Consider the following 72,089-nt stretch of genomic DNA (forward strand, 5'->3'; position numbering starts at 1 on the left):
GATCACTATCCACCATATCCAAACAAAAGCACTGCACACATGTGTGCTTACCATTTCACTATAAAGTAGTGCATCTTGATTACCTTTCTGTCAGTGTTTTTCTCTGCTATTATTTTCTGAAATACATGTAGTGGCAGTGTCAGCGGCATTCTCCAGAGCTTCACTAGTCACCATCAAGGTTAAAATGAGTAGTTAATTCATCAATTATTTAATTAATTATTTAATTAATTAAGATAAAATAAAATACTTTACAGTTGTACAATTCATTTTTTTTTCTGTGTATTGAACTGATCCTCTGATGTTTGTGCTTTGGATCTTGCTCATGATATTACAGTCAGCCATATTGGTTTGAGAGGAAATGTAGTTGCAGTTACAACTACTGTCCACCGAAAAGCAGACTATGAAGTAGTGCAGTAGAGAGGACTGTAGTGGCTAATATACAGTTATACCATTTTCCAATGCATTTACAAGAAGTCTGAACGAATGCATTTACAAATAGTCTGAATGTACCTTTAGAGTCTACCTGGTAGAACTTGCGGTAAAGCTTCCATTGTTTTTGTTCTCGTCAGTTTTTAAAAAGGGCTCAAAGTGATTGGGCAACAAAAACTGTCGGACCACAATGCGCAGGTGGGTTGAAAACCTCACCTGCTACGTAGACGCATTAAATGGCATACATTGGCCTCAAGGTGGTGCTTTAATAATCAAGTTTACATTTTTCGCAGTTATCTTCATAACAGTTTGGCCTATGGTCAAAATTCATTCATTGTCATAATCTTGTAATCTCACAAGTCTTCTGCATGTCGCTAAATTGGTCTTTTGCTCCACAAATGTACGCACTTCCCGGCATTTTCAAAAAATTCGAAAGTGAAACTAAATTAACTCGTCCGAGGCCAAACATCCCAATCTCACAAAACAAGGCATATATCATCTATAGATTATACTGACAAAAAATTGCTGTGTTTCAAAGATACTCCTCTTATGTATGTATGTATGTATGTATGTATGTATGTATGTACAGTACCCTCCAGAATTATTGGCACCTATATCATATATCATCTATAGATTATACTGACAAAAAATTGCTGTGTTTCAAAGATACTCCTCTTATGTATGTATGTATGTATGTATGTATGTATGTACAGTACCCTCCAGAATTATTGGCACCTCTGCTAAAGTTGACTAAAAACTGGTATAAAAATAATCAGTTGGTGATTTATTGTAATCTCACAATGAAAAAAATAGAAAAAATCCAAACTTGAAGGGAAGCCAATTTGTTTTGAGAAAAAGGCACCCTTGCTTGTAATACCTTCTTAAGCCTCTCTTTGCCAATAAAACAGCTTGAAATATTCACCTATGACCCCATAAAGGTGGAGAATACAAAGCAAGAGATTTAAGACTGTTTGTCTTTACAAAATCTCCCCAGATCGTCCACACTTGTGCTTTCTCCTCTCTGACTCACATCACTGTTGTTAGATCAGGGGACTGTGATGGCAATGGCTGAAGCTTGATTTTGTGTTTAGTAAACCATATTTGTTTTGGTCTGGATGTTTGTTTTGGTTCATTGACTTGATGAATGATCCAATCATCACCAACTTTTAGTGTCTTGGCAGAGATTGACAGATTTCCTTTGAAAATGTTCAGGTTTTTCTTGATGTTCATGATACCATGCACCTTAATTAGATTCCCAAGGTCTTTGGGAATAACACCAGCCCCACAACAGCACAGCCCATCCACCATAATTCTCATTAGGTACATGGGTGTATGGGGTTCTTTGGGGTTCTTTTGGTGTTCTTTTCAGTATAGTCATTCTTCTATGTACACCAAACACACCTAAAGTGTTTATAGCCAAAGAGCACAATTTTCATTTCATCTGACAATAGACCACACTTCCAGACAGTCACTGTACCATTCAGTAACTCCTGCCATTAATTAAACGACTTGACAGGCTTTTTACCTGTGACCCCAAGATGACATATGACCAAGATGACTTGGTGACCCCAAGATGATACCTGTAACTCTCCAATAGTGGTTCTTATGGAATTTTTGCCTATTTTACCGTCCTCCATACTGTACGTGGGGGCAAGATAACCATGGGTCCTTGTCCAAGCATGTTTGTCACATTTCCAGTTGATTAGAACTTTTTAATCATTGCTTTAAGTGTAAATATAGGCATTTTCAACAAAGTACCTAGTTTGTATAGACATTCCCTGACTTACAAATGTCAACACACTTTTTTCTTTTTATTTAAATTTAGTGTATTCTCTTGTCTTTCTGATGTTGAAAAATGAGGATTTAGACTTTGTATCACTTTATTTTCATACCTTAGCGAAAAAGAAAATCATGAACTACATCTGAAAGTTCAGAGACACTCTGATTAACTTAAATAACTTGAAATTAGGAAAGTGCTTCTGTTAGGTTTTGTATATAAGATTTTTCTAGGGGTGCCAATAATTGTGAGCAATGTGTTTTTGTTAAAAATATTTATTTCTTTATGATATTTTCCTTTTTCTCAGAATACATTTTCTTCCCTTCAAGGGTGGATATTTCCTCATTGTCTTCATTGTGAGAGTACAATGAATCATCAAAAGATTATTTGGTAACACTTGATTTTGACAGTTGACAGTATCGACATAAGAGTGACATGACACTGACACTGTCATGACACACGAACCCTAACCCTAATCCTAATCTTTAACTCTAATCCTTACCCTACCCCTAACCCTAACTCTAACCCTAACCTTAAACCTAAACCTAACCCTAACTTGTTATGACAAAAACCGAATGTCACTTAATAACAGAAGAGCTATGTCATAAACGTTTATGACTTGTTTATGACACATTCATGACAGTGTCATGTCTTATGTCCATACTGTCAAGTAAAGTGTAACCGATTATTTTTTATACCTGTTTTTAGTCAACTTTACCAAAGGTGCCAATAATTCTGGAGGTTACTTTATAGGTACAGTATAGAAAAATAGATACTTTCAGGGTTCCCACTCAAATGTTAAATTCCATTGAAAAAACAAAGTAGGGATAGCCACAACCCCTTCCGCTTCGCGGAAATATACTAATACCAATGTATTGTGGCAAGTAGATTTTAATCTGCTACAACGATATTTCCTGATATTCCCTTATTATATAATAAATTATATAATACCAGACTTTCCATATCTGAAAATAGACTTTATTAAAATTCCAACCCAATACCAAAACATCTACATGTATGACAATAAATAATTGTGTAAAAAATATACCAATGACAGACCAATGTGTGAGGGGAGACGAGACAGCGAGAAAATGCCTTGGACTAAATTACAACACATTGATCTGTGATGGCCCTGATTCAATTCTATATTGTCCCTGTGAATTTAGTTGTCAAATGCATACATTACTAATATCAGAATAATTATTTATTTTATAATTATTTATCACATTAAGGCTAATCCTGACAAGGGAGGGGTATTAGATGTTATATGTTTAGACCTTTTCTTAGTCATTCAACACCGTTAACCATCCAGTACTCCTCTCAATTTCGTCTGTCCACAAGCTTAATAAAATGGATCACTGTGACATAGTGTACAAGTATAATATGTTTAACCTTGATAATCTTATATTGTATTCTGACGTGCGTTAAACACATAAGATAATTTATAATGCTGCTCCACCATCTTTAAAAACGTTTGTCCAACCCTGCTCTGAATGAATAGGTAGAGCTACTAGGTCTAGAACTACAGCCTTCTCTTTTAGCGCAACTAAATCATGGAACACTCTTTCAAACAGCCTACAGCATTTTTTCTTGTGAGGTGAAAACATGGATCTGAAGTACTGCACTCTTCATTCTTTCATTCTCTGTATTCAGTAATATTGCATAGAGGTATAACTTTTTTGATATTTATTGAATTTTAAATTTCAGTATGTGTGTGTGTGTGTGTGCGTGTGTGTGTGTGTGCATCTCATCCCTATCTCCTGAGGTCCAATCTCATCGAAACTAGGTACGCACAATCAGCATACCATCCTTCGGAAGCACACCAAATGTCATGAAATTTCATGCAAATTAACCAAAAGTTTGCATATTTTTTTCTGAATTCAAACCTTTTTGGTGTCTGAACTGTGCAAGTGAAATCAAGGATTCTCCATGGTGCAAGGGGTTAGCACCACATCATGATATCTCAGAGGTCCCATTCACCCACACTGCTACATCAGTTAGATTTCCATGGTCAACAGTTTATTCATTAGGGGTCCAATCAGAGCAGCTTAAACTACCACACGTCCATATCTCAAGAATCACTTAAAAATGTAACAATGTGATATTTGTATGTAAAAATGTGATATTTGGTACACATACACTTGGCCTCATTTGAAACATGACATTTCCATGACAATTCCTAAAATCCCAATTGATTCACTCACAAAATGTCCAACAGGTAATTCAAATGTAGTTGTCAATATATGCAAGAGAAAATGGCTTATCTTCCATTAACTGCTGAAATACTTTTTGGACCCCATTAATTGACACATTATACCACTCAAATAGCCACACTCCCCATAACCCCAAACCTAAAGTACTGCTCCTTTACAGTAAGTAGCCTTGTTATGAGCAATGGCTCATATCTGAATAACAATGAGGCTCAGAATCAAAATTCTCACGCCATTCTTATTCTCAAACTTTTCAATTTATGCCTAGGTTGTGATCAACTTGTGATCAATTAAACTTAAATATCTTAGTTCTATTACCAATCCATTCCAATAATATGTCAAAAATAAGTAATGGACTTCTGGGACCATGTATAATAAGCATTTTATTTTAGTGTCTTCTATCGTGTAAGAGTTAGCAAACTCATTTTCAATTGTAAGAAATTGTGTTAATAATGTTGGGTCTCTGGATATATGGGATCATGGATGAAAGGATTTGTATGACAATAAACTTCTACTATTTTCAGATTCTGTCCATTAAAGAATACCAGCCACAAAGAATGAGATAAGCGGTTGCAATAACACTTTCCCTCCTCCTTGCTCATGTAATTTACCATTAGGGAATAAAAACTTGAATACAAAGTATTAATCAGTCAGTTTATTCCAAAAGTACATATTTTATAACAGCACCTGGTTAAATGTAAAAACCATGTTCCATGTAATTTTTCAAATATTCACACAAATAAAAGTTTAGGGCCAATTTGTTTAGTAAAAAGTTTACTACATGTCTTATAAATAAAAAGGTTAGAAAAAACACACATTTTATCATATGAAACTGTTTTGACATGATTATCATGAAAAATAATGTTGACAAATATCATCAGACGGTACACAAGCAACACCTCACACTTACATGGATTGGCTTCTATGCCTCTCTTGTACTGTCAGGTCTAAGTCAGTGGGACCCTCAGACACTCCTGTGACAAACACAGAGTCAGCGCGACTTAGGTTCAGGGAAGGGTCTTCTGCTGATGGTAATGTTGACTGGGATGAAGTAGAGGACAGGGAGGTACTGGCCGGCCTAAACACTGAATCTATTGACTCCAATGACCTCAATATGGGAAACATTAAGCTCAAGGTGTCTGTCTTTGAGCCTTCGGTGATAAGATCGTCATCCATAGAGGCATGCTTTCTGGTCTGAGTGAAGTTGAGCAGGCGTGCTCTCATTCGTTCCGTTGTGCGTTTGCCCCAAATAGCTCGGTAGCACTTGGGTACGAAGAGGCAGAATATGATGCCATAGTTAGAAACCAAAATGGCGGAGGCCTGTACGATGGGCCGTGACTCGTTCTTGGTGATGTAGATGGGAATGAAGCAGAGCCACACAAACAGGTGGATGAGCATGCTGAAGATGATGACACCCGTCTCGTTGAAGTCTTGAGGGACCCTCCTCCCTTTGAAGGCCAGCAGGAAGCAGATGAAAGCCAACAGAGCCACGTAGATATGCATCACCACAAACCCCACTTTGGAGCCCTCGCTGCACTGCAGAATATGCTCCATGCTCTGGTTGGATGGGGGGGTCGGGTCCACATGTGGGGTGTCAAAGATCAGCCAGAAAAGGCAAATGAGCCCTTGAACAGAGGTCACCAGGGCCATAACAATCAGGGGTTTGTAGAGCCTGTTCAGACGATCGCGTCTTATGGGATCAAAAGCCATGAATGCCAGGAACGTGCGGAAGGCTTTGACCAAGATGCAGGAGACACAGAGGGTGAAGCCCAAGGCGTACATCATCTGCTGGGCCCGGCAGAGGTGGATGCTGGGTTCGTCCATAAATAGCACCACACTTCCAAAACTCACAGCTAAACCAACCATGATGAAGCAAGACATGAGATAATTGGCGGACTTGATAATTAAGCTGTGCCGATGGATGGTGAAACAGACAAAGGCTGTTATGAGAAGCAGGAGCCCAAGGCCCACTCCCACCAGGGTAGCAATGGGTAATGGTTCAGACCACTGCAGATATTTTTTAGTACGAGGTTCACATTTACTCCATCCCCTCAGGGACCAAGTGCCATTGGGGCACACGTAGCAGTCATCTTGGTCTGAAAAGAAAAACACGTATCCAAAGCTTGAGACAGATATTCAAAGGAATTTCACATTATACAGATAACTTACATCTCAGTTCAGAACATGGCAGAAGTTGAAGAACAGCTATTTTCCGAGGCTCTCAACTTTCCCATTACTCTCCTTTCACAATGCATGTGCTGTATACCACTACATTTACAAATTTTACTATATTGAAGTCTTGCACTCAGGTAATTGCTCGTTTACTCATGAATTGCAACATTTACTCTAAAACAGAGTTAGACTGAGTCATAAGCAATCCCAGTCAATCAACATAGTGTTTCAGAGGCATGGAAGTCTGTAATTCAATTGACTGTTCACCCAAAATATTAACAGCTTTACACAAAACTGAAATCAAATTACAGAGTGCACCTTTTAAAACATGAATATCATTTCTCTTTATTACAAAAATATAAAAACATAATGAAAAAGTAATTGTCATCTCTGTAACTGTTGGGTTGGAAGTGACGCACACTATTCAACACAACGCAGGTTACATCAGCGACTTCAAAACCTACCATAGCTATCAGAGTAGGTCCCTTCAACACAGAAGATGCAGCTGTAGCAGCAGGAAATATTCGACACCTTCTTGAATGTGCCATTAGGACATGATGGTGTGCACTGAGATACAGGTAACTGTTGGGTTGGAAGTCATGCACACTATTAGAGCACAACTGCAGTAACAACAAACAACATGCACAAGAGACAGCTTCCTTGGTTGAATTGTGTTGGTACTTACTGTGCTGTTGAGGGTCGAAGTCCACATGATATTTTTCTCTGTGATGACAACTTTTCCCTGTGGTAAAGCGAATCTCCCAAATACTTTAGCCTGTCTAATCTCACCATCGGGCACCAACATGACAACATCATAACCATCTTCAAAGTCACCATTTGTGTCGAAGAACTTTCTCTCACCGTCAAGGGTAAAATTCACCTTGTGGAGCTTCTCAACAAGCTGAAAAATAAGGGAACAGGTCAAATGAAGAACACAGTCTGTGCATCTCTTTCTCTCTGTCCCTCAGACAGTCTGTCTGTATTCCATGCGCACACATATGTAAGGGTCATTGACAAATAAGACTTAAAAATGTCAAAATAATCTTTAAAAATGGACAGAATGCGTTTAAAGTTGGAAGACTGTGTTTAAACAAGTCTTAATGGCTGTGCAACATTTACAGGGCTTTTAATACATTTTCAGACTGTATTTGCAATTTCACCACCCAAAAATTGTCAGGTGGCGCAGCCAGGGTTGTAGTGGAGGCTAAACAAAAGTAAACACAGTTTATCCACTGAAATGTCAGAAATAGACTTTATCCACCTCTTATTAGAGTTTATCCACCTCTCAAAAGAGTTTATTCACCAATTGCAACTTTTAACATTCACAAATCACACTGTATTATCCGCTTTCACAATATGTGCACTCATCAACACTAGGAACCATAATGTTCTAAACATTGGACAGTAACCTCCACCATCATTAAACATGTTCTGTATGCCCTTTTATAAAAATCTGATACCTCCTGGCAGTCCACCTTACCGAATTCACAGAATTCATAGTTTGACCACCTCTTATGTTACCACTACACCACTGGGCGCAACCAAACGTTTCTAACATTTCTCTCTCTCTATATATATATATATATATAGAAATAGGGGAATATAGGCTACTGTTCGAGAAAGTTCTGCCTATTTCGTTTCTGGGACTGACACGGCCCACTGTGTGATATGCTGCATTGTGTGCTTCGTGACAATAAACCAGTTCATGAAACTCTGGCTCATAGTGAAATGCTACAGTATATAAACCTTATTACCATATTACCTTATATGGAAGGAAATCAGTTTCTCCTGGACAGAAGGTTTCATTACATCCAAGTAGTTCTCTCAGAGCATGGGCTATGCTCCAAACAGCCACCCTTTCACCATAGACCACTGGGAGGTCGACATTCCTCACTAGTTGGTCAGCACTTGGCTTCCTGCAATCTTCTGAGGAATCAGGGTCGCAGTCTGAATACAGCTGGTTGTACTCTTTAATTAAATCATTTTTCACGCCTGGACGGACTGTTAGCTTCTGCAAGTAGTCTTTAAACCCATCGATGGTTCCTGTGACAAAATTTAACCCCAGAATGTCTCCAACCTTTAAAAGGAAATATGAAAACATTTTCTAATCAGAATTTTCATACATGTTTGCTCAAAGAGAGAACAGAGTTTGTGATGCTCTTGTTAGAATGGTCGTTAACAGTGTTCATTGGAACAATGTATACTGCCAGCACTCCACCCACCTTGTTTATGTCCTGCACGGTTGTCACAACTCCAGACCTAGACCAAGCATCACTGGCGATCCAAACCCGAGAGCTGTTGGTGCGGATCATCTCCTCAAACAGCATCTTCACAAGCTCTGGCCTTAGGATCACCATCACCACCTAGCAAAAATGTATATTTCTAGCAAATTACTTCACACAAGGCCTTTCAACAATTTACTAAAACGTCTTGAAAAAGTGTGAAATTAAAGGAACCGTATGTAAGATTGTGGCTGAAACTGGTACTACAATCACTTTCAAATTACTGTAGAGCAGTGTATTCCCTCCCCCTCCCCCCTGACTGGCAGAGCTGGCAACCCGGACGCTGAAACATTACTTACTTTGTGATTAGTAGATAGGAGGAGGGTGGCGCATCAGGCCAAAACACAACATGACAACATCAACATCAATTGAGGGCTGCAACTGCACTTTTTAAATGGCAATATCCTAGCCGGACTACTGTTGTCAGTGATATAAGTATTTGAAATGAACATGATTTCTTAATGTCTAGTGACATATCATGGCCATTTTATGATTCATTGAAATACATTTCTTACATACGGTTCCTTTAAAGGTATCAAAACTTAACAGTAAATTTGTTCAAAAAAAAAATGAAGCCAATCCATGACTTTGTACTTTGTATATCAGGGGTGCGTTTCCCAAATCCATAGTTGCTAACCTGGTTGGCAATGGGAAATTGCATTGCAACCAACAAAGTTCGTAATCACTTAGTAACTATGGTTTTGGGAAGCGCGCCCCAGTGTAAGTCCCTCCCATCGCTACCTGTGCTTCAGGTGAGTCCCGTATCTGCTTTGCCACCTCTTTGATGCGCTGTTGATGCTCATGGTCCAGGTAGTATGGAATGACCTCCTCATAGGCCACACACACCCCAGCCTCTTCTGCACTCTTCAGGAAACTCTGGTGGACTCCCCTGCCGTAGTCGTCATCCATGGAGACCAGGCCAACCCAGTTCCAATCAAAGTGACTTATGAGCTGCGCCAAGGCCTTGGTCTGGTGCACATCGCTGGGGATCACTCGGAAGAAGCTTGGGAACTGCAGCAAATTGCTCAGCACAACCGCAGAGGCCGTTGTGCTGATCTGAAGGGCAGATAAAAAAAACAAATTGGGTATTCATACATAATCAACACATGTACAGCACAAGTAGATATGTAGATTCATGCTTTTTCTCACTTGAGGGATGAGATAAACGCTGAGAAGTCTGGCCACTGGGATGGTCAACAGAGAGTATCGCTCCCCAAGGATGATCTTAACCTTTGGACGGAACTCAGAGTAGTCATCCAGGACAGGCAAAGAGCCGTTGGTTGACAGCAAGTGTTCCACACAGTGGAGAGCTTTGGTGGCGTCTGCACATGGGTCACACACGGTATATCCAAGTCGAACACCAGGAAGGAAGCCTGAGTCATTGATGCTGTCAATGGTGTAGATGGCAGCCAGCATTCGGACGAAGGGAAGAAGGTCAAAACTGTCAGGAAAAATAATATATCAAAGATTAGATCAAAAATGGCAGGTAAAAATCTTAAAGAAACAGCCAAGAAAGGGATTCTCTAAATATGCTTTCCAGGGGCGCACCCATGGCTCTATACTTACTTGCTGCAGGTGAACTCCGATGGCCGAACGCGGTCCTGGAGATTGTCGACTGTGGTGTGAGCCGAGGTGAGCATCCCTATGATAATGTCTCCATCTGCGTGGACAAGACACTGGGAGCTGTTCTCATCTGTCTGAACAAGCGCTGCCCATAACGCCAAGCTGAGGAGATGGAACCACATAGTGCGCTGCATGCAATGGGCTGGGAGACTGAGAAACTGAGACTAATGACAGTTCTTTCTGTCCTGGTTTCCTATATAGGCAAGAAGGAGGACTCTTGTTTATGACTGTGGGTGGTGTCTTTACAGGTAGCAGATTACAATTTCTGGGAATGTACACTTGAATGACAAACAACTGCATTCCACAGATGATGCCGAGCGAGTTTCTAAACACATGTATAGCTTAGGGGAAATTCCATGGGAAATTATGTTTTTTGTAACATCCATAACGCCAATAAAATGTGATGATATAGTATGATGTAAATGATTACATGAGATTTGAGTATTTGCTATTTTTGGCTGAAGAATGTACATAAGAAAAAATGCACAAAAAATGAATGTTATCATTCACATCATTCAAATGCCAAGGATATGTGACAAAAAGTCCATTTTCCGTGGAATTGCCCTAAAAGTAGATGGGATGTTTGGAAGTAATAAGGAAATGTTTACTTTAATTGTAAAGATGTTGATAGTGGCAAATTCACTTTTCACTGCATGAAAATACAGTGAAAATATGTAATTTGTTCAAAAGCAAAAAACTACAGTTCACTCAGAACTTAAAAAGAACTGGAGAAATTTTCTTGGGTAAAGTTTGATGCAGTATGCTGTGACAAAGAGCGTCTGACACGTGATAGTTTTACAGTTGAGAGGAGACCTTAGCTGGTCTCTTTTAATTATGTCTTAAAGGGAAACTGGGCAGGATTTCCCCCTCTGCTCATTATGCTATTTCAAACTGTGGGAAAAGGTAACGATAAAGCACATGGATTTGTTTACAAGCTAGAGAACAGTTAGTATAAGTTTGGCAGAACTATGTGGATGTTACAAGGTAAGAAACACGAATTAAAACAAGTTTCTTGTTTCTCATTTCTCTTTTCGGGACGGTAGTCTCAATGTTGCAAGGTTGGTTTTCCGCCTGGTCACCTGAAAGTCACCATTTTCACCAGAACAGGTCATTTAATCTGGTTTCCTATCGGCAAAGAGGAGGACTCTTGTTTATGATAATGACTGTGGGTGGTGTCTTTACACGTAGCAGATTACTATTTTGGGGGATGTAAACCTGTTGAATGAAAAACAAAACACATTCCACAGATGATGACAAGTGTGTTTCTAAACACATGTAGAGTTTATAGGTAGATGAGGATGATTGGAAGTTATAGGGAAATGTTTACTTTTATTGTAAAGTTGTTGTCAAATATGTATTTTGTTCAAAAGCAAAAAAAGCACAGTTCACTCAGACTTTTTTTCAAGTACAGTAGGCATTCACATGTTCTGCATGGTCTTAAAAAGCACAGGGGAAATTCCCTTGGGGAAAGTTCGATGTAGTATGCCGTGACAATAAGACGTCTGACACATGAGAGGTTAATTACACCAATCTGATCAAAATAAGGGCAGTTCACACCAGAACGAAAACTATGAAGATAACTATTATAACAATAAAAGCATCCACATGACCAACGATAAGGAAAGTCTCTCCTCATGTTGATGAATGTGATGGTTAAAATTTGATGGATTCTGATTGGCTGTCAGCTTTTTTTTATTATGACCGCCGCTAGCGAAGCTAACGAACCAAATTTTATGTGTATGATTGACCTGATTCTCTGGGGGTATGCCAAGTTTCGTAGAATTTTATCCATGGGGGGGGTCTAAAAAAAAATTTGGTTTTTAGTGACTGTACACTCATTGGCCTGTAGATGGCGGTGCACACATATACACATGCACACACACACAGGCACCCACATACTATCGGTATTAGAACGGCCGATACATAATTACAAATTCAGTAGGATTAAAAGAAAGCCAAAAAAGAAATATTCATCATCATCATCATGGCTGCATTTCCAGTATTGGCGATAAGTAGTCGTTTGTCCACTAGATGGCGCATAAGGTGTCATTGTTTGGATACTTCACACACACGTGCTTTTTAATTTCACAGACTACAACTACCAAGCTGGAATCAAAGCACATCGATTCCCCTCTCACACCCTGCACGCACTTAAAACGAAATAAACAGGCGTCTCAGTCTCACGCATGTATAGGCAAAGCTGTATCAGACCGGTGTAACGTTGGTAAATCTTCCATTGCACAGAATGATTTTTGTAGCATGTGCAACAAATGACAGTCGAAAGATAGGCTACAATTACAGTGCTGCTATCAATTTGCTTGGTATAACCGCATTTATAGTTTTCTACAAATGCAATCAATCAAATTGGCCTCCATCACTCAACCAACGCTAACGGTAACATTACCTAGGTCCTTATTGATATTATAAGATTAACGTACCTGCAGTAAAAACCAAGCATGTCCGATAAACATCCTCAGATTTATTTCGGCTTCAAGAAGAAATGGGAATTACATTTCATGTGAACATCGTCCTATCCTTATTAGACATTCTCTGCGGTAAACTACAGTCCTTGTAGGAAGCGTCCATTGTTTTTCCAACCCACTGTTAACTTCCAACAAAATTACGTCTCACTGCAACGATGCGCCATCTAGTGGACAACTACTTATCGCCAATACTGGAAATGCAGCCATGATGATGATGATGAATATATTTATTTTTTGGCTTTCTTTTAATCCTACTGAATTTGTAATTATGTATCGGCCGTTCTAATACCGATAGTATGTGGGTGCCTGTGTGTGTGTGCATGTGTATATGTGTGCACCGCCATCTACAGGCCAATGAGTGTACAGTCACTAAATGTACACATAACCTAATTTTAAATGTACACATAACCTCCGGGGACGAAACGAAAATTTTCCGTAAAAGTCTAGTGGGGCTACATACCCAATCCCTATATGACCGTTTCGCTAGCTTCGCTAGCGGCAGTCATAATAAATAACATTATGCTGATACCTTTTGCTTTTCCCAAATACAATGTAGCCTACAGGTGTAAGTGACCTTTCATCAATCCAGTTGCAATGGATGAACTGTGATGAACTGCCCTACTTGTGATTGTTTAGAGATTTTAAAGGTTTTATAACAATGCTACATCTTCTTTGGCTACAATCTATTCACCTTTTCAGCACCAGTAGGCTACTTTCTGTGCAGCCGCACACACACACACTCAGGCATGCCAAAGCATACACAAGCATACACTAAAGTTTCAAGAGTGGGGGATGGAGTAAAAATATGGAGACAAATTGAAGTGTGATTTATTTTCGCGGAACAGATGTACAGGACTGAGCGGCGGTCATATTTTGTACCGCTATGCGGTACATCTAGTTATTATTTATATACTTTTTGCCTTCATGACGACAGGACAGTGAAGAGACTGACAGGAAGCAAATGGGAGAGAGAGATGGTTGGACTCGAACCCGGGGCCTCAAGGGTACAGGCACTGTAGCTGTCAGCTTTTTATTGTTCTCAAAATCGCTCTGAAAGTTATTCTGAACAATATTGTTCTTCATGTCATTATCGTTATAGTTTATGTGTGTATGTCATCATTCATGCATTCTGCCCTGTGGCTCCAATCTGCTACGACCTGCTAATGGGCTATCCGGTGTAGGGCTTGCTGGTGCAGGGGTTAGCAATGTAGCTTACAACATTGGAGACGCAGATTGGGCATGCTGTTGCCTCACAAATGCAATGTTCAGGCTCTCCATGGACCTCATTCATTGCTGCTTGCAGCTATATTTGATAGTGTTAGTGTTCAGTTGTTTCAAAATCTTCCGGTAAAAAATACATTTTTGGACACATCATTGTCAGAAATGGTGTTAATAATGTTGGGCCTCTGGGTATGTGGAATCAGGGATGAAAGGTTTTGTACGAGGATAAACTTCTTCTATTTTGAGATTCTGTCCATTCAAAGAATGCCAGCCACAAAGGATGAAATAAGCTGTTGCAATAACATGTTCCCTCCTCCACCGTCCTTGGTCATGTAATTTAGCATTAGGGAATAAAAACTTGAATACAAAGTATTAATTAGTCAGTTTATTGCAAAAGTACATATTTTATAAATTAAATGTAAAATCCATGTTCCACGTAATTTTTCAAACATTCACACAAATAAAAGTTTAGGGCCACTTTATTTAGTAAGATGTTTACTACATGCATTATAAATTCCAAAAGTTTAGAAAAAAAAAACATATTTTATCATATGAAACTGTTTTGACATGATTATCATGAAAAACAATGTTGACAAATATCATCAGACGGTTCACAAACAACATCTCACGCTTACATGGATTGGCTTCTATACTAACAAAACAATGTTGACAAATATCATCAGACGCTACACAAACAACATCTCACGGTTACATGGATTGGCTTCTATGTCTCTGTTGTACTGTCATACATCGTCATCTATAGGGGCGTGGTTTCTGATCTGAATGAAGTTGAGCAGGCGTGCTCTCATTTGCTCCATTGTGTGTTTGCCCCAAATAGCTCGGTAGCACTTGGGTACGAAGAGGCAGAATATGATGCCATAGTTAGAAACCAAAATGGCGGAGGCCTGTACGATGGGCCGTGACTCGTTCTTGGTGATGTAGATGGGAATGAAGCAGAGCCACACAAACAGGTGGATGAGCATGCTGAAGATGATGACACCCGTCTCGTTGAAGTCTTGAGGGACCCTCCTCCCTTTGAAGGCCAGCAGGAAGCAGATGAAAGCCAACAGAGCCACGTAGCCATGCATCACCACAAACCCCACTTTGGAGCCCTCGCTGCACTGCAGAATATGCTCCATGCTCTGGTTGGATGGGGGGGTCGGGTCCACATGTGGGGTGTCAAAGATCAGCCAGAAAAGGCAAATGAGCCCTTGAACAGAGGTCACCAGGGCCATAACAATCAGGGTTTGTAGAGCCTGTCGAGACGATCGCGTCTTATGGGATCAAAAGCCATGAATGCCAGGAACGTGCGGAAGGCTTTGACCAAGATGCAGGAGACACAGAGGGTGAAGCTCAAGGCGTACATGATCTGCTGGGCCCGGCAGAGGTGGATGCTGGGTTCGTCCATAAATAGCACCACACTTCCAAAACTCACCGCTAAACCAACCATCATGAAGCAAGACATGAGATAATTGGCAGACCTGATAATTAAGCTGTGCCGATGGATGGTGAAACAGACAAAGGCTGTTATGAGAAGCAGGAGCCCAAGGCCTACTCCCACCAGGGTAGCAACGGGTAATGGTTCAGACCACTGCAGATATTTTTTAGTGCGAGGTTCACATTTACTCCATCCCCTCAGGGACCAAGTGTCATTGGGGCACATGTGGCAGTCATCTTGGTCTGAAAAGAAAAACACGTATCCAGAGCTTGAGACAGATATTCAAAGGGATTTCACAATATACAGATAACTTACATCTTACAGAACAGCTATTTTCCGAGGCTCTCAACTTTCCCATTACTCTCCTTTCACAATGCATGTGCTGTATACCACTACATTTACACATTTTACTATATTGAAGTCATGCACTCAGGTAATTTCTCGTTAACTCATTAATTGCAGCGTTTACTCTAAAACAGAGTTAGACTGAGTCATAAGCAATCCCAATCAAATAACACAGTGTTTCAGAGGCATGGAAGTCCGTAATTCAATTGACCAAATAATAACAGCTTTACACAAAACTGAAATCAAATTACAGAGTGCACCTTTTAAAACATAAATATCATATCTCTTTATTACAAAAACATAAAAACATAATGTTATCTCAGAGACTTAAATTCAAAATCTACCATAGCTGTCAGAGTAGGTCCCTTCAGCACAGAGGATGCAGCTGTAGCAGCAGGAAATATTCGACACCTTCTTGAATGTGCCATTAAGACATGATGGTGTGCACTGAGATACAGGTAACTGTTGGGTTGGAAGTGATGCACACTATTAGAGCACAACTGCAGTAACAACAAACAACATGCACAAGAGACAGCTTCCTTGGTTGAATTGTGTTGGTACTTACTGTGCTGTTGAGGGTCGAAGTCCACATGATATTTTTCTCTGTGATGACAACTTTTCCCTGTGGTAAAGCGAATCTCCCAAATACTTTAGCCTGTCTAATCTCACCAGCGGGTACCAACATGACAACATCATAACCATCTTCAAAGTCACCGTTTTTGTCGAAGAACTTTCTCTCACCGTCAAGGGTAAAAATCCTCGTAGAGCTTCTCAATAAGCTGAAAAATAAGGGAACAGGTCAAATGAAGCACACAGTCTCTGCATCTCTTTCTCTCTGTCCTTCAGTCAGTCTGTCTGTATTCCATGCACACACATATTATCTCATTGAGTGCCATGCGTTGAGTGCCAAAAACGTAATATTACGTTTTTAGCTTTTTTTTTAAATGACGAAACTAGACACTCTAACACACCTTATATGTGATTTTGGGAACTCTGTGATTAATGGAAATGAAATATATGATGATCGAAAACTCATGAAAACGCACAATCTGGACATTTTATCTGGACATTTGATCATAACTCGGTTGCCGCTTTGGGTCGAATCAGTGACGCATGTCAGGTCAAAACCAGGCCATTTTCGTGGGTCTATCACTAGGTGGCAGTCTCGCCAGGTCTCGCTGATCACTTCCCGGAAAGTTTACACAAGTAAGTAACAGGCAACACTTCATATTTCATGAAAGACGTTATATCTCCATTTCTAGAAAAAAACAGCAATTTTGATGAAAACTAGCCACTGTTTAGCTTGGGATTTCTCAGGAACAGAGGCGTGTAGAAATACACGGTTTGCACCCACCGAGAGCTTAAAGTCTCACCTTTTAAACGACCCATTGTATGTGTTCATAGCTATAACACAGAATATGCTGTGACAATGGTCTAGATTGCTGGCACTCTAGGACAAAGCTCCCGAAAACAGCCTGGCATTCAATGAGTTATGTAAGGGTCATTGACAAATAAGACTTAAAAATGTGTTTTCAAAATAATCTTTAAAAATGGACAGAATGCGTTTAAAGTTGGAAGACTGTGTTTAAACAAGTCTTAATGGCTGTACAACATTTACAGGGCTTTTAATACATTTTCACTGTATTTGCAATTTCACCACCCAAAAAGGTGGCACAACCAGGGTTGTAGTGGAGGCTAAACAAAAGTAAACACAGTTTATCCACCTCTGAAATTTCAGAAATAGAGTTTATCCACCTCTTATTAGAGTTTATCCACCTCTCAAAAGAGTTTATTCACCAATTGCAACTTTTAACATTAAACAATTATACTGTATTGTATTATCCACTTTCACAATATGTGCACTCATCAACACTAGGAACCATAATGTTATAAACATTGGACAATAACCTCCACTATCATCAAACATGTTCTGAATGCCTTTTTATAAAAATCTGATACCTCCTGGCAGTCCACCTTACAGAATTCACAGAATTCATAGTTTACCCACCTCTTATGTACCTATTCATGTTTCTAATAGATTCTCCCCCTTAGCTAGTCCCGAGAAACCTGCTACTCTGGTCATTGGCGCTTCTACTATACGAAACGTGATGCTAGCGACTCCATCGGCCATAGTAAAATCGATATCTGGGGCCAGAGCTAACGACATCGAATCAAATTTGAAAGTGCTGGCTAAAGCTAATCGTAAATACTTGAAAATAGTCATCCACACCAGCACTAATGATGTCCGATTGCGTCAATCTGAGATCACCATACAAAACTTTATCTCCGTGTGCAGGTTTGCGCAACAGATGTCTGACTCTGTAACTTTCTCTGGACCCATACCCATTAAAAGAGGTGATGAAATGCTCAGCAGAATTTCGGACCTCAACCGATGGCTGTCAAAGTGGTGTGCCAATAACAATGTGGGCTTCATAGATAACTTTAGCTCCTTCTGGGGGAAACCTGGACTGTTGAAAAGAGACGGTATCCATCCCACATGGGAGGGTACTGCCCTCCTTTCAAAGAACATAGACCGTCACTTAACCGAGGCTAGTTCCTGACGAATCAGAGATCCAGGAAGCAGAGATAATGTCTTACACAGATCTCTGCCATCCTAACAGTCACCCAGGTATACAGGGCATACAAGGCCAAATAGAGAGGGTGTCTGTACCAAGACTGTCAACTCTTACTCGACCCACTAGGGGAATTATTCGTAGCAATCTTATTACGATAAAAACTTCTTTGGTTAAGCAAATTCCTCCAAAAATGCAACTTACACTTGCTTTACTTAATATTCGATCACTATCAAATAAAACTGCCTTGGTTAATGAAATTATTACTGACAATCATATAGATGTTATGTGCCTTACTGAAACCTGGCTTAAACCAGATGACCTACAACCTACTATTCCTCGCTGATCGAAGAAAACAAAAACAATGCAAAATTTCTCTTTACCACAATCTCCCGCCTGACGAAGAGCCACACCGAAGTAACCGAATCTATCCCTATTTGCCTAAACAGTAATGACTTCATGAACTTTTTCAATGACAAAATTGAAACAATTAGAGATAAGATTAATAACCAATCAGTCTCACCAATTATTCATACTCCATTGCTGAACGGTAGCGAAAACATAATTGAATCACAGATGAGACGAACAATGTTGAATTCATTTACACCTATCAACATATTAGACCTCACTTCCACAATCTTTTCATCAAAATCTACAACTAGTCTACTAGATCCTATTCCTACCTATCTTCTGAAGACTGCTCTCCCTTTCTTGGATAATGCTTTGCTCCAGATTATAAATAACTCACTGCTATCAGGGCATGTACCACAGTCGTTTAAGTTATCTGTTATTAAGCCATCCCTCAAAAAACCTACCCTTGACCCTAACAACCTGGCCAACTATAGGCCTATATCTAATATCCCTTTTTTGTCAAAAATACTAGAAAAAATAGTGTCGAAACAAATTGGTACCTTCTTGCATATGAATAAAATCCAAGAATTATCAGTCTGGTTTCAGAGCTCACCACAGTACTGAATCAGCCTTAGTTAAAGTTTTTAATACCTCCTCATCGCTGCCGATAATAGACATATTTCAATATTGGTCTTCCTGGACCTCAGTGCTGCCTTTGACACCATAGACCACAACATACTACTCCACAGGCTTGAACATTCGATGCATTAAAGACTCAGCACTCGCTTGGTTTAGATCATACCTTTCTAACCGCAGACAATTTGTACAGGTTCACAATAAACCGTCTACCCAGACTATGGTAAAATATGGGGTGCCTCAAGGCTCAGTACTAGGGCCCCTGTTATTTTCTCTCTATATTCTTCCTCTAGGCTCAGAAATTAGGAAACATGGCATTAAATTTAATTCTTATGCAGACGATACACAACTATACCTTTCCATAAAACCTGACGAATTAACTCCGTTAGCCAAACTTGACACATGTATACGAGACATAAAGACATGGATGACAAATAATTTCCTGCTTTTGAACTCCGATAAAACAGAAGTCATGGTTTTAGGTCCCAAAAAGATGAGGGATATCCTATCCTCATCACAGGCTACATTTACTGATCTTCGACTATCCTCATCCACAAGTGTTAAAAATCTAGGAGTTACAATTGACCAAGACCTATCACTAAGTAATCACATAAAACAGATTACCAAAGCTTCATTTTATCATTTAAGGAACATTTCAAAGATAAGGAAGTCTTTATCCTTACCAGACGCTGAGAAATTAATCCATGCTTTTGTCACCTCAAGGTTTGATTTTTGCAATGCTCTATACGCTGGCTGCAATAACACCTGTCTAAAGAGCTTATACAAAATGCAGCTGCTCGCACACTCACTAGAACTAAAAAATATGAACATATTTCCCCTATCCTGGCATCTCTATGCTGGCTGCCTGTTAAAAGTCGCATTGACTTCAAAATATTACTTCTAACATACAAAGCCATTAATGGCCAGGCACCAGAATAATTAAAGATCTCCTAGTCCCATATAACCCACCCAGACCGCTACGATCACAGAATACTGGCCTTCTTGTAATTCCAAGAATCTCAAAAACTACAGTAGGAGGCAGAGCTTTCAGCTATCGCGCACCCCTCCTCTGCAATAATCTGCCTTCCTCAATTCGACTAGCAGACAGCCTCCCTATTTTTAAATCTAGACTTAAAACATACCTCTTTACTGCCTCCCATAGTTAGGTATGGTGCGGTGTGGAACTTCACCCACCTCAGGGATTTTGGAATGGACCACCCTGCTGAGTCCTCGTGTGACTGGCACCCCAGTCGCGCGTGAGATGGTGGTCACTGACCATACCTGCACTGGTGTCGACTACCCCTCACCATGCCTTAGTTATGCTGCTATAGCATAGTGCTGTCATGGACTTTTCATGTGTCACGCCGTACAACCCCCCTCTTCTCCTCTCTTCCCTTCTCTCTCTCTCTCTCAACTCTCCCTCTCTTGCCTATTCTCACTATGGTATACTGTAACAATATATAGTACCACTGATTACTTATCGACATTAACCATTTTGACTTTCAGTAATACTAACCCACTCTACATCTCTCTTTCTTCCCCCTTACTGTACCTCATATCATCACCAGTCATCAACCATCCGTGTGTTGGCCCTCCTCTCACCTGAAGTCCCATCATCGACTGCCCTATTACTGTCCCCTTATCTGGATTCCTGGCCCGTACAGCCTAGTGACCCATCACCTGCCTATGACAACTCTACCCGGATTACTGGCCCGTCTGCCGACCCACCACATGCCCCTTGACAACTCCCTTCCCCTGGACTCCCTTCCCCTTGACAACCTTACTGTCCTGTACTGACCCTAGGCAGATGGGTACCCATGGGCCTCTCTCTTTCTTTTCTTTTCTTCCTTTCTTTCCTTTTTTCTCTGATTGCCTACATTCTGTAAAGCGCCATGATACATGTGTAATGTTTTGGCGCTCTATAAGCACAATAAATTTAATTGAATTGAAATTATGTTACCACTACACCACTGGGCTCAACCAAGCGTTTCTAAAAAAACACACTTCTTTTATTTTGACAAGTGTACCTGAGAGTGTCTACAATATTTAACACATTATTATTTTGTATTTGACATATCAATATTTGAGAGAGATTTACAAACTTTTCACTCATCAGTAAAGGTCACTTGGGGTCCTCTTGATGAGGCAATATCCTGTTTACTCCTTTCCTTCTTCAATTCAAAAGAAACGTTCTATAAATACGGTTGCACTGCCCTGACATTTCAGATATGCAAATTTCCAGACCAAAGTTTTTCAATTTCAATTTAAGAGCTATTAAACTAGTAAACTTTGTGTATTTGAAAGGTAAACATAAAAAGTTAACATACAATTTTAATTTCCTTACCTTTTAAATTCTATATTTAATACTTTTCATATAGTGTTAAAGGAATTATCCGGAGTAAAATGCACTTTAGATCAATTTACGGATGATTGGGAGTACATACGTTGAGTTGACATCAAAATCATGTCATTCGGATGTGTTTTGAGAAAGTTCGATTTTACCGTTTTTAGTCAAAACTCGTTAATTTGCTCGGATGGTTGCGCCACCTGACATTTTGAGAGTTGGAGATGACAAAACATAATATATATATATTTATGATAAACAGAAAATATTTTTACAGGTTTTATAGAATAAAATTATGCTTGTTATGAATCATTTAAAATTATTTTAAACCAAAGTAATAGACATTGAAACCTGCAGGCACATAATTGACCTCTGTGTAGTTGAGCATCACACCACTGCATAGTGTGTATTTACTAGTATAGAGCTCATACATTCCATGATTATATAGTAATGTAGCGACCGGCTGTCAATCAGGGAGTGCCCGCGCTATGCATAACCCCGGGCACGCTCATGGTTGGCAGCCTGGCGAGAGGGGGGCGGGACCCCCGGGGAATATAGGCTACTGTTCGAGAAAGTTCTGCTTCTTTCGGTTCTGGGCCTGTAGACCCAGGGAAATCAGTTTCTCCTGGACAGAAGGTTTCATTACATCCAAGTAGTTCTCTCAGAGCATGGGCTATGCTCCAAACAGCCACCCTCTCACCATAGACCACTGGGAGGTTGACGTTCCTCACTAGATGGTCAGCACTTGGCTTCCTGCAATCTTCAGAGGAATCAGGATCACAGTCTGAATACAGCTGGTTGTACTCTTTAATTAAATCATTTTTCACGCCTGGACGGACTGTTAGCTTCTGCAAGTAGTCTGTAAACCCATCAATGGTTCCTGTGACAAAATTTAACCCCAGAATGTCTCCAACCTTTAAAAGTAAATATGAAAACATTTTCTAATCAGAATTTTCATATATGTTTGCTCAAAGAGAGAACAGAGTTTGTAATGCTCTTGTTAGAATGATCGTTAACAGTGTTCATTGGACTCCACCCACCTTGTTTATGTCCTGCATGGTTGTCACAACTCCAGACCTAGACCAAGCATCACTGGCGATCCAAACCCGAGAGCTGTTGGTGCGGATCATCTCCTCAAACAGCATCTTCACAAGCTCTGGCCGAAGGATCACCATCACCACCTAGCAAAAATTTACAATCTCAATGGGCTGGCTGGTCTACCTTGCTCCATTCACAAGTGTAATGGACTAGTCTACCCTCCCCCCATTCTGAATGTGTATATATATATATAGTTATCTATATAATATATATATATTATCAAGATATTTTATTGACATTAAGACACTTTGGAAGTTACGCCTTTCGAAACTTCCCTCCAGCAAGTTTTTTAACTTTTTTAACTGGCACTCTTGCTGAGTGAGATGGGAGGAGTATGATCATCACACATCGGAATGCACCCTCCTCAGAATCCTCTGTTGGATTACCTGCTTTCGCTTTTTCCACTGAATGCATGTTATATAGCCAGTCATCTCAGATCCATTTCCTCCAAAGTGCAATGTGTGGTCTCAATACTCTCCCAGACCTCCATGACAATCTCCTGTGCAAGAGATTCCCTTTCCTAAAGGTATCAAAGAAGCCAGTGTCTCGTCAAGTTAAAGAGATGGGTGTGCAGATGGGGTGTGGTTGCACCCAGCACGTCGCATCCGGCGTGTCACACTCTGACCTGGAGGGAGTGGAGCTGATGGCGGACGGGGACATGAGGATGCTGGAGACAAACACACATGCTGTTCGGTTGGCCGGGACAGATGGTGGCTGCATGAGTCACATAATAAGACGAGGATTAATTCGTGCCATTTGCTCTACAGGGAGGCCAGACGGACATAAGGCTATATGATAGACGATGTTAGCTGAATAAAATAATTTACAGTGATCTTGAAGTTTTCTTTCTATTTTTCTTCAGTTTCTTTTCATTAAAAGACCTTCATAATTGAAAGCCATCCAACAAATACAGTTTGACCTCAGAATTTGTACAACTTGTTTGTTAGTACTGCCCCCTGTTGTTTGTCAGTGAACTATCATTTGCAATAATGGAAGACTACTAAAACCAGGACAAAGTTGGGTATGCTTTACACTCTTCTGTGTGTAAAGAAACTTCCGGTAGAATACCTGCAATGTACACAGAAATCGCATGAATAACTTTTCATATAAAAATGGCATCAATCCAATGACCTGCTGGAATGTCATTTTATTTAAGTACTGACATTGCATACTTTTTTTTTTGTTTTAGTATGTACATTTGTTTTATTTGTGTTGCTGTTGTTAATGAATGCTGAGTCTTGTCTGTGTTTTCTGTCTGTCTTTCATTCATAGAACTTGAAAACAAACATGGTTTATGTTCAAGATCTAACTGTAAACAGTTAGATAGATAGAATTCTATTCAGGGTTACAGCTCCCTCTTCAGACTATCTAATGTACACCACTCTATTCCCCTAATCTTGTATTAACCAACTGACAGTGCTAATGATATATGAATGTGAGAAGTGCAAACATGCTAAACTTACTGCACTATTATGTTAAGCATTTTAAAAGCCACTCTGACTCTGAAGTATAAGTGGGCGCTCTAATTCTTTAGAATCCATGAGGAACTTTTCATTCCTATGCCCCTTGCAGTAAAAATGTAAAAAAAAAGGGGGGGGGGGGGGTAAAGGTATGCCTATATATCTGCCTTACAAACCATTCACACTTGGGTGTCTATTGTAAGCTACTTCACAACTGAGATTTACAAACTTGCTTTTCTCACATCTTGCAAACATATTTTAATAACAAAAAAGAATGTCATGTTATGAATGTCATGCCATGTTATTTTGTGATACCAAAACTGATATCAGTTAACTGATTAAATTAACAATTTAGTTGACAATCAGTGCCAAAAATAGTATTGTTTTAATTGTTTGTTTATTTTGTTTTTGTTGTTAATTATAGCATTTAGTTAGCCTCTGTGGATCCAGATGAACCTGTTAGAACATTTGAACGCCCTGCAGGTTTGCACTGGCTTTCAATTCACCAAAAACCCAGGAACCAATCACAACTGCTTATCTGGTATGGGGCGGACTTTATACAATGACAGACAGAGGAAGATGATTTGCACTGCCAATGGCTGCTCTGATTGTGTCAGGAAGCCAGGCTTCCCCTATCTCATCCGACAATCCCTGTTATTATAAATAAAACATTTTATTTAATCGTTTTAAAGCAACACCAAAGAGTTTTTTTGTACCTTAAAATAATGTTTCCAAAATCGTTTCAGTGGTTCATCAACTTGTAACAGGGTGAACGGCACTTCTGCATTCGCTTCGCAGCCCTCTATCGGCTATAACCGCACTATGTAAGTTTGCCAGATCGGGTAGCGGATCTGTAGTTCGATGGAATGAGACATAAGAAACTACAAATTTGACTTGCGTTTGATGTCGCAATACATCGTACTTTCATAAATCATGCAACATACTGTATTCTACCTTGTCTGTGGACATTGTTATTTGCAAAGCCGGTGCTGGATAAACAAATAGCGTGCGTGCGACAGAGGGAAAGTTCTTTGGTGTTGCTTTAATTCTTGCTGTGCTTTCATCTCTTGTTTTTATTTAGTATTTCGCAATGAGTTAAACAGCACCTCAAAAATAGTATGTTGTGAAAGTGGTCCTTCGTCTCAAATTTATGAGAGAGAAAAAACACTTTTTCTGTCAAGGAACCACATTATTTTACACTTTGCAAGAATGTCATCACATCACACACCAGCAAAAGCAAATCTTTGAAACAATTGCATTGTGTCTAGTTTGCACAATACAGGTAGCTTGGGAACACCCAGATCTTCACATTTGTTCAATTGGGAGTGGGTCTGGAAAAGGTTCATTGACTTACAACTTCCAGCAGGGGCATAAATAGGAGTGAAATTAAACTTAAATTGGTACATTAAACTCTTACCATTTGCCCATGTGCGTGCATTTTGATGCAGAGGCACAGCATGGTACACACGTGTAATGAATGAATCCTGTTGTCAACTCAACTCTTATTGTGGATCTAGCAGTGAAGCTGTAAAGCCACCCTGTCTGGATGCTTCTCTGGATTTAGTAATAAATTTAGCTATTGTCATACATAATCATTTGTAAATAACATTGTGATCATTTATAAAGCACTTTGGGTCAACCCTGTTGCATAAAATGTGCTAAATAATTTGACTTAACTTGGATGCTTCTTCAGGATGTCAGTATGTCTCTGTGATTCTTTGGCAAAAAACGCTATTTTTTAAAAGTTTTTTAGTAGGTAGGTGTGTATGAATGTATTTTTCCAGTACATCCCCCTTAATTACATTCAATGTGAATCTTCATGAAAAGGAGGAAAGTGAGCTGTCAGAATCCAGCTCCAACTGGAATTGAACAGCAAATATTTATTTTAAACAAATGCACCTTTTTCAGATGAACTTCTTGATGATGAAGCTCTCATAGTGCTGATATATCCCTTTGATCTGTGTTGAATGTTATTTCTCTTAACAGGATTTATCTTGGTCAAACTATATCAGCCGCTTTGAGCTATCTGCTTTGTGAGGTTAGCGGAGTGATCACACATCAGAGTGCATTCTCAACAAAATCCTCTGTTCTCGCTGTCTCCATGAATTCATCAGATAACCAGCCTTCTGAAGTCTTTTTTCCTGATTAACTTAAATGCATTCAACCGCGTAATGAACAGTGGATAAGACTTTATGATCATCAGGAGGATGTCATCATGCCAAAAGAACAAAAACAACTTTCAAAATGTTTGAAAATCCCCCTCCTGTGAATGCATTATGCATATTACTGAGGCCAGGTTTCAACCATTCTTTGCAGCCTCTTTGTCCTGCATTCCTTAAAATTGTTCTCTGTTGTATATAAGTGTGAATACCTGGAATGAAATAAGGCTGGAAGTTCTATATCATAAAGATTAAAAACATTTCAATGAATACTAAAATAAGCCATGATCAAACCACAATTCCTTCCTGAGCAAAAGGTTATGTCATAACATTGCCATTCCAACTTTATTACACATTAATCCCTTACACGATATTATAATAACAATGATTTGTGTTCAGCCATTTGTAGTGGCTAAGTTCACCAGGACTGATTTGAGGAAGAAATATTTTATCTTACTGAAATGCTGGTGACTGACTAAGGGACATCTATTTTTGCATTTGTTTGATAAGATGGTCCTGGCCCATAGGGTTCTTCAGTAGCTTGTTGAGAGTAAGCTTTGGTTCATAGGAATATGGCTTTGAACTGCTCTGCTTTGAGATGAGTTACACACATTTTATGATCATTCTTAATATTCTGATTGATCAAAATGTTAAATAGCTTAGGTATACACATGCGATTCTGATGGCTTTTATGTAAAAGATATGACTGATGAACCATGAACCAAACCATTTCTAAAACTTCATATTACTAGTAACAATCTGTCAGAAAGATTACTGAACTCCTTTAACTTTTCAGCAATCAGATTCTAGTTGCTGTTAAGCACGCTTGCCTTGAGGGAACTTTAACCTTAGTGTTTTGAAGTAACCTAAAATAGCTGGGATAGGGTCAAAAGGACGACCCCCACAGACACAAATACAAGATGTCACTTTTTCCCCTTCCCTGTTACAAAACCCTCCAAACAAAACAAAAGGAGCAAGGCGAGCTGGGACGGTCTCTTTCAGTAGCATGTTGGTACATGGTGTAGTCATTTTATTAATGCTCCAGGGCCACAGATGCACTCAGAAAAGTTTAGAGCAAAACTGGTACACAGGGAAGATATGTTTACACTGTTGTTTTCTTAACAAGTCTGTTACAGTGTAGAAACCTGTTAAAAAAAAAAAAAAAAAACTTGTTCCACTGTCCCAGAGATCTTAAATGACTGAAATTCCAAATGTCCTTGCGATTAAATAGAGCAAACAAGATGGAGAACCAGTGCAGTGTAATAGCTCCTTTACTTGGTGAGTGGTGTAACAATAGAACAAACAAAATAAATAGCCAAATGTATACCAATGGATGTTGTCACCTGAATTACAGTAAAAGTTTTGTTAGAAATAACCCAGGAAAAGGCTAGCACCAAATGTCCAATGTAAGTATAGCCAATAAACAAGCTGAAGTATGTTTGGTGTTTACCAACAGGGCCTCAGGCGTAAAAGAAAACATTCTGATGTAAGGACCAATATTTATTTTCTATTGTATTAAAAAGCAGTTGAATGACCCTGAACTTTGAAGTTGCACATTGCACCAGATTGAGGTAAGTTGTAGCCTATGATGATGCAAAGAAGTAGGCCTATGTCATAAATGGCATTAGGCCTATATAATATGTAAAAACAATTAAAAACGTTTTATCCATCGTTGAATATATAAGTCTCTTCTGAAATTATTAAAACATTTCATATATTGATAGTTCGATCATTTAACAATTCATGTCACACTGAATGCACAGTTGCTCTTGATATTTGATCCTCATTCAGATGTATTTTGCATCGGACAGCAATTCATCGCCATGGACATTGTTAAAGCATGCTCTACATACATACACACATACTTAGCATGCTTAAACAACAATAAATAGGCCTAGGCAAGGAAAACTCATCAGTCATGTCAGGCTAGAATACTTTCAACTTGCCTCGCTGTTTACACGATACGGGGAGAGGCTTCAGAGATGAGGGAATGGGCAAATCATCCAGGCTCTTAGGAAATTGCTCTGGGGGCAAGTGTTGGAGGATCTTTTGCATAGTAATGAGGAACAGTGGAGCCGGATTCTTTCCGACGAGGTAGTTAAATTTGTCCTCTCCAATTAATTTGGACCAGCGCTTAGGGTCCTTCTCTAAAGAGGTCTTCATTTTGAAACGGATGTCGGGCATGAACATCAACAAGTTGTCCAAACACAGCTTTTTTGCCACTGCATTAACCTTTGAATCCCAAAGCTGTTCCAGAATAACGTCAAGAGGCGTCATACCATTGTGGTCTTCGGCCTGAGGCGAAGCACCATTGCCAAGTAACAAAATGACCGCTTCGGAGCGCAACAGCTCACAGGCCAAATGGAGAGGGGTTTTTCCGTCCTCCAAATGAAAGCATCCACCACGGTTCATATATGACCGCAAACTCGGGAGTCGGTGCGCCACCTGTAATATAAGTCCGAGTATGTCTCTCCTGTCATATCTCACAGCCATCGCCAAGTGCGGCGCAGAGGATGGGCAGCAACAAAAACGCTCACCAGGCATGGCCAATGCCTCGTCCGAATAATGACTAAGCAAATACTGTGCATAACCCTGATGATCATGCACGATGGCATAGAGTAACGCCTCTGATGGAGTATATGTTCTCTGGCTGGCATCTTCCTCCCAGTAAAACGTCTCCATTGTCCGCATGTCCTCTAACATCCATACTGGCTTGAGATCTCTCACAGCTTGATAAAAAAGAAAAGACAAAAATTTCCGTTGCTTACATATCTCGTCTCTTTGAGATCTGTCTTGGGCTGACGCCGAGGCAGACATGATACTGCTCTGATCTGGGTGACCGTACACAGAGTCCTTGATAACAGGAGTTCCCCAGGCTTCATTCGTTTCGCACTACCGATCGAGCGAATGCAGATGACTCCATGCCTTTCTTTCTACGTTTCCTGCCTTCGGATAGGAAATCGCACTTCTATGAATCTGTACACGTTTGCATAGCTATAGCAGGTCTAAAATATAGAGAGCCATACAACGCCTACACAGATGGGCGCGAGCTGACAGCTGGGACAGGCACGCAGTCGGCAGAGCATCGGTGAGAAAATTCCGTCTGCAGTGCTGACATATCACGCATGCGCATTGCTGACGCTTTAATCCCGACACAATAAGCAGAATATATTGGAATTTTATACGACAACGGTATCTACAAATGGAGAGTTGGTTGCATTTTCATTTGTATTGTACTTATTTTGCTTGCTGTTACCATGTTTAGGCTATAAATAATTTAAATACAACCTACTCCACAAAAAGTCAAAATGCTCGTGACAATAGAGTGCAATGGGCTCACTCCTCTGTGCGTAATTAGTTAAACTGGAATGTTAGTTTAGCACTGAACGTTTGTTTAGCTGAAAGGTTCTTTAGTGTGTCTGTTTGCTCCTACCAGTGAGCCTGGCGGCTACTCCGAAACTCCAGTGCAATAACAAATGAATAATTGAAAACACAGGGTGCTCATGAGCTCCGTAACGCAACCCATGTGAATGGAGCAGTGTCAGTTTGCACAGGCGCAGAAGGTCTCAGCAGGAACATAAACAAACTGGACTGCACTAGCCTACAACTGTCCTTGTTCAGGAATGGGCAGTAGGCCTATTTATGATAGATGTATTTAAAATACATATTTCAAGTACAAAATAGTATTTTGTAATTAGTATTTTATTGGGTTTAAGAAAATCGCTGCATATTTTATATCAAATTACTTTTTAAGTGTGTATTTTTGTAGTTTAAAAATACTGGCAAATATTTTTGGTAAAACGACTGGGGGGTATTCCAAGTATGTAGTATACTGACAAACCTGCATTGCTGGTTCGATCCCCGACCCCAAACCAGTAGGAAAAATGTGGGCGGGGGAAGTGGTTGAGCACTGCTCTCTCATGCACATCCACGGCTGAAGTGCCCTTGAGCAAGGCACCTAACCCCTCACCGCCCCCCGAGTGCCACTTTAAAAGGCAGCTCAGTGCTCCGGGTTAGTGTGTGCTTCACCTCACTGTGTGCTCTGTGTGTATCACTAATACACAGATGGGATAAGCGCAGAGACCAAATGCCTTGTATACCCAAGTATACTTGGCCTATAAACCTGATTTACATTTGTATGATTTACATTTACATTTTGTTAGGAAAATGAAGCCATACAGCTCTTCTATTGGGAGGTTTACCACTTACTCCGAGTTAACTTGGCAACAAGTTAAAAACCCTGGTTTGTCACTAAACCATGTACTTGGAATACCCACCTGGTGATGTAATGACATCATAAAGGGCAAAACAATGAACATAGCCTTGTGCTGATTTAGTAATTTGCCGATCAGAATATTGAGATTCAGGAAGATGATCCAGTGCAAGATGAGTAGATAGATAGATACTTTATTGATCCCCAAGGAGAAATTCAAGAATAGGCTACACTCCCTCTCACACCATCCCACTCACTCAACTACTGTACATGGTTCCTTGCTCACCCACACTTATAAGTTTGCCTGTTTTTGGTAGGACTTTGGAAGAACTTTGACTGTGATGTCTATGTCTGAAGATACACAAGAGCAGCACCTTTCTGAGCATTGATGTTGGGCAATGTTCCTTGCGTGTTAAAGGCATGACTATTGCCTATAGCGGCAACCAGGTGATAAGCGGGATAACGGCCTTCGAGGTGTCCTGTTATATGGAATTAATGGACTTGGGACTTGCCTCTCGCCCTCGTCCATTAATTCTGTATAACAGGGCACCTCGGCGGCCGTTATTACGGCGTTTACACACCTCCTGAAATTCAGAATAGCGTTTATGCACATCTAAATTAAGCTTATGTCGTTTTACAATTGTCTGTACAATTGTCTCAAACATTATATAATTGGAAACGTATTATAATTGTAAATGTATTATTCTAGCAATATAAATGACAAAGGCTAGTGCATGTTATTTGAACGTATTTGAAGTACCATTCTAGCCTGACAAGCCAGACCCACATTAAAATGTAGGGTCTGGGCACTCACCATTCGCAGTGCTCAGTCCGAGGGGCGGGATAATCGGTTGTCTTTCAAATTCCCTCTGCATGCAATAGGACAGAGTCCTATTGCGTTTTCCCACCAGCGGAGCTAGTTGGCTAGTTCAAACTTTTGCCAACTTAAAATAAGCTTAACTCGTGTCACACTGTTGGCCAACAGCAACATCCATCTTCTTTGTTTTCAAGTAGCAGGGAATTCAAGCCAAACCGTTGCAACTCTGCCATCAATCATTATGTTAAGCCCGCCTAACGACTCTATACACGATTTGATTGGCCTGATAGAAGTTTAATTTTTTCGAGCTCACAAGCCAACAGAGAGTTGCTAGACTAGCCCTGGAAGCAAATGTAATTTGCTGCCGCTAGGGTGCGTCTAGATTTCTAGGCTAGTACCATTCATGATATGTTGTCAAATATTGAAGTTGTGGGAAGTGTACATAGCTTAAACTGTATGTTTCTTTCGTCCCCCATGGCTGTTTCATTTGTTTCACTTGTCCCGGCCAGGACGTCCAGCTTCTGCTTCAATAACTCCTGAACGATTTCTGAAGCTGAAAATGCAACTGTATTTGACAGAGGACCGATGTACTGTAGGTTGCTAGTGCCTTCAGTGTTTTACAATGTCTTTGTAAATTACATTTAATTAAAAACTGTTTAATTCGTGTTGAGGGTGGCATAAGTGTTCGGAAAAAAAAAGCTTTCCTTTCTCGATGACATTTTGAGTCTGTTAGAAGGCCCTAAGGTACAGTTTAGAACATGCCCTCATAGCACAGCTTATAAGTACTTTGGCTGCATTAGCTAAAATTGGCCGGATTTCTCCTTTAACGCACTCTGTGGAAATACTTTAACAGGCCTACATCACCACAACAGAGATAGTTATGAGAAGACAGTTTCACATATTGGTTAAATGAAGGACCACACAATTATAGAGTTGATGGTGTATGTTTTTTTTCTCACAAAATAAAGTATATAATATTAGTTTCAAGGGGTTGACGTTAGTTTGAACTCAAATGTGGCTGTGGTAAACGGTAGTAGCAATGACTGCAAACAATAAAAAAAATTGCAACTGGAAGAATGTCAAGTCAATTCAAGTCAAGTTAAGTTTATTTATATAACACATCAATGTGCTTTACATAAACAAAACCAAACAATAATAACAAATAAAAGCATAGAAGGGCAATATAGAAAGCATAGAAGGGCAATGTAGAATGTGTAAAGTTATACAGCAAAAGTGTGCTCTGAGTGAGTACACTTTTCACAAAGTGAAATGAAGTAGAAAGTCTGGTGAAACCAGGCTCTGTGAAATAAGCTATAAGTGTAAAAATATGACTATTTACACGCCTGAGAAACTCTTGTTCATCTTGTCTGGGTGTTCCATCTTGGGCCTGTTGACAACTTCACCTCTCATCTCATCCTGCTCTGTCCTCAGCATTCTCTCCTGCCTGCGCAGGGCCTTCGACATGGAGCTCAGGGTTGCTGTCTGTGGAGAAAGAGAAATAATGTACTTCTGGACTGCTAGAGTTAATAGGTCATACTGAAGTAATCCACTTAAAACAGGCATACGTTTACAGGGGCACGTTTATGATACATATATATATGATATGATGCTGCTAATAATGAAAAAAGAAGGTAATTGGTTCCATGACTTCAGTTAGTAGGCCCAGTAAGTTAGACTCAGCAAACATTGACCAACACTCAGCGTCCGAAATATCAGTGTCTCACCTGCCACGTGTTTCTTTTTTTTCCCCCATTTCAAGGCGCAGTACACTACCAGTACAATAACCAGAAATCCCACGATTGCACCAATTGATGACTGATTAAATACACTATCTGTGGTGAAAAAGCAACATTTATATAATCTAGGACAATCCAATCACTGCAACTATTAAAAAGATTAATGGCTTGCTCCTCAACGTACCAGACCTGCCCTCCTTATCTCGTTGACTTGGTCCAGCTGTGGGGACCGAAGTGTTCCCTGCCATACTGGGTATGACAGCACTCTGAGCTGCAAGTTAATACCAAATTATTTATCATTCATTATCTTATTTTATAAGGATGGTAAAGTAGGTAACAATTGAAAACAAACTCCAAACTCAATGCAAAGCATTTGATAGACCTACGCCAGTTGAAACTTCCAAGCCCTGGAGTGAACTAGAGTAGACCATGACCTCTGGTCACATGTAACCTTGATCTTTCACCCCACGATCTTGAGCACAGTCAGTGCATCTAGTATTTTGTTGTGTTTAACTATGCAAGGTATGTCAAGCCGCTTAGGTAACACTGTATTATTACATGTACTGGACCTTGAGCTTTGACCATACGACATTGGCTATCGGAACCGGAGAACAGTAGGCCTACTAGCTCACTAGCGTTTTGGAGGTCTAAGCGTCATTAATTTAGTCAACTAATTTAGTCTTTCATGTAGAGTTGGATCCATGGGCTAAACCTGCTAATTAGGACATGCTCACACTGCATTTTTTATGACCCTGAATATTCAAACTGATCAGTTGTATTACTTTATCTGGCTGTTGTTTTCTGTTAGATTTTGAGTTCGAGTTATCGCACTCTTGTGGACTGGCTCACATACTCTGTAAACATGGCTTTGTTTTTACGCTGTGTGAACATCTGTGTAGCCATGTGTAGGTGGAGATACAAAGATTCTCCTGGAGTCATGTAACACACAGTACTATCAATTTTGTTGCATCACAAAGTCTTTCAATGTCTGTGTGGACAGAAAATTAGGTGGATTGTCCATAATATGTCAGACTAAAGGTAACTTTTTTTTGTGGTCGTGATATGTTCGATTCTGTATTTTGAAGATGAATGCTCAAATATATGTATACAGGCACAATGTGACCATTTTTATTTTGTGTTAAGGACAAACTCCAAGGGGAAAATAAATAGAAATTCTGGGTTATGGCTTTATACTTGTATTGTTGCCTGAAATATTGATAACTATGTAAATATTTAATATTGAAGTATTTTCTTTATTTTTTGTTCTTAATTATAGCCTTATTTTTTTCATCCATAAAAGTTTCAAAAGCCCCCCCCCCCCCCCAAAAAAAAATGTCATATACCATTTCAGATTTACCAATGTCACAAACTGTCATTTTGTGTCAAATGTGCTTTTTATATATTCTTAATGTCATGAACAGGATATATGTACCAGGCTAATACATCAGATTAAGTAAACTACCAATATAAAATAATAAACAAAGACTTACCTCTGCACAACTGCACAAGGCATGTCAGAAGTATAATAACAATTTATGCCTTCTCATTTTATGCCTCTTGGGATGGGAAACGTTCAGTCTTTCCCTTACAAAGTCAAGCTTGAACAGAGTATTCAGTATTTTAGGTCATCAGTTGTTTAATTATAGTAATATTTATTTCCTGAGAAAAGAGGAAGTTTGGTCTCTTTAAAACAGATTAACCACATTGCCATCACCCTCATTGGTCTGTACTGACATTGTCTTCCTGTTACAACCTAATATATATTTTTTTACCAACAAACTAACTGAAAAGTAATGACAGAAATATGACACTTTAAGACATAACAGACCTTTTTCACGAACATCCAAAATGTCATACCAAATTTTATAGACATTGAAGACAATAATAAAATGGCCATAGTTCTTGGAGAAGGGCCCTCTGCTGCCCTGGCAGCACAACATGTATTAAAATGTCACAACATGAGGGACATGGTATAGAAAAAAAAAGACCTGTCTGTGTTAAGAGACACATACATGTTCCTGTGCATAAATATATACTTATACATATGTACTCACAGACATACACACGCATGCGGACACACACACACACACTCTTACTCATATGGTATTGTTTATTCTGTGTTCACATGTTTACCTAACCTGACCCTAGCCAGATGAATTTCGTTCCGCTTAGCTCCGGCTAGCTTCACTCACATCTATCTGGGACCTCTTCCATTGAGAGTGATTTCTGCAACCGACTTTATGGTTCAGCCAATCAGGACGCAGGGCGGGAGTTTCAAAGATGTGACGTAGTGGAGAAGCAACCGTGAGACTGTTATCAACGTCACGGGTTGGCCTCGATGTGAGTGGTTGAAGTAGCACGTCAATAGATGACGGACAAGTGGCTTATTCAATCATATGCAAGCATTTTTTGATTAGGCCCAGCCTACTGAAACACCATTCCAATGGATTGGTTCCAGATGGATGAGTGGAGCTAGGCGGAGTGAAATTCATCTGGCTAGGGTCAGTTTAATGTTTACCTGCATTGCTTGTCTATTTTCTTTCTTTTGTGACACTACTGTGTTATCTGTAACACTGGCTTTGGCAACACTGTATCCAAACAGTCATGCTAATAAAGCTCCTTTGAATTGAATTGTTAAAAAAAATACACTGATACCAAGCACGGTGACTATAATGCACAGCTCAAATATAGCATCTTTGGCTAAAATGTGAGCATTAAATAGTGCAGATTTCGGCACAAAACCATTTCCCAAGTAACTTGAGATAAACTTTTTTTAAAGAACTTTTTTCTTAAACCCATTTTTGAGAAACATCCTCATGTCTCTAAATTAAGACTAAGGCTGCCATCGTTACCTGACACTAAAAACACTGTTTGAGATATGTTATGAAGTTATTGAATATCTTAAAAAGAGGGCAAAGGAATACGCCTAAACACTGCCCCCTGTTGGTTACCTAATTTGGAGCTTGAAGCACTCTAGCCAGGTGCTGAACCTTGTCCCTATGCAGTTTCATTGTCTCCTCTGATCAGGCCTACCACCATGGTGTCATCTGCAAACTTGATTATGTTTCCTTATAGGTTATAGCCTAAAGAAATCATGATGTTCCAGGGCTTATGACTTGGCATGATAGTGTTCCATATAAACTATTTCTCTCCAGTTTTATCTATAGATACCAGGCAGTAATAACAGTTTGCATGCATACCAGACATATTTCTATCATCATCACATTGAATAATACATAGCCTGCTCTACTCACAGTTTCACAAGACTGATATGAATCCACCTTCAAATTGCCTTGTGGTCATCTTGATTAACTGTCCTTCTGTACACTTCATTTATCTTCACAAAGGAACTCTGGATTTCATTAGTCACCATTGGGTCCTTATCTGTCCAACCAAAGTCCCTTTGTCCCCAATAACTCAGTTTGGCTGGGTAGCCAAATCTAAGAAGACTGTTGTTCGTTCCAAATCTTTCCCATTTGAGAATGATTGAGGCTACCGTGCTCTTTGGCACTTTCAATGCTACAGAAATGTTCTTGTACTTTCCCAGATCTGTGTCAGTTGTTACAAGCAGTTTCTTATATTAAAAGGGGGATATCAACAATGACAACCCATCTTGTGCCTGATGTGCGTGATGCGCGTAGTGAGAGCAGCGTTACTGTGTAGCAGCCTATATACAATGTTTAAACATATCCTATAGTCTCTTACCTACTGTATATTTGCCCTGATGCACTCGATGACGCAGGCACACTTGCTTTGGACTCCTTTCCCTGCTGCCGTCTCTTTCTATATTAGCCTACAACTAGGCTAGACAGGCGCGTGTAACTACAAAGTGGGGTCTGGGGTCATAGCTGTGGTTGCACGGCAGTTGCAGGGCTGCCAACTTTTCAAAAAACCTTGGAGTGAGATTTGGTGGGGCCAACCAAAATTTTGCTGCGGAAATTTTTGTTTGGCTCATTCAGCATTATACCGTACAGTAAAAAAAACGTACATCAGTGGTTCTCAGGTGTAGGGACCAGGCATGGACGGATTATGAACTTTCGGGCCCCTGGGCCCACATGTATTAAGTGCTCCCCACTAATTGTTGCATATGTGGAAGGGGGGTTTGGGGGTCCTCCCCCAGAATTTTTTTCATTTGTTTGATGTGATTTCCTGTATTCTGGTGCATTTTGGTAGCTTAGAAATCTAGACACACCCTAGCGGCAGCAAATTACATTTGCTTCCAGGGCTAGTCTAGCAACTCTCCGTTGGCTTGTGAGCTCGAAAAATTAAACTTCTATCAGGCCAATCAAATCGTCTATAGAGTTGTTAGGGGGGCATAACATAATGATTGATGGCAGAGTTGCAACGGTTTGGCTTGAATTCCCTGCTACTTGAAAACAAAGGAGATGGATATTGCTGTTGGCCAACAGTGTGACATGAGTTAAGCTTGTTTTGAGATGGCAAAAGTTTGAACTAGCCAACTAGCTCCGCTGGTGGGAAAACGCATGGGACTCAGTGCTGTCCTATTGCGTGCAGAGGGAATTTGAAAGACAACCGATTATCTCGCCCCTCGGACTGAGCACTGCGAACGTTAATGTGGGTCTGGCTCGTCAGGCTAGCATTTTGGGGATGGCCAATACTAAATTCAATCAGATTCATAGCCTGCATCCTGATGTGTTGATATTGAGGCAATGATTCCATGCAAAGGCTTGGGTTTCAGGGCCCCCTGACACCTTGGGCCCCTGGGTCTGGGCCCGGAAGGCCCGTGCAGTAATTCATCCTTGGGACCAGGGTCTCAGAGTTAAATGAACATTGGTATCAAAGGGATCTAGCCTACTACTAGGACCATGGGCGTCGGAGGCATTGTGAAAGTGGGTGGGACATTTCAGAGAGGGGGTATGGGGGTCCTCCCCCAGAAATTTTTTTTTGGACTAGATGCAATTTCCTGAATTCTGGTACATTTTAACAGGTTATTTAGATACTTCTATATAACAAAATAAAGCCAGCCTACGAAATTAATAAAAAGTAAATCATGCATAATTTAAAAATAACTCAATAGACTACTTGGCAACGCAATAAGGTTTCCATTACAGCACCGCAGACGTTCAATGAACGCATGAAAGCGGATGGTTTGTTTGAAATCCCGACACTCTTTCAACTACATGGAACGTAATAGTGATCATCAAATACCTCCTCAGATTTCAGTGCCCATCAGTCCCAACATTTAACAATATAATCAAACAGTCCAAAAGTAAATTAAATATCAAACTAAACCGTGAATCCAATGAAAATGACAATGAAGCACTAAACAGATGCTGAAAACAGCACTGGTATTTCGCACGGCAAAAGTGAGGGGGTCCAAACTAACAATTTTAAAAAGTGGGTGGGTGTTTTGTAAGAATTTAAGAAATGTTTGTATATTTTAACTTTTAAATGCATCAATCAGGTGCACTTTCAAAATAAATTCAGAGGTCAGACTTGCTTATTTTTATGGAAATATTTGTGCTGTAGCCTAAGCTATTTTGCACTTCAGAATTATAACCATGCACACACAGGTGGAATAGTTAGGTGATATTGCAATAAGTTCAGTACCCATATCTGCATGATGTGAATGTTTGCATATGGCTTATGTCAGGCTTTATATCAATATTTGTGTCTCGTTATTTGATTTTCTTCATATTTTTGCATTAATGTCACTAGGAAGCATGGCAATATAAATATATTCATTTATCTGTAATGGGATTGGCTGGAACCTGACAATATAAGAACCATGATAGCGGGATAATCTATGGCTGAGCAATTTACAAAAATGTATGTAGGCCTACTGACAAATAGTTTACATTAGAATACATTATAATTTCGCCCCAATGAGGCTATGTAGAAATGTGTTGCAATTTCAAAACCGGATTAGGCCTACTCAGGAACCACTTATTGCACAAAGGCATGCTCTATATCCTCGTATTCGGTAAGGTTTGCTGTTTATTGTGATATTGGGTTTGCCACGTGTTGTGTGAAGGGTTAGTGAAATATTAAACCGAGAGTAATGGGTGTGCACTGTGTGCAAAATGCAAATATGATTAGCCTAAATTGCACGTCGGTTCAATGTTAATTTTCTCGCGAACCATATATCACAGCAACTTGGCGCTAATAATAGTTTAGATTCCGCACGTTCACCTGATGTGTGATATCATATGTATAGGTTTAGTTTAGTTGAACCTCATCTGCCAGGTATTTGACCTACCAGGTTGACACTTCAGCGTGAAAAATACTCAATAATACTCAAAGCATAGCCTACCTGAAGCCGGGGAAATGCGGGGGGAATGCGCCTGGGACGGCTTCTGAAGTAGCATCGCAAATGAGAGAAAATTTATAAAATTCCACAGACAGGGGGTGCTCTTGAACCCTCTCACCGTCTCTGAAAGCATAACCGTGGCTCAACAGGTAGATCTATAGATAGGCTAAACTCATTTTTCAGGCATCTGACCGACCGGGTTGACACTTCAGCGTGAGAAATCGGGGGTGTGGCGTGTGAGTGTGTGAAACCAATCAAATGCGTGTGTCTCACGGCCAATGCGTGAGAGTTGGCACCTATGGAAAGGTAAAAATCAATTGTTTAACTCAAGGGGAGGTGAAAACAAAGATTGTTAAGGCGGAGCAAGATACTTCATCGTAGTTCATGTCTATGGGCGCGAAATGGGGATCGAATCCTGTCTGCATAAAGAGGCGTGTCGATGACGTATTGACGAGTGTACGTTGCAACCGGCCAACAGCAGCTGCATAAATAACCGGCGCACACACGATATAAGGTTGATTTTCTCCAGACTGGAATGCTCAAAAATGCTAAAAATGTACCTGAAATGTTCAGAAGGGTTTGAGGATCATGAAAACGTGCCCGAAATTCACATTCCTAACTCTATAGAACCAAGACCTTAGCATATGTGGTGAAATTCTGAGCTATGCCCATAGACTTCAATGGAGCAGTCGCTGCCTCTGCTCTGCATAAAGGGGGATTTTGACCCCCCCCTCGTGCGATCCGGGTTCCCGGAAGTGGCTCCTGATGAAACATCTTGCTCCGCCTTAACAATCTTTGGTAAAAAATGAGTGTAATTCCCCAAATGGTGGAATATCCCTTTAAAGCTATTTCATGGCCCACAGTATGTTAGACTATTTGAATTTAGTAGGCTTACCTGATGGGTAGTTATTGTGCCTCAAATAGTTTGGAGGTCATCTGGCAGCAGAGCATCAATTGCATCAATTTCTTAATTTTCAACGTAGAACAATTTGATGTTGGTTTTTGCAGCTTGAAGCTCACTGAAGAGAGCGTTGTGACTTGAAATATCCTTCCCCATCGCAACCATCCTGTCTGCTCTCTGTTTAACTGCAACCCCAACTTCGTCTGCAGGCCCTTTTCCCATGTCCAGCCTCCATAAAGTTCCACGTCACTTTTTTCCACCCCATCCCAAAAGAATTTTTTCTTTGAACGATATTGGGTGGTGGGCCCCATCATAGCTATTAGGCTTTGCTTTTAAACAACGGCGATGGGATGTAACGTGAGTGGGCTTTGGAATCTTTGACAACAATATTTACCAGACATCCTTGCTATTATCGGAGGCCGTGAGATGCCGAACAGGTCTTTCGAACTCGAATGAGCTGAACTATCGGCAGATACGAATGTACTCCTGACGCGTTTGCTATTCACTGCAGTTATTACACCACTTAGCAGTCTAACCAAGAGAAGTATCACGTACCCCCTGAGCTCTCCAGCGACCCCCAGGTTGGGAAACACTGATTTACAACATGAAGAGTAATCTTTCTTGAATTTACCCTTGGGGATCAATAAAGTATCTATCTATATCTATCTAGTCAGTATTGGGTTTTGCTCTTTTAGAAACTGCAACACTTGGTGTTGGTGTGGGCCCAAATGGCTGCAGGATCATGTCTCATGGAGGCGCTCAGGGAACATATGGACGTCACTCCCTGTGTTGTATAGGCCACAACCGTGTGCAATGTGTCCTGCTGGTGAGAGTCACCATATACTGTAGTACTGACTGGATTTCATTCTCATATTTGCAAAGGTACTGTAGTTCTCTGAGAAATCCAGATGTGAAATTAAGTCTCCCTTTCCCATTCTTTCCCTGTCAAATGTGCTTGAAACTTTACATTTGGCCCATTTTTTCACGGTGCATGCATTCTTTTGTGCTATTCTCACAACAGAGAGAAGCCACGAGGTCATAAACGTTGTTTGTGTTAATCACTTTACACTGCATCAACTTATCTGCCATGAGTTGTGTATTGGTGTGTCTTTTGTAGAGACATGTGTCTCTGTCCTGCACTTTTGGTCTAACCACCCAAAAGGGACGCCTCTTGGAGAATTGTGAATAAGAAATCGTTTCCTCAGGAAATTCTTTTAGGAACTTCTCATGAAGACGTTGCATAGATTCATTCAAGAAGCGCTTCTGCATTTTATTTTTTATTGCTTGTAGCTTTTCTTTTTTCCTGTGGCCCTTGAATTTTCATCCCGTGAGAGGAAGTTTATGATTTTCTCCTCAGTGGTAGTGCTAATCTTGTTTAATTGCAAACCTATGTGACGGGTAGGAGTGGGGTAAGGCTAGGGGGTCACCTGATTCATTCACCTGACGTGTCATTCACGTGACTTGTTGTAACAGGTAGATAGCTACCGGGTTGCAGGCCCTTTGTTTAAATTGGATGGCACGGCAAACACAGTGGTGAGAGCACTGTTTTGCGTGTGGATTTTTGGCCGGCGGTGATTTAACAGAGCGGGTAAGGTGAAGTTTATTTTAAAGCCGTTCACGCATATAGCCGTTTAATATGCTCACCAGAATTTCGTATCCGTCTGATTTCTACTCACAGTACATTGCAGTCATCCTCACTGCATGAAAAGTGTGATTTTTGTCCCCGTAAACGACCGGAGATCTCCCTCATTTTCGGTAGTTGACGACAATTTGCAACCCGCGCTTGTCGCCGTTTGTCTGTGCCACAAATTGTCGGAACCGAACAATGACGTATGTGGAGAGCTTACAGAGTGCTAATGGCCCAAATTAGCATATGAATGCAGCGAAACCGTGGCTGGCCAGGCCTGGCTTGAATATCCTTACTCAGGGCCTGTCCACACGGAGACGCTTTTTAGGTTAAACGCAGAGGTTTTGCTTCGTCTTGGCCGAGCGTCCAAACGAATCCTGTAAACGCACTGCCCGAAACCACACTTTTCTGAAACCTGGTCCCAGAGTGGAGAAATCTGAAACCGTAGCCCGTTTGAGTTCGTTTAGACAGCGAAACTGCACATCCTGCTTGCGTATCGATGATGTCATCGCCACACTTCAGCTGCCCTGGACTTGCACTTATAGTATTGCCTAACAATACTAGTTTTCATACATGACATTACCTACGATTACACTCCGTTAAGATAAATATCACAACTGATGCTGCGCAGCGCCGATAGCTTATGACTTGGTGGACTGAACACTGTTTTTCCCGGTGTTTTTTTATGCATTCTAGCTACTGTCAGTGACGCGAGAAAACTTAAGTTATTAGGAAAGTGCGGTGTAAGTTTAGGCTACATTAATTTGTGCGTAGCGCCAGTGTCATTCATTTATTTTACATGTCTTACAACATATATACATGCATTCACAGTCGAGTGAAATCAGATATAAGCATACAAAGACGCTTAGAACTCACGTTAAGCCGATTGTAGCACACTGAGGGCCAGATGTACTAACGCTTTTGCGCCCACTTCAGGCGTATTTGTTTCGCAACGTGCGTGTAAAATCATTGCGAGGTATGTACAAACAGGCCGCAATGATGTAAAAGCGCAAACTGCCTGTCGTGGGAGCTGAAAGTGGCAGATTGCGTTTTTAATGTCATGCATATGCATTCATGGGAGGATCCATGGGAAAGTGGGAGTTTAGCGTAAAAAGATGGGAGGGGAAGAGTAAAGAGCGCCTAATTATGTATTCCGCGGTATGTACAGACTGCTCCTGAAAGCGCACGTCTATTCTGCACCTAAATACTTCTGCCTTGTAAAAGCAGGTGTTAATCCAAATTGCAGTTCAATGCGTTAATAAGAGAACCTTTCAAAGACAACAGAATCGCTATTTAGAGCACCAGTTTTGTAAGTCTTTGTACTATCAAAAGCAACATTAACTTTCGTTGGCCTTTCGAATGTCTTACTTTCACTTTCACGTCATTCACTTAAACTTTCCTACTTGCTAGATTTGACCAATCTTCCATAGCCTACGTGCACAAGCATTTGGAGTAGAACTACTGATCTTCATTATCTCCTTGCTTGTTGACATCTTATCATGTATGGTATTATTTCATGATCGCTAAACGTTTGATTCTTTTAATGTTGTCATCAGTTAACTTCATTCAACTGCGCTTGTAGGCGCTAGCTGCCATTCAGTTGTGGACGTTCGTAAATTGCGTTTATGGGCGGAGAAAGGCAGATAAAAGCGCAGTTTACACTAAGGATTGAACGACTGATAAATACGACGGAAACTTGGGTCTGACAGCGTTCGCAATTTGCGGTTTGTCTATGACGCTGATAATGCTACGTTCGCAAATGTACGTACATCTGGCCCTGAATGCGAATGCACGATTTGATGCAGGCAAAAGTATTGACTGTTGCTAACGAAGGTTTTATAGCAATATTATAAATGTGGCGACAGAATAGCCTAGAACTTGGGTAAGCCTTGCGTTTAGTAGCCTAATTGCGGTGATAGCCAAAACTAATGTGAATTACGGACTATCCTACAACCAAAGAAAGTAAAGGTGATTAGTAGGCCTACCTGCGTTAGCCAAATAAAGGACGGGACTGCACCCTTCACAAACCGTAAAATAAAGTTTATTAGTTTTACAGTTGACTACAGTTGACAGTTCACCATCAGTCCACACAAACAATTCTGGTTTCCTTGCACTAGCCATTTCGCCGTAGCCTAATTTGTCTGTTTTTAAAGCGCAAGTTTTGGTGAATTTCTGTAAAGACACAGTGCCACCTATAGGCCTGGGGTATGAAGTAACGTGTTGAGTCGTGTTGAGATGGATCCGTTTGGACGCAAATATTCTTGATACGGTTCCAGGGAAGACGGAGGAAAAAAAGATCGGTTTGGTACGTGTGGACTAGGCCTCAGTATTGGATGAAACCACTACTTTCAAACAAGAAAAATCACTCGTGATTGGTTGGCCTCATAATAAATGTAAACCCCAATAATAATGTAAATATATATATTTATTTATTTATTCATATTATGCTGTATATTCATGTCATTGTTATCCTATGTAGGCTACTACACTCTTATTAGGCTACCATCAAGGACATGAATGAATTTATAGAGGAAATGAACATTTGCCAGGAACATGTTTATGCAAAGAAAGAGCTTTATTAAAACAAACACAACTATATACAAAGCGAGGATCTGCCCACACATGGGTAGAGGATGATCCAAAAACTACAACTCCGTGAACTGTCCGTTTGCCTCCTCGGGGTTGTAGGTAACTGGCGGCGTTCTTTCCGAGGCAGGTCCGTTGTGCAGACGCCTGTGCGTGGCTCTGTACTTCGGAGTCACGTCTAACCGGGACTGCAGCTTAGCACATAGTTCAGAGAGCTCCGGCCTACGAAATGACGCCGACCGTACAATCCATCCAGAGACCCCGCCAACAACGCCATCTTCTTCGTCAGACATGAGTCCTACGGTGGCGGACTTCCAGAGTTCCACCTCGTCATCTGCTAGCACACTCTGTCTCGATTCCAGCAGCTGTAAAAAAACAATGAATCAGTACTGTGCGATGCGATGCACTGCGTATGGACACAACACATCTATCAATGCACCTGAAAAATAGTCTTACCCTCTTTCTTCTCGCTCGACTCCGAGCTGAACTCTTCGCAGCTTCCGCCCGCAATGAGTTTTCTGGCTGGGTATATCTAAGGTCCTGCGTACCGTCTCGTAATATGTCTTACAGGCGGCTGGAAAACCATTAAATGAGAGTGGTATGAATAAAAATCAAAACGCAAGTCACAGTAACATTAAACAAGGAAGGAGAAACAGTAAAAAAAAAGTCACTTACACACAATGTCGTCTTTATCAACATCGTGTAAATCTGGACTTATTCTGCAGATATTGCTCCGAGCAAATAGGAGGTCACCGCCTCATTATGAGGCGAGATTAGTCTGTGAAAACAAAATGTACAGTTATGATCGGTATCTATCCTATGGTATCTATACGTATCTATTTCCTTATACCGCAGAATGAAAGCATATTCTTTAAATCTTACCCTTGCTCCGGTTCGTAGCGCCTGCAATTTGTCTCAGAGTTGTGAAGACGGCGTACTGCTTCCTGTAAATGACAAAAAAATACTTTTTAATAAAGCTTGTTCTTTTGCAAGGCTACTAGGCTACTCTTAGCTTTGGTTTTAGGCTAGGCTACTTTTAGCTTAGCTAGCAGTCATCGAACATATTCTTACCGCAAGCTTGGGATTGTGCACCCGTCTTCTCTTCTTGGAGTTAGTCTCTCCCGCACAGTTGTTCCACTCCAGAGCCGCCAACTTGTCCTCTATGGACAGCAACCTGGAGTTTACCGAATTCTGCAGTTGAGTGAACCGCTCATTCATATCGGCAGTATGTTGATTAAGCTGACGAGACAGTCCACTGATAGCAATCAGCAGTTTCTTCTCGTCAGTCTGCGGACTGGCTGAAAGTTGTGGATCGCGTCCAAGAGGAGTTGAAGGCGAGTTGAACGCGAGACGTCGTCCAGCCATTGATCACGAACCAGCAAAATCCAAACACAGGAACTGGAGATAAAGTTATTCTGAGTATAGTAACACAAACATGTCTGTTTATATGCTGGTCTTGCAAGTACTGCTGTATGGGTCATGCCCATGACCTCACACGTGATTGGACGAGGAGTCGAAGGCTCGTCAGGCTCCTCCAATCACATATGAGGTCATTGTTATACGGAAGGACTCGCGAGACCAGCTCGCGTCTATGATATAAACAAGACCGGTGTGCCCGCCTATGAAGCTGTCAGTTGAAAGATGGAAGTCCTAAGACTGAAGAAAAGACCTCGGCGCTTCTGTGAACATTGCAACACTGAACTCTCTAATACACAGTATTACGACCACAGAAAGCGCTATTTCAAAAAATGGAGTTTGGGAGAAAAAACACAAAAGGACTAGGTCAGATAACGCACAGAGCCTGTTGCGATCCAGTCATGACCCAACCGGCGGGAGTTATGTTCAACCTGGAGTTGGAGAGATTGATGAAGGTGAAATGCAGTCCGAGGACCCAGAAAAAGAAGTGATGGAAGAACATGAAGAAATGCACCCAGCGACTGACGGTTCAGACAACGGTGAGCACCACAATTGTAACAGTTACTGTCTAGTAAAATGTGGTTGCTTCTCACGGTTATGGTTATTGTAATAATAATTAATAATTAAATGGGTGGTTGACATGACATGGCCTTTTTTTGGTCCAATGTGTCAAAGATAGGTAAATTATTAAAAAAATATATAAAAAAAACTATGGTGATATTGTTCAGAAAATGCTGTTTTATATGAACATACAGAGCATTCATGGGATTAATCTTCCATTTTTCCCCAATTTTCAGCCAAACCAGAAAAAGCTCATATGGCGTGACTGCCCCAGTCACATTTCACAAATTTTGATTTTGAATAAAAACAAGAAAATTAATTCATTTTCTGTTTATTCAATCATATATTGATAACCCAGATGCCTATGTGTGTGTCTGCTTGACTAAAAGTTCAGGCATAATATTGTGAAGCCACCCTTAACTAAAACACTTTGTCCCAGAAATGGATATCATATGGTGTGACGCCATATTACTTTTTTTAAACGGGCAATTGTTTGGAGACCTTTAGGGAGTAGGGGTCCTCCTTCTTCCCGTTTTCAAAAAAAATCAAGTATCTCCGGCACTCCTGCTTCAGTTCTCTTTTGCATTGTCTTTTGGTGTGACGCATTTTACGCAAAAATGCCCAAATAAAATTACTTTTCGGTCAATATTACCTTTAAAACTATATTGTCATATTGCAGTTAGCATGTTTTTAGGATGTTAGCATACAAGCACATTGCTTAATGTCATGCTAAGTACATGAAACCTCATATGGTGTGACCCCATATCATATAGTGTGACCGGGTTTTCTCGTCACACCATATGATTTATTTGTCACACTGTATGATAGAAACTGCATTTTCCTGCATAAATAATGTTTTTTCATACATATGTTTAACTCATAATTAAGTGTAATATATATTTTGACATATTTAACATGATTTAACATTTATTATTTAAGATGTGCAACTATTGCATGTATTGCGAACAGTGTTGCCACAGTTACCTTGAAAAAGTAATCGGATTACTGATTACTCCTTTAAAAAGTAACTTGGTTACTTTACTGATACTGATAACTAAGTTAGATTACAAGTTACTTTATTAGTTACTTTCAGCAGCTGCCGACAACACCCCCCTACACCTCAACATAAAAATGATAACCGGTTTTGCCAATACTCACTATACTGGAAGTGTATTTTAACAGCAATGTATAGCAGACATCCCAACCTAACCTACTTAGATACTGAAATTCAGATGTTTGTTCAATAATGTCTAAGTACACCAAATAAGGAAGGCCTATTGATAGAAATCGTTATAGTAAAATATGTAGATTTTTTTTTTCCATGTAGCCTTGGCAACTAGCCATCTTGTAGCCTATAGGCCTGAGTAATATGCAAATGAAATTACACTTGTTAAACTCACCTTAACAAGTCTTTTGCAATCATTTCATCAATCAAAACGTTTTAAATTATCTGAATAAATTGTTGAATTTGTCTTTTAACAGATATAAAGAGAATAAACTCAAAGGGGAACTACAAAACATTCAGATTGAAGCCCACCATTGAGAAGAGAAAAACTCAGGGAACCCAAGAGCTATACAATATTTGGTGGCATTCTGTTTTGCATAGTTGTGATTTCTGAAAGTGAACCTTTACATGATATACCTGTCTTAAACTGTCTTTTGTTGCTTGTGAAATACATATAATACACATTTTTGTATTAACAGATTGTTTTGTGGTGTTATTTATCATTTGGTGTGACATCAAGAAATTATGAAAATAAAAAGGCTTTTGGGGTCTAAATCATACAAATCTCAATGGAACAGATAGAAAATAGGGACAGCAAAAGTCACAAGCATTTTCTTTCTTTTATATCAAGGTATGTCAAAATGAATATGACTTTATTGAAAGATTGAGGACATATGCCTTACTTTGTGTATTGATGAAGAAATATACTGTAAAATGTAATAAATTTGCACAAGGACATGCTAGATCTTGATGAAGTAATGATAGAAGATTATAATACATTGCTCACATTAAAAACAAAATACCCCATTATAATTTTACAAACAATAACTTTCATGTCACACCATATGACAATTTTAGTCACTACCACAACTAATTAGTGAATAAATATGAATTTCAACAAAATCTAAAAGACCATACATATTTTTAGGGAATGGAAGGGTCAGTACAACAGGACTAAGTGATTTCCATGCCTAAAATCTGAATTTTTTTTTTCAAAAACTTTTTTCCGGCCTAAAACGTCAACCACCCAAATACGAAAATCGCATTATAATGCATAACTATATGTTGCATGGGTTGTTTTCCAGACGAAACGGCAGATGACCAAAGCATTCATCTTTTCCTGGAGTCAGTGCAAGATGATGAAGACATCTCCTGTTATGTGGTAAGGCATGAAATTACCTTTGAATATAGCCTACAAGTATAAAGTTCTAGCAGCTATACATGCAATCCAGAGCTCAAACAGGAAAATCCAACATGTTTCACCTGCACTGTTGTTCTTCATTTTCATGCACTGTAATTCATAAAAATAAATATAAAAGAATTTCTCAACAATGCAAGATTCTAAAATGTTGTGATTCTCAACCGGCGCAAGGTCAGAATGCATTTGAACACATTCACGCCCCTTTTTAGGGGAAGACATCATTGATTCCAATGGGAAAGACAGCTATTAGTCACACATTACTTCTAGTTATTAATTAACAGGACATTCAATCGTTTTACCAACACAACGGTTATGAATAAATATGTATATGTAACCGACTCATGTCGAACCTTTGTACATTACCAACCTAATTTGTTTCCAATACCCCAAGGATGAGGACAAATTTAGCCCGTAGCTAACACTTACCATAATAACCAATGTAAAACGTTAGCTTGCTAGCTAGCCAACTGTGGAACTTCAGTATAACATCGCCAATTATCTCACCTAGTTGTAGGAAATACGTTTGTATTTCAAGTGATAGAGTTAAGGGTTGACTTACGACTAGTACTACTTCTTACTAGTAGTAGCAATACTACTAGCAGCATTACAATTGAACACAACTGAACATATGCTCGATGCAGGGCTGTGGTGATGGATGGCACCACACTTGGCTATCATCGCCAGTTTGCCAAGCAGTCCAGGCTACACCACCCACTCAGGACCAAGTGACAGAAGGAATTATTTTTATATTTATATTTATAAGGAGTATTTTCAACATTGTATATGTATGCAATCCATCAACTTTTCTGATATGTCTTTACAAATTAATGTCAGTCATATACTATGTCAAGGTAGATTATACAAAATAAATGACAGTCCTCAATTTTGCTTTTTATTCTAATAGTCATAGTGATCAGATCATGGTCAAGTCCCCACACCTCAGGGAGGCCCTGAAGAGGTATGGGGAAGGTCCGACTCCAGATGGCTCAACTTCTGGCAGTTGCTGAGAAGGAGGCCCCATTTATTTTGCCCCTTTTTGAGAAATATGAGGGGCACATTGTGAAGCCTGATGAACCCTACAGGGCTTTTTTCAAAGAGCTGGCTAAGGCCACGCCAGCTTGTGCTCCATTTCATGTGGGGCCTGAGATGCACAGCATTGTTAAGTGTCTCATGACAGCAGACAATGTGACACAGTTGTCCTCCATAATGAAAGCACTGTCTGAGCCATGGAGGTATTATATATAACTGGAGAGAGTGACTAAATCCCGCCCTCCATACAAATAAATGGTGGAGGCTAGGCTAGTAAATCCAGCCAATTCATAGTCAACGCCATCTTGAACACTGGGGTTCGGATCCAGCGCCAGTCGGCTCTGACCATGCGCCAAGTTACAAAGCTGGAAATGACGCATGGACCAACGTCGATTTTTATTGGATATTCTGTAAAAAGAGAGTCGTCCTCCAGTAAGAGGATGGCGATAATGCACATAAAGTCCTTGCCTCATAACAAGAAGAAAAAGTTGCTCGGGAACGCGCATGGAGTCCAAGTGGAGTCGCCCTGAAGCGCAACTTAATTTCATTGGATAACACAGCGGCTCTAACTAAGAGCGGTCTGCCTGCTGTCCTGCTGTAAATATGCATTCGAACATTACGTGAAATATCCGTAGTCGAACTATAAATAAACTATTCGGTTTTTAGTGCCAAATGTAGCGCATTTTTACAGTCTATGATTAGTTTGTTTTTTATTTTATTGTTTGCCATCTCATAGCGGGTGCTCTAAACATATTCTAGCGTTGGCCCATGACCAAATCAAGCCAATAATAGCCAGTAGCTACCATAATGACTGGAGCCAGAGCCCTCAATAGCCACCCTGTTTTGAATATAATATTGAAGATATTCAATATTATTGAAGATAACGCACAGAACGGTCAGCCTGAGCGGACAATTACGTCCCCAACTCGTCTAAAATGTGGTGTCTTTACTTTGAGTTGTACACCGCAGATGGTAAAGTAACGGTTAAAGAGAATGTTGTCTGCGGACTCAGCAAAAAACAGTTTACTTACGCATCCACGACATCCAATCTTCGCGCTCACCTGTGGAGTTACCATCCAAACGAGGCAGCGGTGTCAGAGGCACAGTAGACGGCCAGAGCATCGCCTGGCATCCAACACCGTATGATTGCATACTTTCCGTAAATCCTAAATTATGTCCAGGGTCTGCTTAGGCTGCAAAGCACAGGTATTTATTTGAGGTAGGCTTATTCGAGGCAGACCTTTATTTCTTACATTGTACGTTATTGTGAGACATGCGTTTTGTTTGGAGCGACATACCAAACGCAGACGATTTTTGGTTTTGGTATGGGATTTAATTTACTTTTTGACTTTTATTATATAGTTAAATGTTGAGACTGATGGGCATTTAAATCTAGAGGGTATTTGATTACTGTAAGGTTTCGTGTAGTTGAAAAAGTGTTTTTCAGGATTTCCAGCTGTTTATTGCGAGACAAGGCCTTTCCTTCATTGATTGAACGTGCGCTGTGCTCTAATGGAAACCTTATTGCATAGCTAAGTAGCCTAAATTGAGTTTTTTTTAATTATGCATGGTTCACTTTTTATTAAATTCGTAGGCTGGAATTCCTCGCGGCAATAATTGTGTTTAAATGTAGTAGCCTAGTGCTTCAGCCTCTGGCAAGCTCCAAAGGGGGCGGCTATACAGTAGGTTCAGAGCAACGTGTTGGAGACCCATGGTGTAACGAGACAAGGTCTTTTGTGTAATTTATTGTTTTTAATCATGTTTAGGCTGTTTGTTCGGGACAAACAACAACCAAACAAGATCAATACAATTTTCTTTATTTGTTTATTTGTCATATGATGGATAAACAACCATAATATGCACGTCTTCTCATAGGATCCTCAAGAAATACGCACGGAATAACGTTTGGCTGTAGCCGCCGGATAGGTACCCGCCCACCAACATGTACGCGCATGAGAGCTCGTGCCCAACACGGATTTTCGTGCATGGAGCTGGTTCCAAATGATCCATGCAGCGCCATATTTGAAAATGGCGTATGCTAACATGCCGAAGCTAATCTGCACGCTCTTGACCCCCTGGTCTGAGCAGTGTCCCCTCTGTTGGGCCACCCCCCACCACTTAAGGGCTCTGCTGGAAGGGGGGGGGAGTGGCCCAACAGAGAGGACACTGATGGCAAAGGCTCCATTCTAGCAAGTAGCTGAAGAGGACGTTATGGAGCCTAATGCTGGTGATGCAGTTTCCCCCTTCCTCCCCATCCTGAGGGCCAGGGGTGTGTATGAGGCACATTTAAGGTGGAAAAAGGAAAGGAGCTGCAAATTCTCCAAGGCACTGTGCCCTCATTCCAGGATTCTTTACAGTGCTGTGCAGGCATCGTGTTTTCAAGAATCACATTTCACCATTTAAATGTGGTTAGTTATATTTTCCTCATAATAAATTCATGTCATATTTACACTAGGTGGCTGCTATGGCCATGCGGTAATGTAGTCTCCAGAGTTTGTTGACTTGCCATTTACGCATTAAAGACCAGATGTCTGACGGGTAAAAACTTCCTTCATGTTTTTTGTAGTACCAATTACAACAATTTTTTTGCAACATCTATTGATTTCTGTCTACATTCTTTATAAGGGTTCCAGCAACGGATGTTATCATTTGATAATGCACAGCTTAAAGGGACACCAGGCAAGCCTTATGCTTTTTCTCTATGAAACTCCCCCTCGCTCGGTCTGAAGCTCTTTTCCTTTTCTTTGCGTCTTCCGTCAAGGGTTTTCGCTGCTTCTTCGCCGGCTCTGCCATTATACATACGTTTGCAACAATCTCTAGCATTTCGTTAGCCTGCCTCTGTGCTGTAAACTGATCCTGCTTCGGTCGGTGGGTAGGATACACCTAACTTGCAAGTGGGATATTCTTCCTACAGGCAGTAGGGGCGGGCGAGAGAGCCTTCATTCGCCCCGTAATGTGTCATTTAACCATATACCGACTTACGAAGATGATTAACACGAAAACGTTGCCTGGTGTCCCTTTAACAGCGATCTCAAGGACAGTTAGCAGTTAGCTTGTTTACAGTTGATTCCATTGTTGTGAAGCCTGCTTTTAGGCTCAACTGTCGTCCTACTATGGTTGTTATAGTTACCATTCATAAGCATTGATATGGAACAATGATTAAACGTTTATCTACTTCATAGGGGTCCTGTTATTCAGAATTAATGCACCCCACCAGCCAATCAGAAAAGAATATTTCTTCTCTCTGGGTGATAAAACACTGTAACTAACTTTCCTCACATTAACACATTTGAGACAGAAATTCATTCCTGATCTGCCGGCAATTTCTTTTTCGCCTTGCAGCTCAGGCTGGAAACCTGTGCATCTTTTTTTGCTGCTTCCATTACAATTTTGCCGGGACCAATCACAAGCTGGCTTATCCACTAGGGATGTGCATTTCTGGCAAAAATACAATTTGATATTCGCTGATAAGTATTCTAATAGTATTCGAATATTATTTGAAAATAATCAAGAACTCCCCGCACATGCACGCACACACACACAAACCTCGGATACATGCACACACAATGACACAGGGAGATGTTTTTAAGATGTATGAAATCAATCTGTTTAATACAACAACTGGTTAGCGTGTTAACTTACATTTTCCCTCCTTATGTTTTGACCTTTGACCCGGGGAGCGGATGCGCTGTGTGTTTTGTGGCATATGAGTTAGTTGGACCAGTCGCAGGTGAAATGGTAGCTACGGAGTTGCTCTGTACTGAACTGGAATAAAGGTTAAAGTTATATAAACGTAGTGTTTATTGAGTCTAACAAGCGGAGCACAGTTGTAAGCAATATGGCCTAATGTGAACTTTTATTAACACATTGTTTTATTAACGAAAGTAAGTGATCATAGTCTAGCACTATATCTATGCCAGGTTCAACAAATGCCATGAACTTGCAAAAACCCTCCCCTTCAACGAAACTGATAGGTAGCATGTCTTTCGCGATCATCTTTGAAAGCAAGATAGTCTTTTCTTTGCCTGCCTAGCATATAACGTTCGTGGTCTAATCAAAAAGCTAGCCACTGAGTGCTGACCTGTAGATGGACCCCCAGTGCAAGCGTGCTTCGATCGTTCCATACTCGACTGAGTCTGCCTCGTTCCCGCCACGCCGCAGTTAACGGTTGCAAGACAAACAGTAGCCTACACTCTCATATAATAACAGAACAGAACACTTAAATATGTATCGCAGAGGTTTTGGTGCTTTAGCAGTTAAACAGGAACACGTTTGCCTTTCTAGTGCTCGTTTCTTTTCTTTTTTTCTCGAATTTCTTTAGTAGGAGATAATGATAGCGACATTCATTATTCGATTCCGACTATTCGACGATCGTTGTCCATCCCTATTATTAACCTGGCGCGCTATTGGTAGGTTTAAAACAATGACGATAGCCTGGAGTTTCCGCATCGCTCTGCAAACGTCACCCGGTTTGATGGTCAGATTGTACGCAATTGGATAGTCATTCACCAGTCATTTGAACTATGCCTGTTGATCATGCCTCTTGTGTAGTAGAAAATACATAGTGGACTCCCCAGACCAATGTTCAATCTTAAAAGATTGAGCTTGGTCTGGTGGCAGCCAGACTAAGAAATTCATGTAAAACATCACGTTACATGTAATTGTCAACAATATGTTCAAATGTAAAAAATAAATAAATGTTGTATTAAAAAATAATGTTAAAAATTATATATAAATGTTTTATCTAAATCTAAATGTGTCACCAAGCGTAAAGCTAAATATTTAGAAAATATTCACATCCCCAAGGAAACCACGGCCACTGCAGTGGCTTCAAATCGCACGGCACCACCGCCACCCCAAGACGCTGTGGTTAGCTAGCATCCATCACACAGCTAACTTGCTGGGTTAGCTAACAGTGGCTAACCCCCTCCAGTATACAGTGGGCATCGCTTTCAAATGACCACATCAGTCGCGCATTACGAGGTGTGAAGCTGCGTGAAGCTTTAGTACCACTTTCAGCCACTGTGCATCGCTCTGCCTGCCGCCCCTACTGAAAAAGCAGGAGACTTGCCAAGAGTAATCCCAGCCTACGAATTCAATAACAAAATAAATCATGCATAATTAAACATTACCTCGATTTAGGCTACTTGGGTATATCTTAAGGCTTGACTACACGGTGGTAACGAAAATCGAAATTTGCTGTCTACATTGTCAGTGTTGGGGGTAACGCAGCTATGCAAATCAAAACAGTGGTGTGATAATTGAGCCAGTAGAGAAATAACTGTTCAGAATGAATCTGTAGCCTTGGGTAGGCTTCTGCAGAAAACAAAGTTGTTGCCGATTTAATACTATCTGGCGACGTTTTTAACAGGCTACGCAATAGAGGCTTAGACAACTATGACCCACGTTTTGGTTTCGTAAATTAATTTGCCCTACTTCTTGACTGCAATGTAGTCAATTGACTGCTTGACATGTCATTTTTATTTTTCTGTACAATAAACAAATACATTACTTTATGCCGCAGAATTACATTCATTTTTGGCTGACTTCTGCAGACGCGCAAAAAAACACTGCCAGGCCATCCTTAAAAATATTTTCGTTTGCCGTAACCCGACCGACCCTGTCAATTTAGAGCCGACCCAAATATTTTATTTTTCCCCTTTTAGTCCGTTGTAAACTTGCGTTAAGACCGACCGATTTTTTTTTTACTCTAAACAACCAATACAAATAAAATACTATTTATTTTAGTAGGCCTAAGTATTGTGAATATAAATTGCCTACATACAAACGTAGGCTCTCTTAAATAAACCCTGTGGCGTCATCTCTACACCATTGGTTTACGCATGTGAAACTATGGCATATACGCTTCGTTTCATTCACACAAACATCTCGACTCAACGCTTATTACTTGGCACGAAGCTCTGTGCCCAGAGTACACAACTGTTTCACCAGCACATTTAAATGACTTGACTAAAACCGTGCATAACTGGAGGTACACCTGTTATCTGAGCAGTCTGTATGTCCTCATTTTGCGAATGCGAGGACGATAGGAGTCTGTTGCATAGATGTCCGAGTCACGCATAATGTTTGAAAACCACTGGCTTGTAATTACAATAATTTCACACACGACAGTTGGATACTTCATCATGTTCCCATGCCTACATTTTGGTGAGTAGCATAGAGATCGTTAAAACAATAAAGTATGGCTCTCAGTTTGGGACATCGAAAACTTATATTTTTAATAGGGTAGACTACCGTCGGAGATGCTGACTTGCAAAGGCCTCGGGATAACACATTATCTCCACTATCATCAGTCAATGCCTCCTTGATCAAAGTGGGAAATGAAAGAAAAAGTTTGAGAACCACTGGCTTAACAAGTTACCTGCAGTCCAGAACACACAGAATATTGCAACAGAAAGTTGCCTTTATAATCAACTACTATTTGTTCCAACAGCATTCAAACAAAGCCTTTAAAAAAGTGAAAAAAAAAATATATTCCATAAGAAGTAAAATAAAATACTGTTACTGTAGTAACTGTATCCCAAGCTTCAGCTCCCCACGTCTGTGACAGGCAGACGTGACAAAGCTAAATTCTCAGCTTGTTTATACCCCACACTGAACGCGCTAGACCGCTAGGCCCATCACTGTGGGGTGCGGTAGCCTAGCCTACTCTCTGGGATTTAAGTCAAGCAATATAACCATACAAATGTTTCAAAATGAGTAATTTTGGCTTTGTCTGAACTGGCCATTGTAGGCTACGTAAAAAATAAACAAGTAGGCCTATTCCCTATCCGATGATATCGGCAAATGTTTGTTTTCCAAAGTAAGAATTTCACTTCACCATGCACCTTCGACAATGAATAGCTCATTATACTTATGTTACAGTTTAACGTAGGCCTAACTGGTATCATTACAAACATTATTCGGTGTCCTAAACACTGGCATTTTATTGCATTGTGTCATGTAAGGTCGTTGCAAAATCTAGAGAAATGTGTGAGGTGGTCAGCAGGGGACAATTGAGACACACATTGGATTGTGTTATTACTTGCATTACACACTATCCACAGCTGTGGCATCGGGGGCAGGAGGATTACTGTTAGCGCAGGCTTTATATAAAATTCTTCAACAGAAGGCCTGCCTCGAATGCAGGCTTGCCCAAAATAAAGGCCCGTGGTTTGCGCTGCCTACAGTAAGTAGGTTAAATAACAGACCCGCCACAATGTGCGGTATGATGATTTTTTACGAGCAAGATGTTTTTGGTGCTCTGCATGTTCTTAAATAACAATGATCATCAGTAGCCTAATATTCGACCATTATTTTGTGTAAATGGGCTATGCATTGGGTTAGACACCAGGGGCCATATTCACAAAGCCTTTTATCTTACCACTAGGAGTAGGCTACTCCTAAATAGCAATAAAAGATTTTAGCTATAGGAGTTTCTCTTATTAAGTTATTCACAAAGCCTTTCAGACCTAGGCTACTCTTAGTAAGGGAAAATGACAACTCCTGAACAGATTCTGGAGCTGAGCGCTCTAGAATCTTTGACTAACAGTCTAAGAGTGAGTGAGTCTTTGTTGCTATGGATGACGTTATTACTCATGCACGAGCTTGACTGAAGTGACCACCTTGATTGGCTGATGATTGTAACGCGGGAATGATTCCAAACACCCCCCTTACGATGAGTGGCAGGTGACAGGTCTGAGAATGCGTGCGCTACACAAGGACAGAAGATGATGAATAACTGAATAAAAAGGCCTAGCCTAAATTAATCAAGAGTAAGGCAAAACAAATAGCCTAGTAGCCTAATGAAACATACGGATTGATGTAGTATCTTTGTAGCATTATTAAATTAATCTGTTACTATGCCTACGTTTGCACAAGAGAACATTTTAATTTGATTCACAATAATGTTACATTTACATGTTGACAATGAGTAGCCTAGTTTTGGTTGTTGTTGGTGGCGTTATTGCATGTTAGTTATGCCTACAATGCAAAATTGCTTCCTCACGATTGGAAGCTCCTGTAGCCGCATAGGATTTCAAAACAGGCGAAATGCCACAAAACCGGTTTGTGAATAGGTCTGTGAGTTAGGAGTCCTCTTGACTTCTTTTAAGCTGTCACAGCTGGTGGGAAGGTGTGATTTGTTGGGGGCAGGGCCGGATTAACTGGGCACAAATGTCTGATGACCCCCCCTGCCCCCCAGTCAACGTAAATCAGGTGGTCAGTTAATAGGCTATGCCGAAATAGTTTTCAACATTTTGAATATTAGTGTCGGGTGAATTAGGAAATGTTCTCAAAGTAGCCTTATGGCTGAAAGCTGCTTGGGACCCCCCCTGTCAAGCAATATAACCATACAAACGCGCGCACTCATTGTTTCAAAAGGAGTAAATTCGGCTTTGTCAGAACTGAGCTGTGGACGACACGGCACAGCATGCGCAATTGAAAATAAATTAACGCAACGCAACACAGACCCCGCTTCTCTCGCGTCAGTCACTGACATGAACGAAACACAGAACCCGCTTCTCTCACGGCAGTCACTGACATTAGCCTAGAATAAATGCATGGGGAAAAAAAACTTCCCATGACAAAGACATCGTAAAACACTGAAAGTTAATATATGTCACTATAACATACATCTGTCCTTTGTCAAATGTGTTATGTTCCAAGTAGTGCGTAATTCTGCTTCATAAAGTTGAACAAATACATTTGCTTATTTCACAGAAAAATATAAATAGCCAGTTAGGGTCTACAGTGCAGAGTTGGTAAGTTATGGTAGGCCAACTTGGAGTGAACATACAAACAGGGGAAATTCTTTCTCTAGTAGCTGAGTAGCCTCAGGTGCGCACGTAGACATAAGGCCAAACATGCAAGCGCCAATGAATCGTGCTCTCACGACAATCACGCCGTTAAACTTAAATAGGTTAACATCACTCTAAGTTCGCCTTCAAGCAAGGAAAACGATGATTTTAAGACATCTGTTTCGTTGGAAGGGCAAGGGGTAGCAACAGGGCAACACAGAGACAGGCCCGATGGCAGGGCTGTTATGACAATATTAAAATATGGGATATTCTACGGGAAAACATTAAAACGGCAAGACAGCGGGGGAAGTTAAAATACGTGAGAAACATGGAAAAAGTTGGCATGCATTGTTTCGGTCCCCGTGCACAGGGATTATTTGTCATATTATTAAATCACATATGATTATTTGTGAAATTGTGCAAACAGGCGCAACACATTTGAAAAGGAAGGACTGGTAGCATGCAAGCTCACGGGAAAGATTGATTTAAGAACGTTATCACAGTGCGTGGCTGTGGCGCAAAGCAGCGCGGGCGGAAGACAGCGACAATTGGCAGGGGAGGGTCATTGAACAATTTCTAGCAGGCAAGGGAGGGTCATGCAACTTTTGACTGAAGCACTCAAAATTCCTCCGGTGGCCCCTTCAATAAATAACGAACAGTCCCTAGATTGCTGTTGGGCTATATGTCTTGGTTCATGTCTGTTAACAACTCAGGCTACGCGTTTGACGGCAATATCTCGCGGTTGCATCCATTACAAACAAACATGCAATGTGAACGTCTGGGATTGGGAAGAGCACTAAATGCTCTACTGAATAAGCACGAAGTCAAACCTTTAAATGAAAAACACTCTTTAATAATCAAAAAAATAAACTGCTAATGAAGTAAACTTGTGACCATCAAAAATCGTTTATCGCCTGTAACTCCGTGATAACAGGACGTAATAGGAAGGCATTTGGCTGAGCAACGGAGGTTAATATGCTCTATACTTTGTCCAAATGATGTCTGTCTATCATCGTTGCACTCGGAGAAAACCAGAATGTTTAATTTGTCCTGCGTTTCTTCTACGGCTGGAAAAGGGGATTCACTCGCAGTTAACCAAATATTTCTTTTTTAGGGCAGGGTAGGCATATTTCTGGCTATTAAATTATTTCTAAACCAGTCTGCTAAAGTCTGTAGTAGGGTTTTCTTTTTACGAGACACCCTGCTCACTTGAGCCATCTACCGGTTGTTTGGGTTGTTGCAGGGTCTCACTGGGAAAATACAAATTAAAGTTGCGCGGACCGCGAGTGAAGCTGGCCAAGTCGACGCACTGCCCACTGTACAGAAAAAATAAAACAACTAACTTACCATTGATGTGGACTGGACCGGGGGAGGTACACCATGGAGTGCAGCCTGCACATCTGCCATGACCGCCCGTTCAATGTCTCCTAGACCTAGAGAACTGGCCATGCCTGTCTTTCACCTAAGTCCTTTGCTTCCACCACAGCGTGACCGTAACAGTTCTCAACTTAAATCAATGTAATCAAAGCAAATACTAGGCAAATATTAATGTTATCCTGTTTGTTGCAAAAAAAAAAAAAAAAACTGCCCACAGGCTATCTATTATTTCTTACATACAAAACACAGAAAGAAGAATAGCATAGGCTATATAGGCTAGTTATATACTAGCAGCTCCTTTGGCTCACGTCAAATAGACTTATCTGTGTACTTATCTTGTGTCAATACATACATGTTAGGCCTACTAAGAAATTAAGCTACAGTAAGTTATACATGTAATAAACTTCTCTTCCATCTCTGAACTCCGAGACTAAATTAAGGTTGAATGAATGAACGAATGACAGCTCTTGACGTTTCTTCCTCATGAACAGCTGTTCCCGCTGTTGCGGGCCACTGACATTGTAGTTCGATAGAACTTTGGACATTGAAGGCAGTACCATTTATGGATGCCAAGCATTTGTGAGGCTTCATATAACATTATACAGAAAACAGATGAAAAACATTGGTTTAGTGAGCTAAATTCAGGCTATCCTTGTGCAATGTCTTGATTTTAAACAGTACATCTTGATTTAGAAATGTACTGACACAGCTTTTTCTGAGTATTCCCCTTTTTAGCCGCTTAAATGAAGAAAAAAACCCCACTAACTTGATAATATGATATGAATGGTTTGATTAAAGATTGCATAGCAATATGGCACACAAAGAGCTAGACTAATGTTAGGCTACGCATGAGCATGGCCTTTATCTGACCTGACCAAAGTATTGCAGATGTAAATAACGTAACAGTGAGGTTGTTTTAGGGTTAACTGTCTGATTATGGACTTTTTCAACTTGGTCAAACTTGTAGCCTTTTTGCTAAAATGTGCACTAGCCAGTTGTTCTCGCCCACCTGTTTCCATCTAAAAGTCAATAAAAGTTTAAGAAATTTTTAGAGAAGTAAAAAATCTAATTGGCAACAGGCTGCACAGTGCATGTATAAGTATAGTTACTTATACTTAAACATGCATTGTGTAGCCTGCTGCCAATAGACCTCTGAAGTTCGCCAGAGAATGTCTAATAAAGGGAGAACCGCCACTCTCGGGAAACTTCCGGTTTCTGAACTGGTTGCAGTTCCTTTTCTCGTTCCACATGAGGGCGCTCACGAATAAGTGCAAAATTAATGGAGGTCTATGGAGCTGTACCCCTCAAATCCACTTTTCTCGGGATATAATTGTTTGCCCAGAAATTTGAATGTTGCATGCAAAAGAGGGGACAGAGAAAATACACATTGAAGAGTATTATATTTTTTGAGTCACTTATTTGTTCTAAAAAGCCTTTCAAATGCGTCAATGATGTCATTCATTAGCAGAAAGATATTGTGTTGTGGGCAACAACGACCCAACCTGTAAGAAATCGAAAGGACGCAAGTACTCGTTCATTCAACTTTTGACCTATAATCCATAGTGAGCTTGCAGAAACCACAATCAAATCTTCGATTTTTCAACGACAACCAGGTGAAGGAGACAAATTTAGCCGTCTAGCTCCATAGACCCCCCATTGTTGTTGCACTTATTCGTGATCGCCCCTAGCGGTACTGCAACAGATTGCATGTACAATGGAGTTAATAGGGAGTGATCCGGCTCTCCGTAAACGGGCTCCGAGTTCGCCTACAAAAAACCCCCAAAGCGGCCATCTTCGCCCATATAAGGAGATCTGGTTGTTAATTGAAGCTAACTACCTATGGTAAGTTGCATTGCAAGTTAGCTCTGGGGTAGCAAAAATCTAAGTGTGCCGCCTTCACGTACCAGAGATCACAGTATCCACTCGAAGGCAGAGAACAAAAGTGTGTTCAGGAAAACGTCTGCATTTCAGACTTTATCATCCCTGCGAGAGTTTAACAGGTGCAATTCAAAATCCGAATGTTATTTTCCCATAGGAAAAAAAAAGCCAGATATTGTAGGCGAACTTCAGAGGTCTATGGTGGAATTTTGTGGGGGTCGCTGCACTGATGGTGATGGGTGGTAGGGTACCTGATAGGACGGGTCGGGTTCGGACAACTATTTAAAAATTATACTCAGGTTCGGTTTGGACACATGGAGGCGATATGCATTGGAAGTTTTACATTTAAAATAGCTTGGGTAACCAACCGGTCTGCTTCACATGACGCAAACGTTTGTTTTTCGAGAATAAAATAAAATGTAAAAGAAGACCCAACAGCCACTCCTCGAACTTTAGGCTGCAGCCAGAAAAAAAAAAAAAGACCTAATTCAAAGCCCCTCTTGCTACCCTGGAATCACCGGTGTGGAAGTATTTGGTCATTCGTTCATGTCAATTTTAACACTAACTTAAAGGAGAAGTTCGGTATGATATTGACCTAAAGTGTGTTAAAAAAAAAAAAAAAAATAATGATACAGAGTGTGAACTTTTGTCTCAGCTCATCTCGGCTTGTCCCCTGCACTCAGAAAGCTGGATGCTACAAACAGTTTTTCGATGGGGGTGCCTCGGCCTAGCTATGCAAATACATCACAAAAATAATTCTGTGGAAATGCATTGATTCCAGTTGCTTCCAGTTTACTGTGCTAACGTTATCTAACTAGCTCGGTTAAAGCAACCGTATGTAAGAAATTTATTTAAATTGATCACAAAATGGCCCTGATACGTAAACAAAACTGTTTGAAAAATAGTCTTCATGTATTCCTGAGCCCACTGCAACCGTTTCTGCTTGTGAGCTTTGTTTATTGGTGGTCGAATAGGTTTATGCACACTTGCAAACTTATTTGAGGTTTCCAGAGGCACCAGCAGCTTCAAATATGTTTGCTGCTCTGCTATGGCATTTTAGCAGCTGCTCTCTTAATCCTATGAATTTGTCTGGCAGAAACCTTATGCCTTTGTCTGCAGAAACCCGCCTGTGCTCTGAATCAGCTACAAATTTCTTCACAGTACAATGATCACATATGTTTTCATACCTTGTCCAAGGTAGTGAACAATTTCATGCTTTTCAGCAGCAGAGAGATCATTTTTCTTTCCCATATTGCTTGAAACCTGTGGCATGCTTAATAATATGGAACCTCCTTCTTAGGTAGGTTTCCTTTGATTGGGCTCACCTGGCAAACTAATTATCACAGGTGTCTGAGATTTCATTGATCCAAAGAGCCCTGAGACACAATACCATCCATGAGTTTAATTGAAAAACAAAAAAATAAATTCTTATGACACTTAAATCCAATTTGTATAACAATTTGGAACACAGTATAGTCATTAGTTAGTTGTGCACTGTTTCCCACTCTCCCGCTCAGTATTAAGCTAACAAATACTCTGATGGGTTTTATTTTTTGCGATTGTTCTTCTTTCCCTCCCAGAAGATGCACACACACTAATACCAGCAACACAGATTAATTAATTAAAAATGCACTCGCTACCACAACATTTTGAACGGCAGATATACAGGTGACTATTCAGTTTTTTATTTTTAGGTCTTGTAAACAGTCTGAATGTAAATAGGAAAGCAAAGAAGTATCATCTAAAGCCAAGAAGAACGTCTCGGAGGCAGTGCTGTAGGAGGCGGCCTGATTCCAAGCACCCTGCTCATGACGGCAACATACTGTACGTCGCCACGGCTTGAGGAGGAGGATTCGTATTTCCTAGTAGACCATCTCAAATATGAGAATAAAGTAATCTTTGCTCACACACTGTTAGTAACTGTAGTGTTATTATTGAATTTAAAAAAGTACCGCGTTACAGTAATACGTTACTTTGTAACATGTTACAACCAATTCTGCTCCTGTATGTTACCTCACACTGTTGATATCTGTAAATATGTCAAATATGATATGTAAACCATATGACTTCTATTTGGAGGTTTACCACTTACTCTGAGTTAACTTAACCAGGTTAATCATTGAACCATATTCTCGTACAAGTTTTCAAACTATCGGTGTGCACCAGGTATGGAAATAAAATATTTTGTCCATCTGCCACTGTGGCTGGTGGATTCTATAATCTACCAGCCACCCAACTTTTTCACCAGCCACTAGAGATACGGTATGAAAATGTGATATGATTATAGTAACCATTATGTTCAAGGACAGTATGGTTATGTTTTGCTAGAATATGTAAACCATATGGCTGATCTATTTGGAGGTTTACCACTTACTCTGAGTTAACTTAACCAGGTTGAGATGTCAACTTGCATCTTTATTTCTAGTCAATATTTTACTTTGCTGAGACGTAATTCAACAACTCAGAAAAACAATTAAAGGAACACTATGCAATATTTTAACCTTAATATAACTTTTACGAAGCCAATTTGATGGTAAACAAATCTGTAATAGGGTAATCATATTACCTAGAATAACCATAGGCTACACAAGGCATTTTGTTGAGTCGTCAGCCGGCAGATTGCGTCTGAGACCCCGTTTACACGAACATGGTTATTTTGAAAAACGGAGACATTTCCCTTCGTTTGTGCCCTTAATTTACACGCGAACTGAGAATTCTCCTCTGAAAATGATTCTTTCTAAAAACTCCGGTCAGAGTGGATATTTTGGAAAACTGAGTTTTAGGCAGCGGACGCCAGTATGTGCCAGAACTTGCACCTGTGCCAAAAGTGTAACCTATGTTCAGAAGAGAAAGAGAAAGTGATTCGTTGCTGTTGTTGCTATTTTCAGGATTCTGATTGGCCAACATGGGCTTAAGCTTCTCATTACACTGCCACCTACAGGTTTGGCATGCTCTTGACGGCATATGTACACAGGCTAGTGTAAACGAAAACTCACAGGTGTGCACGATGTTATTTTTGAAAACGGAGAGGGTGAAATATCCGTTTATAAAAATAGCTGGCTTAGCCTGAGACTGATTGTCAGGATTCAGTGGCAGCTACTTTGGAGTGTACGCTCTCTCTAAACTCTCTTTTGATGGGCATTAGTAGGGGGGGATTATCAACAAAAAATGATGTATCTCATCATTTGAGAAGGGGTGCCTAAAATTTCTGGTTCATTTAGGTCATTTTTTAAGGGAAAATCCAAGATGGCCACATAAAACGACCCAAGGATAATAAAACATTACATAGTTGGGCATCATGGTTTATTCTGCTACTTTATTATTTTACATTTGATATATATAGAGATGGTTAACAAATAATATGTGCAAGATAACCCATGAAAATAATCTTACATGCCTTTAATACAGCTTTAAAGGGGGGAAAACAGGCTTAAAATGGTCAGAATGACATGACTCCCCAAATTAATCCTCATCTGAGAAGTTAATTATTTATGTATGCATAACATAAATATTTTTAAAAACTTTTGGAAGAATCACGTAATAATTTTCAAAAGACAGTTTATTGCTAAAATGTCCACATGAGCAGAGATCAAGCCCTAAATAGGGACACAACTCATTGACCACAATGTTATGCCAGTGTTAGCGTTAGCATTAGCCAATGTAGAACCACTAGCTGGGTTCCAATTATCAAGCCTAGGCAAACAAAGGCATCCCTAGGCTAATTGTGTCCCCATGATCTCCTGGGGTGCATATTTGTGAATCTGTGGGGCTTCCTGGGGGGGATTGTACCGTTATTTTGGGAATAACATTAGAAGCTACGAAATTTTGATTTGTACTGCAGTAACGGTAGCCAGGTGGTATTTATCTGTGCAGTATGTACATTGAGTAAACCTCCCTCATGATACCTTGACGTGCTAGTGAGAGAACTAGCAGCCTGAGCTTTTAGCTCAATTACTAGCACGCTCGCTTCCCGATCCAAGGTGCTAGAGAGCAAATATACAATCACCAGCTCAAAAAGCGCAAAAATATATGCTCTGTTTTCCAGAGAAGTATACACTACAATTCCAGCTTTTACTTGTCAAACAAAGGCCATCTTAGTGCAAAAAGTTAACCATACCAATACCTGTGGTGAACTTAGCATGGGGAATAACAGAGGAGGAAAAGTGGGGTAAGCATGCAATAAAACTGATGCTTCACTTCAGCCAGAACTGTCTGACCCACCTGCTATGAACTCACGCCTTCCTCTCTTTCATGAAAAAGCTGCCAGCTTTGCCATGGTCAGACATGGTATGAATGTTGACAACAAAAAAGGGCCACCTAAATTCTGTCCAGGTCCCAGTTATGGCATTTGACCAACCACTTTACATTTTGGGCAGCCGTGGCCTCACTGGTTAGCACTCCAGACCTGTAACTGGAGGGTTGCGGTTTGGGCCCCGACCAGTGGGAACGGCTGAAGTGCCCTTGAGCAAGGCACCTAACCCCTCACTGCTCCCCGAGCGCCGCTGTTGTAGCAGGCAGCTCACTGTGCCGGGGTTAGTGTGTGCTTCACCTCATTGTGTGTTGAGTGTGTTTTACTAATTCACGGATTGGGATAAATGCAGACTTAATTTCCCTTACGGGATCAAAAGAGTATATATACTTATACTTATACAAAAATGGTTCAGTGGAGTGATCCAGACTGTTATGGAGAGAGGTTTGTGATGCTTGGTGGGTTACCCCTTCTAGGATGTCTTAGGATCACATCTACCAAATTTCATGCTTCTATCCACCGCGTAACGATTTTTCACATAATCTCCCCTACTACATGTCAAGATGAAATGTCGAGATTAAATTCAACATCATTCTTGAGTTTAATATCGACATGTCGAGTTTAGTCTCGCCATGGCAAAAATATTTGATTTCTTCATGACCCTTATATATTGGTCTCAGGATCCAATTCCCTTCATTAGCCCATTTTCCAACATCCCTCATTGTGAACAATACTGGTCAAGGTTTTTGGTCAAGGTCTGGTCAAAGTCAAGGTTTTTTGTCCAAACCATCAGGATCAAAATCAAAACAGTTCTGTAAGTGGCAGCAAGTGAATGTAGGGCGACAGCGGTTTTCCCACCGTAGCCTCGTTTTCGCACAGGAAATGTTTCAAATGGCGGCCATGCGACATTAGCGTATTCTAGTAGTTCTTAAACTTTTTGTCAGGCAATCCCCCAGAAAACATTGGGCAAGTCTCGCAACCCCTCTTCTCTCCAAAGGCAAAAAATGAGTTGCACTTTGGAAAATGTTGCAAGATAGGCATTGGTGTAGGCAGAAAATTAGAGATGCACCGATTGCAATTTTCTGGGCCGATACCGATTTTAGCCGATTCCGATTTCTTTAATAGAACATGTTAACATAGACATTTAATAAACTTATCAATAATGGAATGGAACAGGTGACAGTTTCTTCTTCAAGTCAACTTTAGCTGCAGTATCAAACTATAATGCTTCCCAGGGTGGGACATTCATTTCACACTACTGAATGCACTGTGTTATGGAACACCCATTGTTTTCTTCTCAGATCCAATTAGCCTATCTCATCTAAAAATGGCGTCTCTTCCGTTACTCCGCTACTTCCGGTCATGCGGAACACCATTCACGGTGAATGGCAATTGCACAGATGATTTGCACAAGGCGGTATTATGTACCTCTGTGTACCAACAGCAGATAAAAACAACCATATTTGAGCTTTCATAATTTTCCCTGCAATGTGGACCGTCGAAGAAAATGGATTCAAGCCATCAGGAGAGAGGAAGGCCCACTGTTTAACGTCTCTAATAGCACAGTCGTTTCTAGTATGCATTTCCATAGCAGTGACCTGTACAAAACACCTAGTGGTTTTAACAGAGTTAAACAAGACGCGGTACCTTTTGTTTTTTCATGTATCTCTGACACAACCCAAGCCAGGAAGTCTGTTTTTGAGAGGACAACTGAGAGACTGGAGTCCAACAACCTTGTTGCTAGCTAGCTAGCTACGCACGACCATCCCCTGGTAAGATTTGATCTGAGTAGATGAACTGGCAAGGAGATAAATAGCCAGGTGTACATTTGCATATACATTATGTTTATTTGGAGGATTTTACTGGCTCTGTGCACTAGATAATGAGTACTTAAATTGTACCAAAAACGTAAGAAATAACATTACAATGTGCAAGTGTTAAGCTTCTTAAAACCATGGGTGACTGATTAGCACTGATGTGTGCCAGTCTGCTCGGTTTCAAGTTGATATTTAAACACAAATTTAGCTTCCACCTTTTTCCTAAATACACCAGCCTACGGCATGACATGAAAGACGAACTTCGTGTTTGTGTTATGGGACATTCCAGGATTTTGGTACATTTCAGGGGTGGCCACTTCTGAAAAATTGATCTTCAATTTGATCATTTTTAGTCATATATTTATTAACTACAGGTAATAGACTATCAAAAAGTTTGATTCGTCAAGCTCAGGTATCGAAGCAGTTTTTTTTTTTAATTAGATGCTTAAGTTGGTATGCAACATATTTGGTGCAACCCTGTTACCAATACTTCAAATCCTGTAAAAAATATATTTTAAAATATTTTTTGCAAATCTTTTGCCAGTTTGTAAAGAAAGACATATACAACCGAATTATCAATTTGATTTTAGGTAATTACTGGATTCCTTTTATTTGTTTTATTTTCAGATATTTGCTGAACTGTACATAGAATGAATGATTCAAACTATTTAAAGGGCAGTGGTATTAACATTTGCAAGATAAGAATATTATACAACATTATATTAGTTAAAAATGTTACAGCAACAGGGTTGAGGTTGAGTAACAGGGTTGCAGGGGTTGAATGAAAATCTGTAAAGACCCGATAAAATGCTATGAATATAAATAAGCCCATCACACGGAATTACTGAAATGCTTTTTTATTCACCAAACTTCCATTAAGACACAAGTAGGAATGTGATTCATCAATGTAGTATCAATAGAACAGCAGCTTTTTGTATTTCATTTTAGATTGAACTCAACAGGCATGCGGTTTTATACCTCTTCTTTTAACATTTTTCACTAAAATTGAGCATGAACTATACAAAATGGAATTCATTACTGCAACTCATCAATGTAATATCATCAAGAACAGTACACAAATTGTATAAAGATCAGTCTGTTATCATTTTATATTGAAGTCAATAGTCATGAGGTTTAAAACCTCTTTTTAAAAACTTTTCATCAAAATTGAACATGAAATAAAAAAAATTGACCATGAATTTTTAAAATAAATGAACATGAACACATGGCCTCAAAGTGACCCACTGGAGCCTAAGCCTGAACATGAACACATTGGATTTTAGTTCACAACATGTCTTTATATTTCTCATTCACAAGAGGCTATAGCATCCCACACATCAGTTGCAATGGCCATGTGGCGCAATGTGACATTCTCTGGTGGAGGAATGAGAGCAAGTATGTCACCAAAAGGGTACCAATGAACATCTTCCTTCACAGGCCAGAAAAAAACGGTTTGGCCCTGCTTTACTCATGCATCTGACCTGACAATGGGTCTCATTCACTGCTTGAATTATTCCTGGGTAGATCTTGTCATCGTACAACAAGGCACAACATTTGGGCTATGCCACTGGACTTCTGGTGGGCGATGGATTGGAGCTTGTGTGCTGGCGTCTGTGGGATTGAAGCTGAAACTCTTGGTTTCTTGGCATTCACATTGAAGATTGCCTGAAGCAGAGCACAGGCAGCTGATATCCCGATAAGAGAATCTCACCAGGAGAAAGAGTAAGGACTTGGTGAATCATCATTGTTGCAGGTATGGACGGGAGATTAGCTGGCATTGCACTTGCAGCATCCTCCACAGCCTGTTCCTCAATGTAAAACAAAGAAACCTTAGATTCTCCCTCACACAGTGCTCGGTATAGGGAGGATGCTGTGGGGATGTCCACTCCTTGGCTGACAAGCCTATCAGCCCTTCTTTTTAGTGAGCCACCCACGCCATCAGGGGCCCCTTTGCCATGCCAAGTTCCCCTTGTAAAGCCCATGTTGAAGATCTTGGTGGAAAAGAGGAAAAAATTTCCACGATGCTTATATTGCATGCAGGGTCCATCACTCAAAAAATGGACAACTTTGACACCTGGCCATCTCTCTCTGGCATCCTTCAAGATTGGATCCATGTGTTGCCAGATGGCTCTTTCGACCTAGAGGCTGACACGCTGCAAAAAGAAAAAGGAGTCTCACTCCCCACATAGCACACACCTGTGTGCAGAACAGCCTGTTGGTGGGATGCACCAAAATGAACTGCCTGTACCTCTGAGCTATATTTGCAGCTATAATTCTCTGCAAAATCAATGTGTATGACACATTCATCAGAGGGAAGATTCATTTTCAGGGCCCTTGAAAAAGCGTACTGTTGTCGAATGTTGAACAGGTGACGCCTGAATTTCCGCAGCGAACTGTTTAACTGTGCCAGCAGTTGCTCTTGAGAGCATTCCATCTCTTTCTTCAGAGTAACTTTTGATGTCACTCCAGGTTCGTTTCGATGTTCTCTGTCAACCGTCACCCACTGCAGGTAAGTGATGGAATGAGTACCAGCATAGTGGGAAGTCACTGGACAGCTTTTGTTGCAGCAGTTCTCACATTCATGCAACTTTTGTTGGTGGTATCACAGGTAATTGATGTTGTTAAGCTCACACTACCTGCACATCACACCAGTCCTGGCTCAGCTGCACTGGCTTCCTGTTAAATTTAGAATTGATTTTAAGATTTTACTTTTTGTTTTTAAAGCTCTTAATGGCCTAGCACCCCCCTACATTGCTGAAATCCTTTCTCCACACTCTACCTCTAGGTCGACCCGGTCATCTTCAAGACAACTCTTAACTGTCCCCCGCACACGTCTCAAAACAAAAGGTGACCGGGCCTTCTCTGTGGCTGGCCCAAACTTATGGAATCCCCTCCCACCCCACATTAAGTCCTCGACTACCCTTGCTAGTTTTAAGTCTAATCTAAAAACGCACCTTTTCTCTCTTGCTTTTAACAACCTTTAATTCTGCCCCCTGTGTCTTGCGTGTGTCCCTCTGCCTTTTACTTATTTTTATCTACCACTTACTTTTAGTTATTTAGTTATCTATCCTGCTTACTCTATTTTACCTGTTTTACTCCATTTATTTTATGTTCTTAATTTTATATTATATATATTTTTACTTTATCTATTCTACTGATCTTATTATTATTATTATTATTTATTTTTTCTAATGTACTACCTCTTAATTTTACTCATGTAATATTATTTTCCTTTTACTTTTTTATATTTTCTTAGTCAGACCTGTGTATCCCCTGGGCACCTTTTTATGTTTCAACTGTTGCCTAACCTCTCATTGCCATGTAAAGCACTTTGGGTCAACTCCTGTTGTTTTTAAATGTGCTATATAAATAAAAGTGACTTGACTTGACTTGAAGCTCTCCAAATCTGATGTGTGAATAACATGTTGCTGGTATAGCTTTCGGGCCATGAATTCCAGGTTGTCATGGATCTTACACATGCATGTGTCGCGGTCGGCAAGTGTGGGGCGAACTACCCAGTAAGGTCGGCAAGTGTGGGGCGAACTACCCAGTAAGGTCGGAACGTGCAGAAGACCGGAAAAAGGCAGACGGAGATTCGGATGCTCTGCGAGGAATTTCTGATAATGATTTCTCAGCGTATCAGTCAACAGTCTCTCTTTTGCATTTTCTTTTTCTGTCTGTTCTGGTGACTGTTTGTTTTTCCCCTGTAGTGAATCGCGAAACATCCTCACGTAAGAAGAATGATGTGACTGCTGATCTAAGTTTGGCTCCAACGCTCTTGTATTT

General features: G+C 40.3%; 3 protein-coding genes and 1 long non-coding RNA gene across 4 annotated transcripts; all 4 read right to left on the minus strand.

Moving 5' to 3' along the window:
- Nucleotides 1-5,052: 5,052 nt before the first annotated feature.
- Nucleotides 5,053-10,692, minus strand: LOC121712020 (G-protein coupled receptor family C group 6 member A-like). The gene is made up of 8 exons (XM_042095927.1): nucleotides 10,437-10,692; nucleotides 10,020-10,311; nucleotides 9,612-9,926; nucleotides 8,811-8,951; nucleotides 8,351-8,665; nucleotides 7,274-7,489; nucleotides 7,053-7,170; nucleotides 5,053-6,512 (listed from the first exon to the last, which is right to left on the minus strand). The coding sequence occupies exons 1-8, from the start codon at nucleotides 10,625-10,627 to the stop codon at nucleotides 5,323-5,325; spliced, it is 2,778 nt and encodes a 925-aa protein (XP_041951861.1). The 5' UTR covers nucleotides 10,628-10,692; the 3' UTR covers nucleotides 5,053-5,322.
- Nucleotides 10,693-14,567: 3,875 nt separating this feature from the next.
- LOC121711185 (G-protein coupled receptor family C group 6 member A-like) lies at nucleotides 14,568-23,085 on the minus strand. Its single transcript, XM_042094548.1, is given in 7 exon segments — nucleotides 14,568-15,440; nucleotides 15,443-15,877; nucleotides 16,325-16,442; nucleotides 16,546-16,759; nucleotides 16,952-16,983; nucleotides 22,448-22,798; nucleotides 22,925-23,085. Coding segments are annotated over 7 exon segments (1,785 nt in total). The 5' UTR covers nucleotides 23,060-23,085; the 3' UTR covers nucleotides 14,568-14,940.
- Nucleotides 23,086-27,615: 4,530 nt separating this feature from the next.
- Nucleotides 27,616-29,693, minus strand: zgc:112001 (uncharacterized protein LOC550384 homolog). Its single transcript, XM_042095936.1, has one exon. It carries the CDS (start codon nucleotides 29,416-29,418, stop codon nucleotides 28,528-28,530), a length of 891 nt encoding a protein of 296 aa, XP_041951870.1. The 5' UTR covers nucleotides 29,419-29,693; the 3' UTR covers nucleotides 27,616-28,527.
- Nucleotides 29,694-32,771: 3,078 nt separating this feature from the next.
- Nucleotides 32,772-34,959, minus strand: LOC121712029. The gene is made up of 4 exons (XR_006032495.1): nucleotides 34,858-34,959; nucleotides 33,552-33,638; nucleotides 33,448-33,463; nucleotides 32,772-33,099 (listed from the first exon to the last, which is right to left on the minus strand). It is a non-coding gene; the product is annotated as an uncharacterized LOC121712029 (long non-coding RNA).
- Between the last annotated feature and the right edge of the window lie 37,130 nt (nucleotides 34,960-72,089).

Source organism: Alosa sapidissima, chromosome 6, assembly GCF_018492685.1.
Source record: "Alosa sapidissima isolate fAloSap1 chromosome 6, fAloSap1.pri, whole genome shotgun sequence".
Lineage (NCBI taxonomy): Eukaryota > Metazoa > Chordata > Actinopteri > Clupeiformes > Clupeidae > Alosa > Alosa sapidissima.

Bases quoted from the DNA above. Each gene is read 5' to 3' on its own strand.
- LOC121712020 (XM_042095927.1), bottom strand. From the start codon at position 10,627: ATGCAGCGCACTATGTGGTTCCATCTCCTCAGCTTGGCGTTATGGGCA. The intron at 8,952-9,611 runs GTAGCGATGGGA...CATTTTTGCTAG, and splicing joins GGGACTCACCTGAAGCACAG to GTGGTGATGGTGATCCTAAG. The intron at 6,513-7,052 runs GTAGGTTTTGAA...TTTTCTTTTCAG, and splicing joins GACCTACTCTGATAGCTATG to ACCAAGATGACTGCTACGTG.
- zgc:112001 (XM_042095936.1), bottom strand. From the start codon at position 29,418: ATGTCTGCCTCGGCGTCAGCCCAAGACAGATCTCAAAGAGACGAGATA.